The sequence below is a fragment of the Nyctereutes procyonoides genome, unplaced genomic scaffold (genome assembly GCF_905146905.1).
Source record: "Nyctereutes procyonoides isolate TBG_1078 unplaced genomic scaffold, NYPRO_anot_genome, whole genome shotgun sequence".
Classification (NCBI taxonomy): Eukaryota; Metazoa; Chordata; class Mammalia; order Carnivora; family Canidae; genus Nyctereutes; species Nyctereutes procyonoides.
In genome coordinates this window covers 33,152,991-33,225,079 of record NW_026575048.1, presented here as the reverse complement: position 1 = coordinate 33,225,079, position 72,089 = coordinate 33,152,991, and positions in this window count along the sequence as shown.

Sequence of the window (72,089 nt, the reverse complement as noted above, 5' to 3'; positions counted from 1 at the left end):
AATAGTGAAAATAAAAAGAGAGCTTTTTAATGATTTAAGGTATAATTCCTGATATATATATATATATATATATATATATATATTTTTTTTTTTTTTTTTTTACAGAACTGAAGAAATCTATCAATCTGCACAAGAAGCACTACTCAGGTTATAAAGAATCTGAAATACATTTACATATAGACATCCTGTGGCAAACACCACAGAATCATTTAAGGCATAGACAAAACCATAAAAGCAACCAGAGAGAAAAGGCTAATTGCTTGCTAATGGATGTCTCATCAACAGTGTACTGGATAGGAAAATGGAATAATAGTTTGAAGGTTTTGAAAGAAAATTTGTTGACTTAGAATTATATACCAAGCTAAACTATAATTCAGGAGTGAAGATAAAATATAAACATTTTCAGGTTAACAAAAGCAGAACACTTAAAGACCTTTGCTCTCAGAACTTAAAAAGAGTGTACTTCAAGAGGGAGGAAGGAAGGAATTAGAATAAAAAGTAGTGGTGAGGTAAGATATTACTGAGCATATTGGTAAATTTGAATAAACACTGACAATAAAAATAAAATTGATTTGAGTGGCCGTTAAAGTGGAAGCAAAATATTCTACAGTAATATCATGGAAAATGAGGGTCTGGAGCCAAGGAAGATTGGAGTCTATATTGTTTAGGAGGAAGAAAGAATGCTCAAAGTCACTAATTATCAGATAATTATAAGAGAAGATAACAATAAGATATTAGCTTATATCAACCAAATTGTAAAAACTAGACAGATGGCTAACATACAATTAACAAGCATGTGGAGAGACAGAAACTCTCAAGTATTAGTGGTCCAAGTTCAAAGTTTCCAGCCATTCTGGAAAATAATTCACAGTCAGTTTTTAGTAAAATTACACATGCAAATTTTGTATTACCCAGTAATGCCAATCCTCAGAGAAGTTCTAACTCTAGTTTAGAAGCCACACATAAAAATGTTATTTGCATGTTGTTTGTAGAAGCGGAAAGTGAAGGACACCTGGGGTCCCCAATCTTAAATGGCTAAGTAAGATGTAATGGTTGTATATTATGAAATAATACATACTATTTAGGATAAAAAAGCTAGACGTACACACGGCCACATAGATAAGTCTTAAAAACAATGTTGAGTGAAACATGCAAGAAACAGAATGAAAGTTAGTATAAATGCTATTTATGTAAACTGAAAAAAAATAACTATTCAAAACACAGCTACATATTTAATAATCACATTAGACTTATTTTTAAAAAAGATTTTATTTATTTATTTGAATGAGAGTGAGAATGAGAGAATAACCAGGGGGAGGGGCAAAGGGGGAGGGAGAAGCAGATTCCCACTAAGCTCGGAGTCCAATGTGTGGCTTGATCCCAGCACCCTGGGATCATGGCCTGAGCCAAAGGTAGACGCTTAAATGACTGAGCCATCCAGGTGCCCCTCATGTTAGGCTTATTAAAATTGTGTTCTAATCACATGAGAAGGGTGATATATGAAGGAGGGAAATGGGACAAAAATAAAAAATTGTGTACAACTAGTGATAATTTGTGGTAAAATGAAAAATGTGATTAACTAAATTCCTTGTGCTTGAGATATAATTCAAATTGTGGAGAAGGCAAAATGAGATGAAATAAATAAAGGTAAGAATATCAATAATAATAATGAGTGCAAATAGATTCAATTTGACTGCTGAAAGACAAAAATCTCAGATTGAAAGGAAGAATTTTTTTTCTCTTTTTTAAGAGACATAGCTAAAACCTGACAGTAAAGAGATGGGAAAAGCACATATCAGACAAATCAGAACTGAAAGAATCCTGGTATAACAATATTAATGTCAAACTAAATAAGATTCTAACTCATAGAACAATATTAGGAATGAAAGGGATAATTGTGGATAATAGGGAATGTTTACCAGGAGGCTATACCAATATAGCAGTATAGCCAATACACTGAATTATTAGGTGCGGTGCACTTCATAACATAGTTGTAAAATATATAAATACATGAACCAAAAACTGACAGAAATACAATTGTAATTGATAAAAGTTCATAGTCCTAGTAGGTGATTAATAGACTTCTTCTGAAAGAGGTAAGTAGAAAAACATTTATCATATTCTAAGTGCAAATGAAGTGTGTAGAAATACTAAACACACATTTAGTCCAAAGTTAAGTCTTAATATATTTCAAAGAATGCCTATCATACAGATCATGTTCTACAACTATAATATTAATAATAATATTAGGTACCAATAACAAGAAAGATATCAAAATAGTGATTTAAAAATCCTCATAAGCAACAACTCTGTATGTAAACTGAAGAATAATATGCCTAAATCTAAAAAGGTAAACCCATGGGAGGGTTTTTCTGTTTTTGGATAACGGGTAAGCTGAGGAAGGTAAGGAGGGCAAACAACATAATACAAATCCGTGTGAGAATAAACAAATCTTTATGTTATTTGGTCCTCAGATCAATTCTGAGGTAGATGTTGCTATTCCCAGTTTTCCTGGTTAAGAAACTGAGGGTCAGTAGCTTGCATAGAGTCACATAACTTACAAGTTATGGAAAGAGAATTCACATCTATTTCCTTTCCTACTGGAGTAGAGAGAGATACACATGGAAAAGTAAATGACCTTTAAAAAGAAGAGATAGAATGGCTAATATGTACAAGAAATCCAAGAGATAGAGGTATTGTTGACTTGGTCATTCATTGGGCAGTTCTTCTGGGAGGCAACAGGTAGAGGAGGCCACGTGTGACTTCTCTAAAGAGTTGATGCTAGATAAGCAAACTTTCCCAGAAGAGAGAATAGCTCTATCTCTTGTTCCTAAAAGCATTTTATAAACTATAAATCATGTAACAAATGTTAGGTATTATCATTAATTTTATATGTTGCCCAGAAGTCCTTGTGCTTCCTGGAAACTTTATGGAAAAAATTCATATCAATAAATTTTCAGGTAACATAATGTATGCTGAAAGAGTGGCACAAGAACTTTATTAGGAGATTTTCACCGTGTCCTTGGACAAGAGAATAAAATAAGATGGTGCATATGAAACTTTCCAGTGAGATAACAGTACTGTATTGTATCCTTAAAAAAATTGTGTACTTTAAAATTTGCTAAGATCTTATGTTCAGTGTTCTTGTCATACACACAAAAATAACAATAAATAAATAAAGTGGAGGGAAACTTTGAGAGCTGATAGATATGTTTATGGAATAGATTGTGGTGATGTTTTCATGAGTATATGCTTTCCCCCAAACTCACCAAATTATATATATACAGTAAATAGGTACAGCTTTTTGTATGTTAATAATATCCCAATAAAGGTGTTTAAAAATAAAATTCCAAAAAGAATTATATTGGTAGACCCTGCCATGTACTACCAACCTGGGGTCACTTTAATTTCTCAGTTAGGGTATCACTTACAGTGAGAGCGGTGTGAAACCGAGGCCTGAAATAAAGCAGAAACAAATACAAGATGACAAATTCTCAGGGTCTCTATAATTGTCATTATTAATATTTCCACTGTTAAGAAAAATTATCCAAAACTTGAAAATAAGATAAAAAGATGTCTATATGTCCTTTCAGTGTCATATTGGAACATTGTCAACAAAGCCTACCCCAGGATCATTTAGTTCTCCAGGGCAGCCTGGCTCAGAACTTTTTGTGGTGAGAGGAATGTCTAAAACCTGCGGTGTGCCATGTAGAAACCATTAGCCACCCATGGCTATTAAACACTTGAAATGTGATGAATGCAACTGAGGGACTGAATTTTAATTTTACTTTCAAGTTTTATTTAATTTCAGTTAATTTGAGTTTAAATTTATATAGCCACGTGTGGGTAGTGGCTCCTACATTGGACAGTGTAGCTCTAGGAGAACATACCTTTGTTTGACTTACTATTAATTAGAGTTCAGACTCCATGAAGTTACATGTTTATTAGTAGAAAATTATATGTATATTTTATATGATTGTAGAAAAGATATAAAGAGAGTTATTTGGTAGAGGTGCTAATTTCTGTATGGGAGAAAAGATAAACCCAGAGTTTATCTTTAGGTAGTTTATAGTTCTATTGCCTTGTAAGATATTAACCTAACATAGCAATCATATTCCACCTGGGTCCATCCTGCTGGCTCCCTTATTAATCAATGAAGTAAATCTTTGATGCATGTGGAATCTAAATTTTTAGAGTCATGGTTTTTCCTGCAGCTGGGATAAATAGGTATCCTTATCTTTTCCTTTGAAAGCATGTGGATTTTTATTCTAGCTCACTTTTTCACTGAGTGTAGATCTTTTAAACTTAATGCCCCCCTTTCATGTTTATTTGTTAAAAATTGGCAATATAAAAACATTACTTGATAGAGATGCAAATAATTTCCATCTGGTAGAAAAGATAATCACAAATTTGCAGTCTGGACCCAAGGTTTCAGGGGATTTTCAATGGGCACAAGGTTTAAGCTCCTGTTCTCTTACTCTGCCATTAGTCCCCAGAGCTCTAGTTGTATGTTAATAACATTTATTCCCACGGCAGCGCTGGCTACAGAGTTTGCCTACCATTGGTTTCAGCACATTGTTATTTTTCATGAGATTTGGGGATTTCTCTTTCTTTCCTCTTAGCCTAGAAATGCATTAAATGTATGCTTGCATTTTTTCCGATATCTGGATGTGCTGTGGCAGGTGGGCTTTTCAAAACTTTTAGTGGTCTCTACACTGCAGTAAGAGTGAAATTTCCAAATGTGAATTTGACCATATCTCAGTTTACTACTCAAAGTTCATCTGTGGTTTCACAAACTATAAAGATAAAGCTCACCTCCTTAAAATGGTCTGCCAGGACCTATGTGATCTAGAAAATGCCGTCATCCTGATTGTGTGCCTCACTTTCCTTACTTGAGCCTGAGACTCCTTTACATCCTTGAAGGTGACATTTTTCTTTCATCCTCAAGACTTTCACATATGCTATTCTCTCTCCCTGGATTTCTTTCCTTGAATTCTTTTTATGTAGTTCACTCTTCACTACAATGTAAGCTTCATGAAGGGAGGGACCATCTCCGTATGTTCATTGCTGTATGCTCCATGCTTTTATATCGTAGGCATTCCACAAATATTTGTTGAATGATAGGAATCATTCAGTGACTGAATGCCCAGCAAGTGATTTCCTTATCTTCCTTTTTATACTTGCTACTCCTCCTATGTTTCTTGTCTTTTAAATAGGACCCTGGATTCAGTACTTCAGGCCAGAAATGGGGAATCTCCTAGACTCTTTCTCCCTCACTTCCACTGCTAATTAATCATCTTCCTAAATAGCTATAGAAATTGACCTTTCTTTTCAGTCTTGTTACCACTGCGCTGCCTGAATTCATTATTTCTTACTAGGATTATTATATTTCTTAACTGATTTCCTTGCTCTAGCTTGGCCTATGCAAGAAAATCTGTTTCTTTCCTTCTTAAAATGCTTAGATGACTCCTCATTATTGCCTTAGTTTGACATAATACATTTTTTGCGATCCTTCCTCATCTCTCACCCCTCCCCTGTTCTACATGCATCCCACGCTTGAGCTAAATCGAGGTAACATTCATAGAGCACCTACTGTGTGCCAGGCTCTGTGCCAGGTACTGTTATTTTCATTACCTTAATTAATCCTCATCACTCTGAGTCTTTTATTTTCCTAGTGAAGAAACAGGGATGTGGACAGGAGGAGTGGCTTGGCTTCTCAGTCATGTGACTGACTAATGGCATAACCAGGATTGGAAGTCAGGTCTTTGAACCCCAGAGCCCACCTTCTTTCCACTAGTGTGTTGTCAGGGAAAAAGTTGGAGAACATCTTGGGGAAGAATATAAAACCTATCATTGGATCACCAAGGTAAATGACAAGATGAAGTCATGGTGCATATAAAAATTAGATGCCAATTAAGGGATGTACTTTCAAAGATCCCAAAGGAAGCTTTGTCATTTTCTGTTTTTTCTGGTTTCTTTCCACCTGTTCCTTTCTCATTCCATGTAAACAAAATCAAATTACAGTCCTTAGAAAGAAACTCAGATTTATTCCAGTCCTGGACAGAGCTAGAGAGCAAGCCTTATATTAATAGTTTAGATTTGTCTTCTGGCAGGGTTTGGAATTAAATTTTCCTTGACTTGCAGACTTATGGTATACTTATTACTGTTGGACCCCTGTGTTGTTTTCCTCCTGTCAGTCAGACCTCGAATGAGCTCCTAGCACCTATATCTTCTCCCAGTTCTCTTCCTTGGGAATTGCCAGATCTCAACCCAAATACTGGTTCTCAGAGCTAGGAACCTGATATGCTGAGCTAATCCATCTACCCCTACTCCTCCTTGTTTTACCTCTAAATAACTTTTAAATTCTTTATCTCTTCTCTAGACTCCAAAGAGGCTCCTTCCCATCACCGCCAGTTTGACTTGTCTCAGATCTATGCTGCACACCATTTCTAGAGTAGTCTTCCTAAAGCACAAGTAGATTGGTCCCACTCCTTTACTTAAAACCATTCAGTGGCTCCTGGTCAGCACAGGGTAAAGATCAATTAGTTTAGCATAGCTGATACCTATACCTGCCCTAGATTCCTTTCACAGTCCAGCAACAATGAATGATTGTGGTGTCCTAAAATTCTAAACTTTTTTTTTCTCCTCATATTATATCTTACCTCAAAACTTTACTGATTCCTCATTTTTGCCTCTGTTTAAATGTTGCCTCCTGAGAGAAGTCATTCCTAACCACACTATCTAAAATAGCCCTTTCTTTCCATTATCCTATCTTTTTAATTTCTATTTTTCTAATGCTTCCCAGCATCTGCCATTAGAGTGTGCATTTATTTATTTACTGTTTATCTTCACCAGTAGAATGTGGGTTTTGTCTGTCTTGCTCACTGCTGTACCCATCCCCCCAACCCATGCCTAGAATAGGGCCTGGCATAGAGAGGATGGTTAATAAATACTTAAGATTAACGAATAAATGAATGAGTAGAGTCTGTCTTCTCTGACATTCCTTTCTCCTGCTTGGCTCACTGTTCTTCAACCAGTAACATGTAGATAAATGTTACCTTTTCAAAAGCCTCCCTAGTTACAGCATGCCCCCAATAGAATCTGTAGAAGATGCTCCTTCTTAGTACCTCCATGATACTTTGCATATGTGTAAGAATAATAGCTGTATAAATATATTGAGTGCTTCCAATATACCAGGCATATCCTAGTTAGTACCGTTTATATGCTATTTCATATAATTTCCCTAATAACTCTATATAGATATCAACCCCAGATTGTAGGACAAGAGAACTGACTTTGGAAGGCTTTACCTTGCTTGTAGTGACACAAAGAGTAAGCAGTAGAGCTGAGATTGGAACCCAGGAAATTATGATTCTAAAGCCCTTGTTTTTAATGGAGGTTGAGTATAAAGATACAAGGAAACATGCCATAGCATCCACATTTAACACTGATATGCCATGGGCTACAGAGAGAAGGAGACAAATTGATAGACATTACTGAGAAAAACAATCTGAGTTCAAGGAACTACTTGTATACTTCAGAGAAATGACGAGATTGGCTTATCATCCGTATGCATGCCTATTGGCAGTTTTCTCTGAAAACATGTCAAAGATGAATGGGTTTCTAATTCCCTGATATCCAGTCCAATCCAGTACAGTTAGGGAAGCTGGTTATTCCATAATGAAGTATGATATGGAAACCATCAACAGCGGGGTCAGGTTGGGGATTGAGGCTACGCCCATTAGAAGGTGGATATGTGCATGGATAGTGATTAAAGTTTCATGACTCATCCTTCAGCCACTCTTGTAAAGACATTCTCAAGAGTTCAGCGCTAGTCCCCCATTAAGGGATATATTTAGCTCGAATGTATTCTCTCACTCCTTAATCCTGCTCATCCAGCAGAAAAATAAATATTATAAGCTCCTAGGCCTCGAATTGTAGATTAGAAAGGCAGAAGGTGGGGTGGAGGGAAGCAGATTCTAGTTGTGATGGGATGGGTGTCAAAGACATTTCTGCACTGAATCATTGGAAGCTAAGGCAGAGGAAAAGAAAAGGCAGGACAATGATGCCATTGTCAGATAGTCAAAAGGAAACAAACCAGAACATAACATGTAAAAGAGAGCTGAAGAGAGTCTGAAATTAAGTGTAACATAAAGAAGAGAGGAATATGCTGTATAAGTGTGCTTCATGCTCTGGAAAAATCTAATAAGAGCCTGAATTTGATAAAACAGGAGCCCCAAGGTATTGTGGTGAAGCAATAGAATTAGAAGGGAGGAGCGATTGTAGTGCTGATACAATTCCATTACAGATAACGAATAAACCCCAGATAGGGAGTGACAGAAGAGACAAAGCTTGAAATCCAATCACTAGCATGAAGGAGAAGCTTGAGTTCCAATGGAAGGGAAGACAGAAAGAAAAAAAGAAACTAAAACAATTAGAAAGTGCTCTCTAACGTAGACAAAAGATTCCTAATGGGAGATTATGCTCCTAAAATAGAGAAACCATCAAATGGAAGAGAAAAAGTGTTCTGAACAAGAATTCAAGAAGATTCTCCTGAAATAAAAAAAGAACCAAATGACATGATGAAAAGACAGAGTATAGCCTGGAAACATATATATAGTGATCTCGATCGAGCCTATTCTGCCTAAGTTATGAATTCTATCAAAGATTAAAAAGAAGTACTTCTGGGAGAAGTAATGCACCTGAAGAGGTCAATGCTTGGAATGGTTTCATACTTCTTCCCTGCATTCAATGCTAGGAGACAGGAGCAGCCTCCACAGAGTTCGGAATGAATGCATGATTCCCACATAGTATAGTTGGCCAAGTTTTCATTCATTTATAAAGGCAGCAGATAAATACTTTTAAAGATGAAAGAATGTATGGAATATATTCTCCATGATTCCTTTAAAGAAGTACTACTAGACAAAAAAAAAAAAAAAAACAAAGCAAAACAAAAAAGACCCAGCCAACAAAGGATGAGTCAACATATTATACTCAGAGATGAGGAAGATGTGATAAGAGCACATGCAGGATCACTGAATCTAAAGAAATATTGAATTAAGACTACATAAGTAGGGGATTATGATGGTACAATAGAATGGAAATGCTATACATTTTAGTGAAGAAAAACAGTAAAGTACCCAGATAAATGTGGAGGTAGAGAAAGCAGGTAGGAAGGGAGAAGGGAGCAATTTTGACTATTTATTCATAGCAAGGAGACAGTTGATATGATCTAAAGCTGGAACATGAGGTTAAGAATAAAAAAAATATATTGGTTCCAATCTTTAAATGTACCTCATAATATTTTTTTCTTACCTAATGGAATATAATATTTTGGGAGTAAATAGTCATTTATCAGACATTCTACAATTTCCTTCCGTTTTATTTTAGATTATTTTACTTATATTAAATTCATATAAAAATACATTTAATATTTCCAGTTAAATATTATATATGTGGTTGTTCTACTGTCATAAAATTATTTCTGCTCATCTCTGCTAGTTTCCTTGAGAAACAGTATGGTTTAGAGCAAAGCTTTTCAACTTTATTGTGTATATGAATCACCTGGGGATCTTAGTGGAATGCAGGCCTGGGATAGGGCATGACATTCTGCATTTCTAGTAAGCCCCCAGGTGCTGCTGCTGCTGGTGCTTGCACCCACTTTGAGCAGCACGAGGGTGTAGGCCATCGACTGACTCTGGTCCCAGACTGCCTGCATTGGATTTCTGATGCCATTACTTACTAGCAGTTTGACTTTGAGCAGGTCCTATGCCTGAATTTCCCAGTCTATAAAATGGGAATGATAACAATGCCCCTATGTGAAATTCTTAGAATAATACATGACAACAAATGTTAAGTATTGTAAAAATGGGCCATTATTCAGACCATATTAACTCTGGATCAGAAACCTGACTTCTCTGAACCTCAGTTTCCCCATCTGTAAAAATAACTGCCCCATAGAGCTGTTGTGACAACTAGAAATAACTTATTCAAGAGGTGCTGCATAGTGTTTTGTGTGGCATAGATAATCAAGAAATGATAACTACCAATGTTTGTAGTTAATTATATGAATTATAATGTAATAATACTTATAATTTAGTACAATAACCCATTTAGTCTTAAGTCTACTAATCCATTTATTCACTCATACTTTATTCACTCATTCTATAACTAATGTTTGAGTGTTTCTTGTATATTAGGTAGTCCTATTCAAGCACTAGTATTATAAACAAGATAGTCCTAGTTGACCTTTTCCTTTCAGTGGGAGAGAAGAAACAGAAACAATATGCAAAGCAGTAATAAGAGTTGTAAATAAAAACTAAAAACAAGAGATAGAAAATGATGCTGGAGGTGGGGGAAGGATTATTAGAGATGGGGGTGGGTGGAGGCCGAGAAAAATTAAGACCATCCCACCTAAAGTTTAGCATTAGCACAAGTACAGCCATCTTAGGCCGCTGTGAATAAAGGCTGAAATTTACAGGAAAAGCTGCAGAAAGTCCCTCGGCAGGGAATCCCATATCAGAAAGACAACAGAGCCCATGCCTGTGGTAGAAAGTCCCATATTAGAATGAGAACAGAGCTCAATGCCCTGAAAGCCCCATATCAGAATGTAAACTGAACTTGAGAAATTCCTCCACCCCTTCTGAAAATCCCCTAGACCAGCCTATAAAAAAACCCAGCTGTAACCCACTTCGGGGTCCAAGTCCCTGCTCTGCAGTGTCGGGTATACTTGGACCCAAGCTCGAGCTTGCTAATAAACCCTTGTGTGCTTGCATTGGTGTTGGCTCCTTGGTGGTTTCTCGGATTCGCAATCTTGGGCACAACAGGGTGGTCAGGGGAGGCCTCTTTGAGAAGGGACAATTGAGCAGAAACCCAGATGAGGTGAGGGAGCAGCCTCCGAGAAGTTCCATGGAAAACATTTATATCAGTGGTTCTCCTGAGATAGGTGGGTGTGTCTAGGTCTGAGAGAGCCTGGTATGATATAGGAACTACAGTCTGAGAGGGATGTGGGGCCAGATGTGTGTTTTCCAAACCAAGAGTCATGGTTCACTAGTAGGTGGCAAAGCAGAATTAAAAATAAATTAAATGAAGAATGGATTAGACTTTAAAGTATAGAGTATATGATAAGGATGAGTACTGGTTTGTGGAACTGTGCACATGCATACATGCTAGGCTATGATTTAAAAATGGATCTGTTACTATGGGTACTCGAGTAAAAAGTTTCAAATATGCTGGGCTAAATTATGTGGACCCTTGCAGGTTGTGATAAGGAGTATGGGTTTTACTGAGAATGTCAGAAAGCCTCTGAAGGAATCTGAGCAAGAGAGACATAATGTGATCAGTATTTTCAAGCTCTTTGACTATGGAAAGCTGACTGAGGGGAGCAAGAACGAAAGGAAACAGCGATAACTTCTTGCCAAGTCACTTCCTACCTATAGCACTCTGGTAGCAGAATAATGTTTTCCTTTATCCGCAAAGAAGTCAAAGGCCTAATCACTGGAATCTGAATATGTTATGTAATGTGGCAAAAGGAACTTTGCAGATGTGATTGAAAAAACAAAGAAATAAAGTGTACTGAGACTTGAAGTTGACATGGGGAGAATATTGTGGATTATCTGGGTGGACCCACTCTAATCACAGGAGTTCTTTCGTGTGGCAGAGGGACATGTGGGAAGCATTTGACCGGCCTTTGCCGGCTTTGAAGTAGAGGGAAGGGGCATGAGCCAATGGATGTAGGCAACTCTAGAAGCTGGAAAAGGCAAGGAAGTGGATCCTAGAGCTTATAGAAAGAAACGGGACACCTTGATTTTAGCCTGGTGAGATGTCAGATTTGTGGCCTACAGAACTATGGCGTTATAAATGTGTCTTTTTAAAGCCACTACCTTTGTGGTAATTTGTTACGGCAGCAATAGAAAACCGAGACAACATGTAATCTCTTAAACCTGTCTTCATCCTCCCCCCCCCCCCCCCCCGACCTCTTCAGAGTACTGACACTAGATGTGGGTTTAAGTGTTCCCAGCTGTCCTTATGAGGACACAGAGCTGTCCCATGGAAGCCTCTTCTCTGTCCTGCTGGCTGCTTTGTGTTTGGTTCCCATTCTGGATGTCCAGTATGCCCTTTGAGTGATTTCTATTAGGAATGATGAACAGTTTAGGCTCATTCAATCTGAGATCTTTGTTATCAAAGAGGAATATAGAATTAAGCTGTAGAAATTTGAGAAAGAGAATGAAGGTTGAGGGGGAATCCCTTTCACTTTTTAATTTTCATTTAAAAATGCTAAAGTAGATGGATCATCTCATAGCTGCTGGTATTAAACTCTAGCAAATTGGTGATTAATTCACTCTGGGTTTATTATACCAAAAGACAATGGTTTAATTTCTTTTAAGCAGACTCCATGCTGAGTATGGAGCCCAGTGCAGGGCTCAATCCCATGATCCAGAGATCAGGACCTGAGCTGAAGTCAAGAATCAAAGCCTAACTGCCTTTTTACTAGCCTTTAAAAGTTTATTTTACTGTCCTTTCTCTTTGGTTTTTTTTTTTTTTTGCCTTCCCAATACACTGGCTTCTAATACTTCTTTGTTTCTTTAACCAAGAAAGTTTCTTGGGGGACACACCTGATCTGTAGAGCGAAGTGCTTGGTCTTTGGACAGTCTCTTTTATTGAATTTGGTATATTATGTATAGTTTGGATTGTCAGAAGTCTGACTCCTAAACACATTGAATATTACTATGAAAATATAAGTAATGAACTCTTAAAAAATCTGTGAATCTTATTTTAAAAATATTGCTTCCAGTTTTATCTCTTATCAGTCTGATAACAAGTGTTGAATAACACACAGATATATATATGACAAATGTGGCAATTTGGAATTTGTTTTTATATGAAATTTTCTTCTATGGAGCAGCAACGAATAACACAGCTTAAATAGCAAATTACAACAAGGAATAAGATAATGTCAGCTTAATAAGTTGTTTTAATTTATTATTTTTATGAATTATTTATCTGAGACTTAATAATCTTTAATAATGGTCTTCTCTGCCATTATAAAAAAAATACTAATTTCTTATATGGTGAGCAGATCAGTAGTGTTTATAGTATTAATTTGAGAAAAAAATTGTAATATGTTTTTTTTCCTTCTAAAGCTGTTTGAACTTTATAGCCACTTTACTAGTTATCATCAAAAATATAAAGCAGTGGTATAGGGGGAAATTTCTTCCTCTTCTTCTTCTTTTTTTTTAAGATTTTTATTTCTTTATTTATGAGAGACACAGAAAGAGAAGCAGAGACATAGGCAGAGGGAGAAGCAGGCTCCCTGAGGGGAGCCTGATGCAGGACTTGATCCCAGGACTCTGGGATCACGACTTGAGCAAAGGCAGATGCTCAACTACTGAGCCACTCAGGTGCCCCAGGGGAAATTTCTTCTTAACTTCACTAAAAATTGGCACATGAACTTGAACGAAGAAGCTGACACCTGCTCCATTTTAGGCAAATCTAAGCATCATCATGTTGATGCATGTAGCTATAGTTCACTCATTTCTTCTTTTCTCAAAAAATTGAGTTGTTTCTGGTTTTTCTTTGCTGGGGAAAACAATGATGTTCCAAATATGGTTGGTTTCTTTCTTTCTTTCTTTCTTTCTTTCTTTCTTTCTTTCTTTCTTTTCTTCTTTCTTTTCTAGAGAGAGAGAGAAAGAGAGAGCAAGAGTGAGAGTGTGGGCAGAGGAGGGACAGAGGAAGAGAGAGAGAGAATCTTAAGCAGGCTCCATGCCCAGTGTGGAACTCAATGCAGGGCTTGACCTGAGCCAAAATCAAGAATCTGTAGCTTAACTGACTGAGCCACTCAAGCATCCCCAAAATATTTTTATATGTATTTCCTGATAAACAGATGCAAAATTTTCTGTAGCGTATAATCTTTGGAGTAGAAGTTGATGGGTCATAGGATATGTGGATTTAAACTTTGCTGGATAATGATAAATTGCTTTCCAAAGTAGCTATATTAATTTATACTCTCACCAGTAGTGTATAAAAAGTCCCTTTGTGAGGGATGGAATACTTCCAAACTTGTTTTATGAGGCCAGCATCACCTTAATTCCAAAACCAGACAAAGACCCCACCAAAAAGGAGAGTTATAGACCAATATCCCTGATGAACACTGATGCAAAAATTCTCAACAAGATACTAGCCAATAGGATCCAACAATAAATTAAGAAGATTATTCACCAGGACCAAGTGGGATTTATCCCCGGGATGCGAGGCTGGTTCAACACTCGTAAAACAATCGTGATACATCAACAAGAGAAAAAACAAGAACCATATGATCCTCTCAATAGATGCAGAGAAAGCATTTGACAAAATACATCATCCATTCCTGATCAAAACTCTTCAGAGTGTAGGGATAGAGGGAACATTCCTCAGCATCTTAAAAGTCATCTACGAAAAGCTCACAGCAAATATCATTCTCAGTGTGGAAGCACTGGGAGCTTTCCCCTAAGATCAGGAACACGACAGGAATGTCTACTCTCACCACTGCTATTCAACATAGTACTAGAAGTCCTAGCCTCAGCAATCAGACAACAAAAAGAAATAAAAAGCATTCAAATTGGCAAAGAGGAAGTCACTCTCTCCCTCTTTGCAGATGACATGATACTGTACATAGAAAACCCAAAAGACTCCACCTCAAGATTGCTAGAACTCATACAGCAATTCAGCAATGTGGCAGGATACAAAATCAATATTCAAAAATCCATGGCATTTCTATACACTAACAATGAAACTGAAGAAACAGAAATTAAGGTGTCAATCCCATTTACAATTGCACCCAAAAGCATAAGATACCGAGGAATAAACTTAGCCAAAGAGGTAAAGGACCTATACCCTAAAAACTACAGAACACTTCTGAAAGAAATTGAAGAAGACACAAAGAGATGGAAAAATATTCCATGCTCAGGGATTGGAAGAATTAATATTGTGAAAATGTCTATGCTACCCAGGACAATTTACACGTTCAATGCAATCCCTATCAAAATACCATGGACTTTCTTCAGAGAGTTGGAACAAATACTCTTAAGATTTGTGTGGAAGATGTGGTGTGTATATACAATGGAATATTACTCAGCCATTAGAAATGATGAATACCCACCATTTGCTTCGACGTGGATGGAACTGGAGGGTATTATGCTGAATGAAGTAAGTTAATCGGAGAAGTACAATCATATGATTTCATTCCTTCGGGGAATATAAAAAGTATTGAAAAGGATTGTAGGGGAAAAGAGAGAAAATGAGTGGGAAAAATCAGACAGGGTGACAAAACATGATAGATTCCTAACTCTGGGAAACGAACATGGGGTGGTGGGTGGGGGATGGGGTGACTGGGTGATGGGCACTGAGGGGGGACTTGACGGGATGAGCACTGGGTGTTATTCTGTATGTTGGTAAATTGAACACCAATAAAAAATTAATTTATTTAAAAATAATAATAAAATAAATTTTGTTCTTTAACTCTTTTATTTGGACTCATTTGAGCTTATCATACTGTTTTTTTCTGAAGACTTAAATGAATGCTTTGATTGTTAATTTTTGAACTTTTAAATTCAGTAATACAAGTATTTCTGTCTATCCATTTATTTCAAAGTACTATTTTGGCTGTATCCCACAAGTTATGACATGTGGGATATTCTCTTTTGTTTAGTTAGAAGTATTTTCTAAATTCGTGTAACTTCTTTTTGGCCCTTTATTCATCAACATTCAACATAGTTTTTTTTTTTTTTAATGTGTGCGCTCACTAAGTGCCAGGGGCTTTTCTAGACCTTTGGGATATGTCAATTAAAACAAATACACAGAAAGACAAAGTTCTCTATGGTAGTGAAGCTGTTGGTACTTGCCCATATCTCTTTGTTTATCTTTGAGATCTCAGAGGAAATGCTCGATATGCTAATGTGTTTCTTCATCTCTCTCTGCCAGAGGATATTCTCTAGCCACAGAAGCAAGCTTGGTTATGTGGTAATTCAGAAATGCTGTAGAGTTAGTGCCCAAGAATGATCCTCAACCAGTAAAGTATGGAATGATTCTGAAGCACACCCACAGCAGTATTTCTGAGGGTCCCCAGTAGGAAGACACCCGTTTCTCCAGTTTAGCCTGTTCAGTATCGTACACTAGATTGGCTTTTTTCTCTTTCCTTTTTCACCTCCCAACCCCTCACTGTGCTTTCTGGCAATGCCTTTCAAAGGAACTACTACTTACATTCACGTTTTTATTTCAGGATCTGTTTGAAACAACTAAGGTTACATTCTGGTGAGAGAGACAATAAATAATAGATAAAATAAAAAAGTAAATTATGCAGCATTTTCAAGTTGATAAGTGGTATGGAGAGAAAAAGAGCAGGGTGAAAAGTATTTGGAGCAGTAGGTGAGCGTTTGCAGTTTCATATTGGGTGGTCTGGGTGGACTTCCTTGAGAAGGTGGCATTTGAACAAAGAATAAGGAAGTGACAGATTTAGCCATGTGGCTGCCTGGGGGAGGAGCATTCCAGCTGGAGGTACCAGTCTGGTAGCAGAATAAGTGGGAGAGTGTGCTTGGTATGTTTGAGAAACAGAAGAGACGACCATAAGGCTGGATGAGCAACATGGAAATTAATAGTAAGAAAAGTTTAAAGAGTAGTGGAACCAGTTCACATTAGGTGATTATATACATTTTACTTTATACTCTGAGTGACATGGGGAGCCACTAGAGGGTTTTGTGAAGACGAGCCACCTGATTGACTCTAAGTTTTATAAAGAGAGGTGGGGCTGCTACAGTGCGAATGGTCTCTAGGGAGCCTAAGGTAGATTGGGGAGATTTGTTTAGGGGCCATTACTATAATTCAGATGATATATAAAGCGGTTTACTTGAGAGTAGGGTCAATGAAAATGGTAGGAAATGGCCACTTATGTAAATATTCTTTTGATAGAGACAAAAGAATTTCCAGATGATTGAATTCTGTATATGAGATGAGAAAGGGGGTCAAAGATGAGTCCAGAGTTTGGCTTTAATCATCCACTAAGATGTACATTTATTAGAAATGGGATTGTTGGTCCAGAGTAAGGTGATTGATATTTTGAAGGCATTGCCAGGTTGATCCCTTTAGCAGTCCCATCTGTGACAGATCAAAAGTTTTTGGCAATAAATTATCTATTTTTGAAAACCTGAAGATTTCTTTATTCTATCCTTGCTCTTGATGGTAGTTTCACGGAGTATAGAATTACACTTTGGCAATCAATTTCTCTTAGTATTATGAAGACATTATTCTAATGCCTTTTGGATATTATTGTAGCTTGTAGAAGTCAGCTGGAAGACTAAATTATTATACCTTTATGGATAGTGTGACTTTTTGGGTACTTAAAAAAGAACTGAAGTATAGTTGACACACAATTTTACACTAGTTTCCCTTCCTCTCTGGAACCATCAGTTTGTTTTTTGTATTTATGGGTCTGTTTCTGCCTTTTATTTGTTTGCTGATTCATTTGTTTTGCTTTTTAGATTCCACATGTAGGTGAAATCATATGGTATTTCTCTTTCTCTGCTTGGCTTATTTAGGATAATACCCTCTAGGTCCATTCGTGTTGTCACAAATAGCAAGATCTTATCCGTTTTTATGGCTGAATAATATTCCTGTGTGTGTGTATGTGTGTGTATATATTCTTTTCCATTTATCTATAAATGGACACGGGTTGCTTCCGTATCTTAGCTATTGTAAATAATGCTGCAATAAGCATAAGGGTGCATATATCTTCTTAAATTAGTGTTTTTATTTTCCTTGAGTAAGCAGTGGTGGAATTACTGGATCATATGGTATTTTTATCTTTAATTTTTTGAGGAACCTCCATACTGTTTTCCATGTTGGCTGAACCAATTTACGTTTCCACCAAGAGTGCATGAGGGTTCCTTCTCCAGTGGTAAAAAAAACAAAACAAAACAAAACAAAACACCATAAAGAGGATAAAACTTTCTTGTGTTTTGATTCTAGCTCTTTAGCTACTTTTTATATCTCTTTTTTGTCTTTGATGTTATGTAGTTCCATATGACATGTCTACATGTGACTTTCTTTTTCTTTATCTTGACATCACAGGGTTTCTTGAATTTGAGGAATGTTCTCTTTAAATAATTTAGAAAGATCCAGAGCCAATATCTCTATGAATTTTACCTCTTCTCTTCTCTGTAGAAAATTTTCTGGAGCTGTAATTCTCATTTTATTCTCCATGTCGCTTTACCTCTCTTTCACATATACCATGAAAACATTTTTTGAGGAGCATACTATTTAATATGATTAGTTCTATTTTTATCTTATTTGTTCTTAATTCATTTACATTGGTCACTTAGGCTGTTATGCTGCAGAAATATTTAAATCCTAAACTCTTAATAGCTTTAAATATGAACTTTATTTCTCATTCATGGAAATTGCTCTGAGGGCTCAGTGTTTCTGCAGAATAGCTCCATTCCAAACTGGCATCAAGGAATGAAGTTTGCTTACATTTTGTGGCTTTACTATCTCAAAATGGGGATTCAAGTCTTGCCACAGCAGGGGAAGAGAGAGTATGGAGAACTTAGGCCTATTTTTAAGCTCTTCAGCCTGGAGGAGACACGTATAAGTTCTACTAATAGCTCATTAACCAGAAATAATCACATTGGTACAACTGAATTTCAGAGGAGACTGCAAAATGTAAAGGAACACATGGAATAATCAGTGAATAATAATAATCTCTGCAAAATCTCTCAGTTTTAGATTTTTATTTCTATATTAGTCATAAATTTGTTTTGCCATATAAACATATGGGCAAAATAAAACTATATGTATAGCTTAATAAATGATAAGAAATTCTTCCATATAACCACCATCCTAGTTAAGAACATTATCTGTGGGATGCCTGGGTAGCTCAGCAGTTGAGAGTCTGCCTTTGACTCAGGTCATGATCCTGGGGTCCTGGGATCGAGGTCTGCATCCGGCTCCCCACAGGGAGTCTGCTACTCCCTCTGCCTATGTCTCTGCCCCTCTGTGTCCCTCATGAATAAATAAAATCTTAAAAAAAGAAAAAAGAATACTGTCAGCACTCCAAAGCATACATTTGCTTTCCTTCATTGCAATTTTCCTACCCCCAAAGATAACTACTATCCTGACTTTTATATTAACCATCTCCTTATTATTCTTTATGGTTTTCCGCTTATAAATACATCGTTAAATAATGTAGTTTAGTTTTGCTTGTTTGAGACTGTATATACTGCACATATTTTTGTTTGTTTTGCTTATGTCTTGAGATTCATCTGTGTTCTTGCATCTAGTTGTAGTTTGTTCATTCCATTGGTCAACTAGAGATGGACATTTAGTCTCCAGGGTTTTTGTTTTTGTTTTTTGTTTGTTTTTTTTGTTTTTGTATTTTGAATAAGGCTGCTATAACCACTATTGTGTAGCATATAAGTGTACATGAATTTTTCTTGAGTATTCATACATTAATGGAATTACTTTGGATAGGGGGTATTTTCCATTCTAACAGATAATGCCAGACTTTTCCAAAGTGTATCTATCAGTTGATTCTCTTACCAGTTACATAGAGAGTGAGATTCCCCTTGCTCTATCTACATATCTACATACTTGCCAAATTTGACATTGTCAGACTTTTGAGAATTTTCTAATGTATTTTGATGTATAATATAGTTTTTCTCTGATTTTACTTTTTACTTCCCTGAATGAACACCTTTTGATGTGTTTATTGGCCATTTATGTTTCTTCTTCTTCTTAAAAACAGATTATCTTTTATATTGCTTTCTGGAAGTTTTAAAATTTTAAAATCCCTTTTAGATGTATGTTCTATGTCAGTTCTCTTAACTCTTTAAGTACAGTAAACATATATATTTAAGTCTTTACTCAATAATTCTAATATATGCCATCTAAGTGGATTTGATCTTATTTGTTATTTCTATTGATTTTTGTTCATAGTAAGTTGATTCCTTGTATTTTCAAGTTTTTTGACTGTGAGTTCATGTTCTTTGGGAGTTTATCTGTGAAAATTCTCTCAAGTTTTAATTTTAAGGTATTTTCTTTCAGAGTGTTTGAGTTTGCCTCTGCTTGGTATCAAGGCATACTACTAATTCATGACTACTTTAAATTATTGGCCAAGGCTTCTGGGGAGCCTCATAAGCAAATAATATGATTTCTGCTCCATTTCAATTGAGATTAGGCTTCTGGTTTAAGAATTTTCAGAAGAGATGATCATTCCTTCTCATCCCAGAGCTAACAGAAATAAAATAGGCAAGTATCTTTATCTTCTCCTTGTGCAGTATGGAGTCTTTTAAAATTTCAGTTCATTCTTTCACTAAGATGTCAGCTCACAGGGATTTATTTATTTATTTTTTTTTATGAGAGTCTAATCCACCTTCCTATTTGGTTTAGTCCCTAGGTTTATCCCTGTTCTTTAGTCACATAGCCTGGTAAGCATGAAGCTGTAGGCCTCTTGGGATCAGCAGATGTTCCCATGACAGGTACCAACATAAGCATTTTGTTCTCTCTCTGGATTCTGCTTGTCAGTTCTGGCCTCTGAGGATTGCTTTCAATTTCTTGTCAGTTCTTTTGTGCAGTTATAGATTTTTTTTTCTTTTTTTCTGCTCCCCACCCCCCTGAATCCAGCTTTTTAAAGTATTCTATACTGTAAGGATTTTGCATGGTATCTGATGACTCATATTGTGGAATAAGAAGTGAAGTATTTTTTTTTCTTAAAGTTGTAGAATAGATACAAAATAATCATTATAAAATGTCACTCTCCATTGCTTTATGTAATTTTTTGAATGGGTTGGAATTGTTGGTGTTAATCCTAGCAGATTAGAAATATGCATGTAAATGGACCATGTGAGTCAGATGGGAAAATATTCAAAAACTAATAATAGACAATGCAGAAAGCAACTTGAAGGATGCTACCCTTCCCTTTTATTGCACTCTTCCCTCTTAGATGTTGATAAGAGGAAATAAGAAAGGGAAATATTTTGATTGCTATTGAAACTGGTTTCTCAAACTGCTTGCTCAAATCCAATGATAAGAAATTAAAATAGAATTCATTTGCTTTAGAGATAGTGCATTTAACATATTATTTAAGGTCAATTTAACAAGTAATGAAATATACACAATTGTTTTACACTGTTGACTAACATGAACATTGACTTGCCAGTACTAGGGGTTCCTGGTCAGTATAATTTAGCAACCACATGGGAATCATTGGTCTGAGAAGCTTTTATTATTAATGCAAAATTAATCAGTTTTGATTTTTGTTTTTGTTTTTTTTTTTATAAATTAATTTTTATTGGTGTTCAATTTAGCAACATACAGAATAACACCCAGTGCTCATCCCGTCAAGTGTCCCCCTCAGTGCCCGTCACCCATTCACCCCCACCCCCCGCCCTCCTCCCCCTCCACCACCCCTAGTTCATTTCCCAGAGTTAGGAGTCTTTATGTTCTGTCTCCCTTTCTGATATTTCTCACACATTTCTTCTCCCTTCCCTTATATTCCCTTTCACTATTATTCATATTCCCCAAATGAATGAGAACATACACTGTTTGTCCTTCTCCGGTTACTGTGGCCAAGTTCAAAAAGGGTGTTGCCTGAGTTCTCCTCTGGGATTTTGATGGAATCTTGTCTCACTTTTAGATCTTTCATCTATTTTGAGTTTATCTTTGTGTATGGTGCAAGAGAGTGGTCCAGTTTCATTCTTCTGCATGTGGATGTCCAATTTTCCCAGCACCATTTATTGAAGAGACTGTCTTTCTTCCAGTGGATCGTCTTTCCTCCTTTATCGTATATTAGTTGAGCATAAAGTTCAGGGTCCACTTCTGGGTTCTCTGTTCTGCTCCATTGATCTATATGTCTGTTTTTGTGCCAGTACCACACTGTCTTGATGAACACAGCTTTGTAGTACAACCTGAAATCTGGCATTGTGATGCCCCCAGATACGGTTTTCTTTTTTAAAATTCCCCTGGCTGTTTGGGGTTTTTTCTGATTCCACACAAATCTTAAAATAATTTGTTCTAAGTCTCTGAAGAAAGTCCATGGTATTTTGATAGGGATTGCATTATACGTGTAAATTGCCCTGGGTAACATTGACATTTTCACAATATTAATTCTGCCAATCCATGAGCATGGAATATTTTTCCATCTCTTTGTGTCTTCCTCAATTTCTTTCAGAAGTGTTCTGTAGTTTTTAGGGTATATTTTGAGAACCATTTGAATGGTAAATGGTTCTCTAACCTTTTATTTTCAGGTTGTAGGTGTCCTTCTGTCTAAAATGAGTCTCTTGTAGACAGCAAATAGATGGGTCCTGCTTTTTTATCCAGTCTGAAACCCTGCGCCTTTTGATGGGGTCATTAAGCCCATTCACGTTCAGAGTTACTATTGACAGATATGAGTTTAGTGTCATCATGATATCTATTTAGTCCTTGTTTTTGTGGATTGTTCCACTGAACTTCTTCTTAAAGGGGAGTTTTAAGAGTCCCCCTTAAAATTTCTTGCAGAGCTGGTTTGGAGGTCACATATTCTTTCAGTTCCTGCCTGTCTTGGAAGCTCTTTATCTCTCCTTCCATTTTGAATGAGAGCCTTGCTGGATAAAGTATTCTTGGTTGCATGTTCTTCTCATTTAGGACCCTGAATATATCCTGCCAGCCCTTTCTGGCCTGCCAGGTCTCTGTGGAGAGGTCTGCTGTTACCCTAATATTCCTCCCCATGAAAGTCAGGGACTTCTTGTCTCTTGCTGCTTTAAGGATCTTCTCTTTATCTTTGGAATTTGCAAGCTTCACTATTAAATGTCGAGGTGTTGAACGGTTTTTATTGATTTTAGGGGGGGATCTCTCTATTTCCTGGATCTGAATGCCAGTTTCCCTTCCCAGATTGGGAAAGTTTTCAGCTAGGATTTGTTCAAATACATATTCTGGCCCTCTGTCCCTTTCGGCGCCTTCGGGAACCCCAATTAAACGTAGGTTTTTCTTCCTTAGACTGTCATTTATTTGCCTTAATCTGTCTTCATGGTCCCTTAATTGATTGTCTCTTTTTTCCTCAGTTTCCCTCTTTGCCATTAACTTGTCTTCTATGTCACTCACTCGTTCTTCCACCTCGTTAACCCTCGTCGTTAGGACTTCTAGTTTGGATTGCATCTCATTCAATTGATTTTTAATTTCTGCCTGATTGGATCTAAATTCTGCAGTCATGAAGTCTCGTGAGTCCTTAATGCTTTTTTCTAGAGCCACCAGTAGCTGTAGAATAGTGCTTCTGAATTGGCTTTCTGACATTGAATTGTAATCCAGATTCTGTAACTCTGTGGGAGAGAGGGCTGTTTCTGATTCTTTCTTTTGAGGTGAGGTTTTCCTTCTAGTCATTTTGCTCAGTGCAGAGTGGCCAAAAACAAGTTGTATTGGAACACGGGGGAGTATCACTGGTCGGTCTAGCTGGTCTTCTGGGGGAGGGGCCTGCTGTGCTGATTCTCAGGTGTTAGCACTTGGGGGAACTGCTCTACCCCTGCCTGCTGCAGGGCTCAGCGGGGGTTGTTTACCCCGTGGGGCCCCAGGAGGATCAGCCGCAGTTGCTATGGCAACTCTGGAAGCCTGGATTCAGCCTCCGCAGGAACTACGGGGCTCGGGGCTCTCGGTTCTCCGTCTGCAGGGCCTGGGGGCTCTCGGTTCTCCGTCTGCAGGGCCTGGAGGCTCCGGGGCGGGGCCACTGATCTGCTCAGCTCGGGGCAGGAGCGTCCTCGCTGTCCTGGGCCCTCCCGGCCTCTGCCTGTCCCGGGGGAGGCCGGATCCTGGGCTGTGTCCCGGCGCCCTGTGCTCCGGGGCCTGCGCTGTGGGATTCGCGCTCCCGCCCCGCAGCCCCCTCCGCGGAGCCGCCGCCCGAGCCCCTCCGAGCTGCTCCGGGTCCCGCGGTGCGCGCTGCAGCCCTTAGGGAGCTCGGCGCACTCTCCCGGGGCGCAGGTGTCTGTTAGTGTCCCCGGGAGCCCGAGGGCATCCCCGCCCTCCTGGGTCCTGCTCCAACTCCCTGCGAGCCCCTTTCCGCCCGCCCGGGAAGGTTGGTGCAGCTCCTGCTCCTCCGGGACGGGGCTTTCCTGTCCTGGGGACACTCGCCCCGGCCCTAGCCCGGCTCCTCGCGGGGCCCCTCCCCCTCGGAGGCCTTTTGTTCCTTTATTTCTTTTTCCCCGTCTTCCTACCTTGATAGAAGCGCGAACTCTTCTCACTGTAGCATTCGAGCTGGTCTCTCTTTACATCTCAGGCCGAATTCGTAGATATTCAGGATGATTTGAAGGTTATCTAGGTAATTTGGTGGGGACAGGTGATTTGGGGACCCTGCTCTTCCGCCATCTTGCCCCTCCCTCCTCAGTTTTGATTTTTGAAATGGTTTTCGGCCAACAGTTGAAATTTGTTCTTATTTCTAAAAAAGACTTATGAGTAAAGTTCTTCATACATTTTTATTTGAACAAAAACAATCAGAAGAAATTATTGTCAATAATTATAAAGCACATTTTTGAATTTTTAGATGCAATTGCTAAAAGATGGTTGTGGTCTTGTAATTTTTATTGTCCTTTTGGTAATTTCTATTGTCTAAAATATGTAATTTAAATATTTAATAAATATATGTGATTTTAAGAAACAATTTTTCACAAGTGGAAGGTAAGTATATAAACCACTATTATACCACTTTCATTGGGAGGTTAAAAATGAAGGATTAAATCTCAAAAACAAATCATCTTTATTTCACCCAGAACAAAATGTATTAGTAGTAGAATTTATATAACTAGTAGAATGGATGTTGATTAGAGTTTTACTTTTCACAGATGGTTGTGTGAGGAAAACATCTACTGTTTAAATGTTGCTTAATTTCCACTCTCTGCCCTGTCCTGCCATAAATCCATTAAATGGAACCCTTGTGGAAGAGTGGTTCTATAGCAATCATTTTCCTGTATTTTTAAGAAATAACACTGCTCTGGCCCAAGCTGCAGATGAGTATACAGACACACAACCTGACCACCTTCCCCAGCCTCCATAACAAACAGACATGGGCTCAATCATCTTTTAGCCACAAAGTGTGAATGGAAGTAATGTGTGCAACATTCTGTCATATTCTCTGTAAATTTAATTTCTTGTCCTTCATTTTCTCTTCTTCCTCTTCTGATGCTCTGGAACATGTAGATAAGACATTGTAGAGACAGTTCCAGTCCTGCAGAATAAGGTAGCACCCTAAGGACCAACAACACAGGAAAGAAAGACCTGGCTTCTTGGAAACCACATGGACTAACGTTGCCTTTCTACCTACCAATCCTGTGCTGGGACCACCCACCAATTCTAGACTGTTAGTTAAGAAAGAAAGGAACTTCTTTCTTGACTGGGCTAAGTGAACCACTGTATTTTTGAGCCTCTTATAAGTATAGTTGGTTAGTCTATGTCCTAACACATCTAAAAGTAAACTAATACAACTTCCATGTCTGTGCTGTCAGATATACTAGTCATCGTCCCTCTAGCTACTGAACATTTTAAATGTGGCAAGTGTGATCGAACTGAATTTTTAATTGTATTTCATTTTAATTTGTTTACATTTAAATAGCACAGATAGCTAGTGGGTATCATATTGGACAACATAACTGTAAACTTTTAGACATTATATAAATGTTAAAATTTATACCTTTGAAGTTAAAATTTTACAGAGACAAAAATATGGATTACAAAACACTTTAATCAAATTCTCCTAAAGAACTAAAATTAACAGCTTATATGTCATATTTTAAAAATAATTTGAATACCTTAAAGATCAGGAAAAAAGACACAAACATTGCCAATATTCTTATAAGACTTATTAAATGAATTACAGAGATATTGGTTCTATGAAGTTCAGATTATTGCTTTATTAGCTTAGAACATATTATTGTCATATCTTCTTTCCTAGAGTTAGGAATCCTACCTTGAACTTTCCAAGGTTACAGATTTAAAAAATATATATTTTATTTATTTATTTATGACACACACACACACACACACACACACACACACACACACACAGAGGCAGAGACACAGGCAGAGGGAGACACAGGCTCCATGCAGGGAGCCCGACCCGATTCTGGGTCTCCAGGATCACACCCTGGGCTGAAGGTGGTGCTAAACCGCTGGGCCACTGGGGCTGCCCAGGTTATAAATTTTTTTGAATTACCAAGCAACTGCTTTTTAATTGGGATATTGAATTATTAGCTAGTAGAGTCCAATTGCAATTTTCCAGTCTGGGATGACATGCTTTGGGCTGGGCCTCTTTTTAATAGGAATAAAGCAGCTATATCAATGGGGCTTTAAAAACTAAACATATGCCTTTTTTGTAGGTTTTAGTTGTTTGAAACTTGGTGTTTTTCTCCAAATGATATGACCTTTAAGTTCAATTTAGACAATATTATATTCATTGTCCTGAAATTGTTATATTTTGACCTCCTTTGCAAGTATTACTGGAAAATTATACTTAATAAATATTAACGCCTTAATTGTAAGGCCATCAAGACTTCATCTCTCAGGAGACAAAGGATGAAGCCTGCATAAAAACATCTCTTTTTTTAGGATATTTGGCTAATCCATCATCTTGGAACACAGTCGCTATGCCAGACGTGACCAACAATGTCAAGTAACTTTGGATCAACTTTCTGCCTGGTTATTGGAAATGCCCCTTGTAGTGAATCTTGCTTGCTCTCGGAGTAGTTTCTGCCATTAATAGGACAGAATTGACTTACCAGTTCTTTGTATCTACCCTGTTTATACAGGATGAGGACAGTACATTTCATATATTATATAGTTAATAAAGAGAATTCTCATATGTATTCACATATTACTCAGTATTATAATTAATACTAAGTGATTCTGTTCTGCTAGGATCACTTTTCTTGTGTAGTTTTATGTTAATTTTCTTTAAAAAAATAAAATAATGGATATTTAATCATTCAGTTTGTATCAATTGACTATTTTTTCCTCTTGGATACTTGAAAGGTTGCAAGTTAGCCAATGAGAGTTCCTATAAGATGTTTCTTTAATTCCCCAATATTGTGTACATTTTGAAAATGTTCCTTCTTTTTAACTACAAGGTGTTACATCTTCATGAGAGTTTATTTGGAATTGGTTACCTTTCAAGTTTCCTTGTCTTTTTGCTGCAAGGAGGTGTACACGAATGTTGATGAGCAAACATTTTGAGGTCTATTGATAGAAATGCAAAAAAAAAGATTGTCCTTAAGGTTTGGTTTCACATTGATTTTTTTCCATTTAATAACTAATGTTATTAAATCCTTTAAACTCTACACCTAATATAAACTTTATTTTCTTTATAAAACTCCTTTTAGATGTTTAATTTCTTACACAAACTATCAGTACTCTCTTCTTACTGAAAAATTTTATGTCTCATCCATCACCATTTTGAAGGGAGGTGGGGAGAAAGAGATCTCATTTGAGGAATGACAGAATTTTTGAACAGGCAAAGGCTTTGGAGATCATTAGTGTGTTCCTTTCGTTATATAGATAAAAAGTTGAAGACGCGGAGTGGACAACTTATCATAAGTTGTATGTCTGTGTGTATGTGTATAAACACACTTATACCCCTTTTTAAATTGTTAAAAATAGTTATACCCTGCTGGAATTGGGCTTTGGAGACTTCCCTGTTAAGTGTCTTGGGATTCCTAGACAGATTTGGAGATGGATCAGAATGTACTAGGGCCTGAATTAGGACTGATGCTCTCTCCCTAAGACACTGCTCTGAGGCTATACCTGAGGGTAGGAATTATGTCAGGCCTCTCTCAGACCATCCTCAATCAATTTAGAAACCAAGGGGATTATCAAGCCACTCCATATTTAGAATGAGAAAATGCCAGAGGGACAGTTCAAATCTCAGGTTACTCTGAACTCATACAATCTGTGTGTCTGCCACAACTGCTCTGTATTTTTAGAAATTTTTGAGATAAATGGTATGCCTTATGACTGAATTCTAGCATGAAAATTTAGGTAAAACAGTAGATAATCTTAGGAATCATGAAAGTCATCTAATTCATTTTCCTTATATACAGAACAGAAAACAAATCTGGTTTAAATTTAGGATGTTAAATTATTGGGGTATCAATTCACAAGCAATTTGTTCTAACTTTTTAAAGAGTTGCAATAAAAATAAGCAAGAATTTAATTAGATATAAAATATTTTTTTGATTAAAGTGTTTTTTTTGGATTATAATAGTTAAATCTTTCTGCATAATATTTTAAGCCTTTTTAATTTCAAGTAGATGTCAGATAAACATAGCTAGTGTGCTATAGCCATTAAAAACATCTTTTGTAATTTTGCTGCACAGAGAAAGCTGAGGGGTGAACATCCATTAGCATTACCATCTTATATCTAACAAGATGTATTTAACATAATAATCTAAAATTGTGAGACTGCTAACCCCCATTCTCAGTAGAAGCCTTTTCTTTGATCATGCATTCTTATATATGTTTCTTTGGATCTCTTTTTGAAAAGGCTACATAACTAAGAACACAAAACTTAAAAAAATTATTTATCATTGGATTAAAATACTTCTGTTTGCTTATATTAGAGCTTAATACTTTAGATGGCTATGAAATATAATAATATAATATTAATGAAATTAGTAAGACCATGCATGTTTCTATGATGAATAGCAAAGTGAATTATATTTTGTACATCCAGCTTTACATGTACATAATTGTTTTTAATATTATTAAAAACCTTCAAAAATATAACAGTAGTCAATCCTATTACTTTAAAAAGTACATTGTTAAAGAACAAAGTTGAGAAATTGAAGTTTTCCGTTAGAAGATGTCTTAAGCTGTCACTGAATCAAGGAAGTAATTTGATAAAGACAGCAGTCGACTAGAAATAGAAACTGCTGTTTAGCCCCTGCAGTAAAGCCCTGGAAACAGCTACACAAATACATTTTATAGACTTTACTGGGCTATTAGCTTTATTGTTCAGAGCATATTGATTTATGCAAAAGAATCAGCAACTTTAACTATTTCATGGAAGACATGAACAATTATATTAAAACTTATGAAAAAAATTATACAGCTCATTTAAATTCATGGCACTGCCTAGGTTATTTTCATTATACCAATTTGCAAATATAATAACTCATCCCTGAAATCCCCTTGCCTGGCACTTTTCTCTTCTTAGCAAAATCTAATAGGGCAGAATTTCAGTTAAGTCTCATGTCATAATGATTTCTTTTCTTACTTGGGGAAGATTTTTTTCTTAACCTACTTTAAAGCAGGCAGGAAAATAAGTGATTAAAGCACATCTAGTGGTGTGGTGTCCTTAGTTTTGTAGAATAAGTTGCTTTCTTAAGTTAATACAAAATATTCATTTTAAATTTATTGCGAGGGGAGATATATGTCAAGATTGGCGCACCATAACTCAAATGTGTGAAGAAAACCATCTCTCTTTCTTTATATTATAACTGTTCTCTTTGTCCTCAAGCCCTTCATCATACAAAGGGAAAGGAAAACTTAATTTGTCAATTAAAGTAATTCCATTATTCCTCTGTCAAAACTAATTTTTTTTGAGGAGATTGACAAATAATTCAGGTATTTTCTGTCATTATCTTGGGAAATGGAGAACTCTTTCCCACATGGTATTGAATGAGATCCCCATGCACATTTGTTGTTCTTCCATTTGAGGTGTTTCTCGTAATGGTTTCTAGGCAGCAAAATTTGTGTGATCACTCCCTTTCATCTGTTCATGATTGATGGTCCATGTCTAGTGTGATTCTTGTTTTTTTCTTTGAGATGGTCAAGATGCAGATGTGGCCTCTGTTGTCTTCAGGTCTTGCTAGCAGTAGTTTCCTTGATTCTGGCTGAGATTCCAATTTGCTCATTTTCTTAGATGGTGTCTTCTATAAACATTCTACTACAGAATCCCTTGTCTTCTTCCTGCAATAATCTTATTAGTGAGCTCACCAGCTAGAACTCTCAGCTACTCTTCACATCTTCTGTGGGACCTGTTGGGTGTTCTGCATCCTCTACATACCTGACATAGGCCAAAACACAGCATCCTGACTGTACTATATTTGCTTTATGTTAATACACAGCCTGGTCTCTTTCTAGAGTCCCAAATGAGAATGATGGCACAGACCTGCTTCTGGTTTCTCTAGCATTTTGGGGCTCTTCCTACTGCTTTTCCTTATATTTGGCCCTGGTGATGAGGGTACTTGGGGAAAAAGCAAGAGATAGGAGGACACTTATAAATAACCTCTTTCCCCTTTCTATTTGGTTCCTTTTCCTTTGGTTAAAAGGGCTTTATTCTTTCTCCTCTTATCTAATTGGGACTTCTTTCAGCCAAATCTTATACTTTCTTAGGTGGATTTGCCCTCTACTAACTGGGGGCCAAAAATGGTTAAAGATTGCTAGGAGAGAAACCAAAAAGGAAAATTTATCAGTAGATATTTAAAAAATATCCTCATCATATTCTTCATAAAACTCCTGGAATTTCATATAATGCTATCTTTATTTTAGAAATAAAAAGCCAATGAGAGAAATTAAGGAGAGTCAGGAGTATACAAGTCTGAAACTTCAGGTTTCCCTGCTTTGGAAACACATCATTCAGTGGATATTTATCAGAGCCCCTCCATTGTGTGTGAAGTTTTGGGAATATTAACAAAGCAAAAGACATTGGCTCCTCTTCTTCTAGTTAGGTAGATAAGATAGATGTGTTGTTGATTAAAAATGGCATATGAGTGTCCAATGAATCAACACTGTCATAGTTTATAGAGAGAGTGATTGATTTAGACTGGGCTAGTGAAAGAACATTTCATGAGGGGGTAAAATATAAGCTACTTTTAGAAGTATGGATAGGATCCATACTAGTGGAGGGAGGATGATAGTCTAAGGGAAAGACATAACTGTAAGAAATGGGTGGAGGAGAAAGATACAAAATTTATTTGAGAAACAAATAATTCATTTCTGTAGTCAATCTCCTATGTAAGTAATGCTAGGGAAATAAGGCTGACCAAGAAATTTGGGGGTGTTATATTTTGAGACATGGCTAATTTTGCCCTGATGAACAGGACATTTGGGAAGAATTATGGTCTGGAGCTAAATGTTGTTAAGGCATAAGGACTCACATGCAAGTCGTATGAGAATCTGGTGGTCAAGTCACAAAGTTCTAAAGAGTGTGGAAACAGGTTTTGTTTTAACAACGCTGCAGTGGTATGAGTAAATATAGAAAGGAGCCAGGGATCTTTATTGTGTGAGAAGAGCTTAGAATTCAGTGGCTATAATACTTGAAGACCAGAAAGCTGCAGAGGAAATTTCTTAGTGGATGGGAAGACTCTAGTCCAAAGAGATCCTGTCCTGAGAGTAACAAGAAGGAAGGGCCTCCATCACTGAGAGGATCCCCAGGATAACAACAAAGGCTTGATGGGTCATTTATGCTCTCTGGGAATCTCATCCTATCTCAGGGTTTCTTGATGACATGCAAATATGTATGTGACTTGCTCGTGGCAGCACAGTTTATTGGCAAGAATGGATTTGGGAGTCAGACAGACCTGGAATTCAGACAAGCTCAGTTGTATTATTTGCTACTTGTATGATCTTGAGGCAATGACCTTAATATCCATTAAAAAATATCTTAAATGGAGGGCAGCCCCGGTGGCTCAGCGGTTTGGTGCCACCTGCAGCCTGTGGTGTGATCCTGGGGACCCAGGATCGAGTCCCACATCGGGCTCCCTGCATGGAGCCTGCTTCTCCCTCTGCCTGTGTCTCTGCCTCTTTCTCTCTGTGTCTATGAATAAATAAATAAAATCTTTAAAAAAATTTCTTAAATGGAGATTAAACCTCATAATTAAAGAGTCATGTTGATAAGTGTTGCTAGATGAGGTATAATATGTCTGTCCAGCCTATAACAGACACCAAGCATATAACAGGTATTATATATCTGTCCAGAATATAACAGACACCAAGTATTAATTTTTGTATCCACTTACTGATATCACTTTCACAAATGCTTAGAGTCTCCTTCATCTAGATGCCCACACAGCACCTCAGAATAAATGACTGCTGTTGAATTCAGTATCTCCACTCCCAATCCTGCTTTTCTTCCTGTTTTCTATTTGCATTTATGGCACTAGCATGCCCCTTGTTATAAGCCTTTAGCCCAGAAGCTGTAAAGGATATATGGAGCCAGAATTGGGGTGAGGCCAGGGATGTGAGTTGTGCAAGTACAGGATCAGAGCCTGTCTTTATTAAAGTTTTTGATATTTTTGGTCACAGTCACTGTGGAAAACAGTATGGACATTCCTTAAAATATTAAAAATAGAATTACCATGTGATCCAGGGTTTCCACTATTGGGTATTTACCCAAAGAATACAAAAGTACCAATTCGAAAAGATATTGGCACCCCTATGTTTATTGCATTATTATTTTCGATAGTCAATTCTGGAAGCAGCCCAAGTATCCATCCACAGAGGAATGGGATAAAGAAGAGGTGGTAGATATTCACAATGGAATATTACTCAGCAATGAAAAAGAATGAAATTTTGCCATTTGCAAGAACATGGATGGACCTAGAGGGTATTATCCTCAGCGAAGTAAGTCAGAGAAAGAAAAATGCCATATGATTTCACTCATATATGGAATTTAAAAAACAAATCTACAAAGAAAAAAGAGACAAACCAAAAAACAGTCTCTTAACTATAGAGAACAAACTGGTGATTACCAGAGGGGTTGAGTGGGGGATGGGTGAAATATATGAAGGAGTACACTTATTGAGATGAGCACTGAGTAATGTAGAATTGTGGAATCACTATATTGTACACTTGGAATCAATATAACCAATATGTTGACTATATTGGAATTAATGTTTAAAAAATTTAAAATAAATAGTCTCCTTTAAGTTTAAGATAAGTTTTATTGTATGTAAATTACACCTCAATAAACCTTTTTTAAAATTCATATTTTTTGATATTTTGTTACTGTATTTTTACAATAATTTTTATTTAAAAATTATTGCATTAAAATATTATGTATCTTGATTATTGAAGTTTTGGTGTCTCCTTAAATGTGCATGAGGTGAGTGCCTCTCTTGCTTCATGCTAGCCTTGGCTCTGAAAGATGCAGATTTATATATATATTTTAATATATATATAAATCTATCTGTAGATATATTGTATCTGTTTTGCATATTGTTCTTTAAAATTTGAATAATTATGTCCACATTTAAAAATCAGCAGTTGTCAGATAAGCATCCAAATTTATGGCTTTTTTGGAAAAATTCTAAAACCCAACACCACTAGATCTGTATTTCCTACATAAAGCAGTTGGAATAGAGATTAATAGGAGCTACTTTGTATAGAGGGGCCTTGAACTCTCCAGTTTGCCACAGTTCCCACCTTTCTCTCCTTGTATGTACCTGCATGTTCTTATACTTTACCTTTGTGCCCCATCTTTTTCTTCTCTCATTCCTTATTCTTTTCCTCCTTCTTCCTTCCTTCCAGACTGACCATTTCATTCTACTTTATACCTCAAGTTACTCTTCTATACTTTTCTTGGTCAGCTCTTCTCCATGTTATGCTGCTTTATGTCCATAGGGCCAAAGAATATAGACCTGTAAGAGAATTTCATCTCTTCTCCTTATTTATAGTCAAGAAAGCTGAAAGATGATAAAGTTGAAACTTTTCAAAGTTCATATAATTAATAAAGGAAACAAATTAGACCCAAGCCTGTGTCTTTGAAAATAACCTTCCCAACTTTAACCCCCCTTTAAAATATTTTCTAGAAGCCTTGCCTAACTCACCCACTGAACCTTTGTCATGGCAAATTTTTATTTAGAGTAATATCATCATTGTTTAGGGTCCTGTCTTTTGTATCAGAATGCAACAATTTTGGCTAAAAATGCTGGGATACTATGGAGAAAGTTGACTTGTATAGCTGGTACAAGATAAAAATGGGTGTATTTTTTATGTGATAAATGACAAAAGAAGAGGGTAAAGGAGGAGGTAAGAGAATCTGCAGGACTCTGGGTGGTCTTTGCTTGGAGGAAAGTCAAACCAGTTTGCTGGATTGAAACCAGGTCACATCTTTGCTTTCCTTGCCTGTTTCCTCCTTGAGATAACAGTTGAGGAAATAATTCCATAGGACCTGGAGAGTTTTCTTTCCTGTGTCATAGGTCTCAGTTGGGATGGTATTAAACTGGGTACTTAATACACAATCATCTTAGTCATGGAGACTGAAGCATATGAGAAGATAAAAAAGTGAAGAGTGACGTCCAATGACAGCTTCTTGAAAGCCTTTTACAAAATGCTCTGTGAGAAGGTGAAGATTAGGACTTCAAATAGCTGTACTCTGTCTGTATTGTATTTGTTAATAGGGATCAAAATCCAAGGCAGAGGGCAACCCCTCTGCCTTACTGCCTAAGAGTTTGTGGAAGAGGGTTTGATGGTCTTTACCGGTTATTCAAACACTAATCTAGGTATTGCTGTGAAGGTATTTAGTAGATATGATTAAAGTCTATAATCACTTGGCTTTAAGTGAGGGAGATTATTCAAGATAATTTGTGTGACTCTGACTCAATCAGCTGAAAGTCCTTAAGAACAGAGCTGAATCTTCCCTAATAGGAAAAAATTTGCCTGTGGACAGCAACTTCAGTCTTTCCTGAGAGTTCCAGTCTGCCTTTCCTGATGGCCTGCCCTGTGGGTTTCACATGTGCCCAGACAGCTCCCACAATTGTGTGAGCCAATTTCTTGCAATAACTGTCTTATTATATATCTCCTACTGTCTGTTTCACTGCTTGAATCCTGGGAAAGTGGGGAGAGTATAGAGGTATCTGAAGGGTTTTGTTCTGTGTATAGCATTGGCATCTTGAAGATGCTAGAGCTGAGTACTGGGGTGGGAAATATGAATATGTTTAGATGCCAAATCTGAGTCCACATGCTTTTATAAAATCAGTGAAATGTTTCTAATTTGGAGGAAGTGGTTCATACTGACTACTAACACTAAAATAAAATTTGATATGGTGATAAGCATGTCTTATGTTCCAACTATACAGGATGATGTAGATTTTATAGTTTTTAATCTTCAAAAACTCAAGTTCCTCAAGTTAAATCAAGCTCATTTTCCATTTCTGGATGTCAAGGACAAAATGTCAAGGAATTGCATATGTGAGAGATCAGAAGTAGAGGTTGATGAGTTTTACTGTACTTATCCTGGAGACCTCATTTTAGAATACAAAACGTGCTTCCGTTAAACATTAATAATATTCAATCCTAATTGTCTAAGCATTTCTCAACAAAACATTTCCTTTCTGTAGTCTCCTGCTTTCTGTCCAGGTCCCAGTCTTTGACCACATTTATTTTACAGAGGGACATCTCAATGTGCATCTTCCAGAGAGAAGAATGTTACTGAGCAGGGCTTAGGGTCTTAACTCAGGAAAACTAACTGGTATGTAAGCAGTGTGTTCCTGCTTTTTGGCATAGTTGAGTTAAGAGTGTTAGGTCTATGTGACTCATATATCATTTTAGAATTTTAGCAGAAATGGCATCTAAAAAGAAAATGTAAATAAAGAATAGAGAGATCAAAATTTAAAAAGAACCTTTAAAATGGATAGAAAATGTACTAAAATAATAAGATGCTGACAATATATTAATAAATGAATTAACCTCATATTTTATCAGAGGTCTGCTTTGGGCCTCATTTAAGCAGTGTTATATGTAGAACTAGCTGAATATCTTTTGTAATACCTCTTAGAAATGTTTATAAAGAGATACCAATCATATGTCTAAAGTCAGTGCTTGAGTCTGTTATGATTTTGTAGGAGTACTACTTAATCTTTTATCGAATAATTTTAAATTTCTATAGTGAATATAAGTCTTCTAGACAATAGTAATGTCAATAAGTCAGCACTTAGGGGCTTAATATAATTTCAAGTCAGAAAAAAACATAACCTTGTTTCAGACAAGATTAAGTTCAGTTACATATAACAGAAAATGCAAAGCAACAGAAGCTTAAACAAAATAGAAGTTTGTTTCTTTCTCTAGTAAAAGATGTCTGGAGGTATAATCTCCAATGGCTGGGATGGTCATTCTTCTATCATTGGGGAGCCAGGAACTTCTATGTTTTGGCTCCACTGTCTTGGAATATGACTTCCACTCTCACTTCATGGTTTAAGATGGCTGCAGCTATGTCAGTAATCATGTTTGTGTCCTAAGCAACACAAAAGAAAGGAGAAGGACAAGAGATGAGCAATTACCAGCTCAATCAGAGCCCTTTAAGAAACTTCCATAGAATTCGATACATATAACAATCCTCTTATCTTCCAGGGTTCAGTGCTAAATCCCTTTATCATATTGAATGCTAAGGAATCTGGGAACACTGTCATTAAGCTGGTGCCTTACTGCCCTGAGTGAAGTAGGGCAACAATGGAGGATATAGAGAACTAGCTGTCTCTACCACACATCTGTATTTGAATAAACATTTCATAAAAAAGGAAACAAATGCTAAGTGCCTTGTCTAAAGTAGAAGGTTGACCAAGGTCAGGCTTCTTTTAAGTCTGACTTCTAACAGAATAATCATGTTCTCTATCAAGTTTGTTACCATTAGCTGGAGCATTTTGGTTTCTTGGTGATCTTCTATGGCTTTGAAAGTTGTTGGTATGTATAACCAGGCAGAAAGAAGAGAATGAGTTACTGGAGTAGATGTAGGAGTACATAGGAGTGGTATGTGTATGTGTGAATGAAAGGCCTTTTGAGGGTGGCAGTACAGATGGACTGGTGAGTGGCTGGTTGAAGAATGGAACCTTTCTTGCTATGCTAATGGACTAAGATGTTGGAGTCTATTGTGTGGGAAATGAAATATGATTACACTAGACAGAGCTTTGAAGGGACAACTTTCCTTCTCTTTTCCCTTTTGGGAGACTGTGCCTTTGTGATGCATTGTGATGCTTTATGTAATTGTCCATTCTTCTTTATTCCAGAGCAATGCATGGTCTCCTTTTCTGATTGAATTAGATTTATATGGATCAAGCTGAGTGTTTTGGAATTCACAGCCTTGGAGTTGGCTGAATGTTGGGGAGAAATATTTGAATCTAAGCTATCATCTTTGTGCCAAGATTTTGGAGATTTCAAAAGCCACTGGGGAACTTTTTCAGTGCTAACTGAAGCATGTAGCCTATCACAAGATTTCTGAGTCTCACAAGAAGACATTTAGATCATTAGATGAGGCCCCAGAGGAGATACATTTCTGAAGTGGGGCAGAGATTATAATTTTAATCTTTAGCACAGTTCTCTCACCACCGTCATCTTGTAGTTTTAGTGGGCTGGGGATTATGAAATGTGATAAGTGCTTGGCTTGCACACAGCTAGCACCTCTTAGACTTCATCATACCACCAGACCTACCATTGCTGTTTACTGTAGCCCAGGATTCCAGGGATTGCATGCCTACTGAGGAATATGCTCCTAATAATACTTAACTAATTGGCATATCATGTGGTTTCCTTTAATAGTTTTTTCTTTAGGAGATGGCCAAAATAAAGAGTGAATAACAAAATTTCTCTTCTTCTTTTTTTTTCTTCTTTTCTTTTTTAAAAAAGATTTTATTTATTTATTCATGAGAACCACAGAGAAAGAGGCAGGGACATAGGTAGAGGGAGAATCAGGTTCCCTGTGGGGAGCCAGATGGAGGACCCAGTCCTAGAACTCTGGTATCATGCCCTGAGCTGAAGGCAGATGCTCAACCATTGAGCCATCAAGGCATCCCTGAATAACAAAATTTCAAAGGTGGCACATGATGTGTGTGATTTTCTAGGTTTGTCCTTATTATATTCAACTATATGACAAATGAGCTGTTTAACAATTAGTCTATTGCTCAGTGCCCTGCTTTCAGAACACGAGGAATTTCAAAGTATTTTACCCACAGAAACCTATCAAAGTTTTGAGGTGGCTAGTCTTATCAGAAGAAAGCTTTAATATCATTCTTAACAAACTTCATAAATTCTTATCCTGAAAATTCTCATCTATATCATGTGTAATGATACCACGAAGTTCCTTAAATAAATTATGTGGGTAAATGAAAGATTTAAAAATTGATCAGCAGCATCTTTATGGTTTATGCTTAGATTACTTTATGACCTCAAGACAAATATTTGTGTTCTCATTTCGTAAATGGTCTACTTTTTCTCCAAGGTGTTCTTGGGATTTTGGACAAAATTAGGCAGAATATATTCAAAAGAAAATGAAATGAATATATAAATTTGTTATCTGAAAGACTAAATTAAGACTACAAACATTAAAAAAAAGTAAATTCCTAAACCAGGAGAAAATATGGTTTTATAGCAGAATTACATATAGAAGTAGATTATAAAAACAAAGATTGGGAGCTTAGATGCATAAACATAAAATTCAATGTCAGCCAAAATTTATGGCTAAAAACAATGTCATTTTAATTGTGTAATAAACAAAAGTTATTCACACTATTTTTTTTTTCAATTCTTTTTTTTAAATTTTTTTTTAAATTTTATTTATGATAGTCACAGAGAGAGAGAGAGAGGCAGAGACACAGGCAGAGGGAGAAGCAGGCTCCATGCACCGGGAGCCCGACGTGGGATTCGATCCCGGGTCTCCAGGATCGCGTCCTGGGCCAAAGGCAGGCGCCAAACCGCTGCGCCACCCAGGGATCCCTATTCACACTATTTTTTATTATACTTTTGCAAATGTTTAAAAAATGCCTCTATTAGAAGGGAGTTTGGGAAGATGGTGCAGTAGGAACACCCTGAGCTCACCCCATCTCATGTTTACAACTAGATACCATCCACATCCAAGTCAATAAACTGAAGAGAGTGATCTGATCCAAAGACTGACAGAACAAACTCCACAACTAAATATAGAGAAGAAGCTGCATCTGAAAGTTGGAAAATCAGGAAGATGTAGGGAGGCTGCTCACAGGAGGGACAGAGCAGAGTGTGGGGAGAAGGCAGAGAAACTGGCACTTGCACTTGGGAGCTCACATGAGGAAGACTAATTCCCATAATATTTGGCTCTAAAACCCAGAGGAGCTGAATTCCATGAGTTCGTAAAACTAGTAGGACTTGGAGCCTGGAGCCTTAAAAGTCAGCTGACTCAGCACTGGGAGAGCTGGGAGGATGAGTGATAGTCTGGTCACTGCCCTTAAAGAGATAGCAGCCTGAACAGAAAGGCAACATAAAAACAGCAGTTTACACAACATTGGGGGTGGGGTGGCAAACAGGAAACAGATCTAGTCACATTGATTTTGGAGCATGTTGGGGGACTTCTCTGAAAATGAGGGAGCTGGCAGACACCATTTTCCTCTCCTGCACCGCAGCATAAACACAGAGCAACCTGTGGGAGGTGGGGCTACAAACACTTGCTACCTAATCTGCTAACAGTGTGCCAGGCCTGCTAGCTTGGGTCCTGGGCTCAGGGCAAATTTTGTTAAGGCCATGGGTGTGCCCTTCCCAGTTGTGTGCTCTCAGCTGCTGTCATGCATGGCTGCCACTGTGCATTGCACCTAATGGCTGCATGGTGCCCAGTTGCGACATTATATTCAGCCTCATGCCCCCAGTCACCATCTCACTCTGGGCCCAGCTGTGCCCAGTGATCATTGCATGCCACACCTAGCCTCATGCCCTTGGCCACCCCAGTGTGCAGCCCCCAGCTGTTGCAGTGGTTTGATGGACCTGGCATAGGAATACTGGCCCAGTGCAAATTTTGCTAACATCACTGCCCTGCTCCCAAGTTCCTGTCCCTTCAGAGCTGGTCTGCCTGAATCCCACTAACACCACAGAGAGCAAGCACATCCTACATCAGGCAGAGAGTCAGTGAAGATGACTGCACCAAAAGGAAAAGTGACTCAGACACAACAATAAGGTGTAAACAACACACATAGGATATTCTTTCTGATGTGCCAGGTTCTGGTGAATAGGTTATACTGCACTTCAGGGTACTCCAGAACCTCTTCATAAAGTTACTACTTTCGAGAACGGAAGATACAGCTGACTCTTTTAACACAGAGAAACACAGAGAGACAGGCAAAATGAGACAGCAATTTATACAAATGAAAATACAAGGCCACAGCCAGAGATTTAAGAAAAACATATAGTAAGTAACCTACTTGATAGATAATTTAAAGCAATGATCATAAGGATACTCACTGGACTTGAAAAAAAGTGGAGGACATGAGTGAGACCCTTAACATAGAGATAAGGAATAACATAGAAGAAAAAAGTCTTACTAAATGAAACAAGAAACATGCTTGATGGAAAGAACAGCAGGATGGAAGTAGCAGAGGAATGAATTAGTGACCTAGAAGACAGAGTTATTGAAAGTAATCAAGCTGAACAAAAGAGAGAGAATAGAATTATACAAAATGAGAATAGTTAGGGAACTTAGTGACTTGCTCAAACATAGTAACATTTGTATTATAGAAATCCCAGAAGAAGAAGAAAAAAAGGGGCAAAACATATATTTGAAGAAATAAGAGCTGAAAACTTGGGGACCTTGGGTGGCTCAGTCAGTAAAGTGTCTGCCTTTGGCTCAGGTCATGATCTCAGGATCCTGGAATGGAGCCCTGTGTTGGGATCCTCGCTCAGTAGGGAGTCTGCTTTCCCCTTTCCCTTTGCCCTCCTCTCTACTCATGTTCTCTCTCTTTCTCTCTTTCCAGTTTCTCAAATTACCAGCAAGGCTATCATTCAGAATAGAAGGAGAGATAAAGAGTTTCCTAGACAAACAAAAACCAAAGAAGGTCATGGTCACTAACTTTGCAGGAAATATTAAATATTAAAGGGTACTCTTTTTTTTTTAAAGGGGACTCTTTGAGTGGAAAAGACAGATCCAATGTGACAGTACAGAAGTGGGAAACACAAAAGCAGTAAAATGAATATTTTTGTAAAAAATCAGTCATGAAACTCACAAAAAAACCCATAAAATATAACAATATATACCCAAAACATGGGGTGGAGAGGAGAAAAGAATGTATTCAAACTTAAATGACCATCAACTTAATATAGATTGCTATATACAGAAGAGGTTATATATAAACCTAATGGTAACCATATATTAAAACCCATTAATAAATATGCAAAGAATAAGGAGAAAGAAATACAAATATATTACTAAAGAAAATTAGCAAAATATGAAAAATCAACAAGAAAGGATCAGAGAAAGTCTTCAGAAACAACCACAAAACAATAATAAAATGGCAATAAATATATATCTATTAATAATTACTTTGAATGTAAATGGACTAAGCATTCCAATCAAAAGACACAGGGTGACAGAATGGATAAAAAAAAAACAAGACCTATGTATTTGCTACCTATAAGAGACTCATTTTAGTCCTAAAGATACCTACAGATTGAAAGTGAGAGGACGGAGAAACATCTATCATGCAAATTGATGTCAAAAGAAAGCTGAAGTAACAATAACAATAGTTACATTGGACAAAACAGACTTCAAAAACAAAAACTGTAACTAAAGACAAAGAAGAACACCATATAATAATAAAGGGGACAATCCAACAGGAAGATATAATAATTGTAAATATTTATGTACCCAATATAGGAGCACCCTAATACATAAAAGTTAATAACAAATATAAAGGAACTAATTGATAATAATACAGTAATAGGAATACCCCACTTACATCAATAGGTAGATCATCTAAACAAAATAAACAAGGAAACAATGGCTTTGAATGATACACTGGAACAGATGGATTTAACAGATGTATTTTAGAACATGAAATCCTAAACATCAGAATACACATTCTTTTCAAGTGCACATGGAACATTCTCAATTTAGATTACATATTGGCCAACAAAACAAACTTCAACAAATCAAGGAGATTGAAATCATACCATGCATATTTTTTACCACAAAACCTATGAACTAGAAGTCAACTACAAGAAAAGATCGGGAAAGAATACAAATACATGGAGGTTAAATAACATGCAATACAATACAATGATGGGTCAACCAGGAAATACAAGAAGAAATAAAAAGTACTTGGAAACAAATGAAATTAAAAATACAATTGTCCAAAACCTCTGGGATACAGCAAAAGTGGTTTTACAAGGAAAGTTTATAGCAAGTCAGGCCTACCTCAAGAAGCAAGAAAAATCTCAAATAAACAATCTGACCTTACACCGAAAGGAGGTAGCAAAAGAACAACAAACAAAATCTAAAACCAGCAGAAGGACAGAAATAACAAAGATTAGAGCAGAAATAAATGATATAGGGAAAAACACTAATAGAATAGATCAATGAAACCAGGAACTGATTCTTGAAAAAAATAATAAAATTGACAAAACTCTAGCCAGATTTATCAAGGAAAAAAGAGAATAGACTCAAATAAAATCACAAATGAGAGAGGAGAAATAACAACCACCACCACAGAAATACAAACAACTATTAGAGAATATTATTAAAAACTATATGCCAACAATTTGGGTAACTCAGAATAAATGAATAAATTCCTAGAAACATATAAACTATCAAAACTGGAAGGAAGAAATAGAAAATTTGAGAAGACCAATAAGCAGCAAAGAAACTGAATTGAAAATAAAACTCCCAACAAACAAAAGCGTGGGACCAGATGGCCTAACAGGTGAATTCTACTAAACATTTAAGAAGAGTTTATACCCGTTCTTCTCAAACTGTTCCAAAAAAATAGAAGAGGAAGAAAAACTTCCAAGTCATTCCATGACGCCAGTATTATCCAGGTATTAAAACCAGACAAAGACACTACTGAAAAAAGAACTACAGGCCAAATCCCTGATAAACATAGTTGAAAAAACTCTCAATCATATAGTAGCAAATGAAATTCAACAATACATTAAAAAGTCATTCACCACAATCGAGTGGAATTTATTTCTGGATTGCTAGGGTGGTTCAATATTTGCAAATCTGTCAATGTTATACATCACATCAATAAGAAAAGGGATAAGAACCATATGATCATTTCAATAGTTGCAGAAAAAGCATTTGACAAAGTACAACATCCATTCATGATTAAAAACCCTCAACATGTAGGTCTAGAGGGAACATACATCAACATAATAAAGGCTGTATATGAAAACCCCACAGCTAACATCATCCTTAATGGGGAAAAACTGAGAGTCAGGAACAAGACGAAGATGTTCATTCTCACCACTTGTATTCAACATAGTACTGGAAGTTCTAGCCACAACAGTCAGACAAGAAAAAGAAATAAAAGGTATTCAGATTGGTAAGGAAGAAGTAAAATTTTCACTATTTGCAGATGACATGATACTATATTTAGAAAACCAAAAAACTGCTAGAACTGATAGATGAATTTAAGAAAGTCTGAGGATACAAATTCTATGTACAGAAATCTTTTGCATTTCTGCATACTAATAATGAAGCACCAGAAAGAGAAATTAAGAAGACAATCCCATTTACAATTGCACCAAAAATTAGATACCTAGGAATAAACCTCCCAAGGAGGTGAAAAACCTGCATTCTGAAAACTATGAAATGCTAGTGAAAGAAATAGAAGACAACACAAAAAAATGGAAAGACATTCTATGCTCATGGATTGGAAGAACAAATATTGTTAAAATGCCTATACTAGCCAAGGCAATCTACACATTTAGTGCAATCTCTATCAAAATGCAACAGCATTTTTCACAGAATTAGAACAAATCTAAACTTTGTATGGAACCACAAGACCCAAATAGCCAAAGCAATCTTGAAAAAGCAAAGGAAAGCTGAAGGCATTGCAATTCTGGACTTTGAGTTATATTACAAAGCTGTAGTAATCAAAACAGTGTGGTACTGGCACAAAAATAGATACAGATCAATAGAATGGAATAGAAAATCCAGAAATAAACCCACAATCATATGGTCAATTATCTTGGACAATGCAACAAAGAATATCCAATGGGAAAAAGACACTCTTCAACAAATAGAGATGGGAAAACTGGACAGCAATATGCAAAAGGAAGAAACTGGACTACTTTCTTACACCATACACAAAAATAAATTCAAAATAGAACGAAGACCCAAATATTAGACCTGAAACCATAAGAATCTAGAGGAAAACACAGGCAGTAGCTTCTTTGACATCACTCATAGCAACTTCTTTCTACATATTTCTCCTGAGGCAAGGGAAACAAACACAAAAATGAACTATTGGGATTACATCAAAATAAAAAGCTTTTGTACAGCAACGGAAACAATCAACAAAACAAAAAGGTAACTGATGGAATGGGAGAAGATATTTGCAAATGATATATCTGATAAAGGGTTAGTATCCAAAATATATAAAGAATGTGTGTAGCTCAATACCCAAAAAGCAAACAATCCAATTAAGAAATGGGTAGAAGACATGAACAGACATTTCTCCAAAGAAGACATACAGATAGCCAACAGACACATGAAAAGTGCTCAACATCACTCATCGTCAGGGAAATGTAAATCAAAACTATAATGAGATACCACCTCACACCTGTTAGAGTGGCTAAAATCAACAACACAAGAAACAGGTGTTGTCAAGGATGTGGAGAAGAAATAATACTTGCGCACTGTTGGTAGGGATGCAAACTGGTGCAGCCACTGCGGAAAACAGTATGGAGGTTCTTCAAAAAGTCAAAAAGAGGGGTGCCTGGGTGGCTCAGCGGTTGAGCATCTGCCTTTGGCTCAGGGTGTGATCCTGTTGTTCCAGGATTGAGTCCCACATCCGGCTTCCTGCATGGAGCCTGCTTCTCCCTCTGGTTACGTCTCTGCCTCTCTGCATCTCTCATGAATACATACATACAATCTTTAAAGAAGGTTAAAAATAGAACTACCCTATGATCTAGCAATTGCACTACTAGGTATTTACCCTAAGAATACAAAAACATGAATTCAAAGGGGTACACGCCCCTCAATGTTTATAGCAACATTATTTACAAAAGCCAGTGTGGAAGCAGCCCAAGTATCCACTGATTGATGAATGGATAAAGAAAATGTACATGCACACACATATGCTTGTTGTGATGAGCACAGGGTGATGTATGGAAGCATTACATTACTATATTGTACACCTGAAAGTAATATAGCACTGTAAGCTAACTGAAAGTAAAATAAAAACTTGAAAAAGTGCCCCGATTAGTAGGATAGAGCATGGTGAAGGGGATATTTACGTCATTTATAATGTCCTTTATATTGTGATATTTATTTCATTTAGCTTTGATATGACCTGTGGTATGTACATTCATATATATGCATGCATATACGTATGTATGTACGCATTTATATACATATGTGTCTATGTTGTGTATATGTATATATCTTTCCGTATATATTTATGTGCATATACGTGGGTTATGTGTAGAAATATAGTTCTGAATACTGTCAGGTTTGATCTGGTGGATAGTGAAATGAAATGGAGAAGCCAGGCAAGGTGGGTCAGGGCAAGCTATTAATGGAAGCGCTCTCGGGTGAGGTTCTGTGGCCTACAAGGGAGTGAGACCAGGGAAGTCACGTGTGGGGATAATACAGGCAGGCTTTTATGGGGGGCGGGTAGGGTGGTGGAGGTATAGGGTGATAGTGTCTTATGTCTGTATGTGGTACGGGATTCGGTTTCTGTTTCCTCCATAGGTCCTGTTTTCCGATGATGATGTGTCTGCTAATGGCAGTCTACTAATGGCGGGAAAGTCCTGAGGTGAGGGTGACAAGATGGAGAGTCCTCCGCCCTTTTGTTGGTGCCTCCCTATCCCCCTTGATCCCGCTGGCCCAACAAATGCCAGTTCCTTTTATAAGTTCTCTTAGAAATGGTTAGAAAGAGCTACCAAACATATGTCTAAAGCCAGGGCCTGAGTTGTGATTTTTAAAAAGTGCTACCCAATTTTCATTTCTAAGAAACATAAAAGAAACAGGCGTTCAGAACTCTAGCTATATGTATAACACATGTAGATGTATACACACATATGCATAGATATCTCTTTTTATAATAGGTTTATTGTAAATGAGTTTTATTACAGTCCTATGTGTGGGTGTGTGTGGTAAGAACACTTGACACGAGATCTGCCCTCTTAAAGTTTTAAAGTGTATGGTACAGTATTGTTAACTAGAGGCACAGTGTTATACACATCTCTAGAATTTATTCATCTTGCATAACTGAAACTTTATACTTGCAGAACAGCAACTCCCACTGCCCTCTCCCGCAGAACCTAGAAACCACCATTTTACTCTCTGCTACTATGAGTTTGACTAATTTATATATATAAATGGAATCATGCAGCATTTGTCCTTTTGTGACTGGCTTATTTTACTTAACATAATAGCCTCAAGGTTCATTTATGTAATTACCTATGATAACATTTCCTTTTTATTTTATTTATTTATTTATTTATTTATTTATTTATTTATTTATTTATTTATTTATTTTTAAAGATTTTACTTACTTATTCATGAGACACACACACACACACACACACACACACACACAGAGAGAGAGAGAGAGAGAGAGAGAGAGAGGCAGAGACACAGGCAGAAGGAGAAGCAGGCTCCATGGAGGAAGCCCGACGTGGGACTCGATCCCAGGTCTCCAGGATCACGCCCTGGGCCGAAGGTGGTGCTACACCACTGAGCCATCTGGGCTGCCCCTCCTTTTTTTTTTTTTTTTTTTTTAAAGGCCAATCATTATTCCATTCTGTGTCTATACCACATATTCTTTATCCAGTCATTTGTCAATGGATATTTTGTTTGTTTCTACATCTTGGCTATTGTAAATGATGTTGCATTGAATGGGAGTGCCAATGTCTTTCAGGATATTGCTTGCAATTCTTCTAAATTGTGATTGCTAAATCATATGGTAGCTTTATTTAAAAATTTTTGAGGAACCTCCATTGTGGCTAAACTTTTTATTTATTTATTTATTTTTTAAGATTTTGTTTATTTATTCATGAAAGACACAGAGGAGAGAGAGAGGCAGAGACACAGGCAGAGGGAGAAGCGGGCTCCATGCAGGAAGCCTGATGTGGGACTCGATCCCAGGACTCCAGGATCACACCCTGGGCTGAAGGCAGGCACTAAACCACTAAGCCACCCAAGGATTCCCTGTGGCTAAACTTTTTAAAATTTCCACCAATAAGGTACTAGTTTTCCAATTTTTTCACAAAAAATTTGTATTGACAAATACATTTTTTTAAAATAATAGCCATTCTAACGTATGTGAGGTGATATCTGATTATGATTTTGATTTTCCTGATAATTAGTGATGTTGAGCATTTTTTTCATATACCTGTTAGTCACAACTATCTTTTCTTTGGAGAAATATTTATTCAAGTTCTTTGCCCATTTTTTCATCTAGTTATTTCTTTGATTGCTATTGAATTACATGAGCTCCTTATATACTTGGATATTCATCCCTTATTAGATACATGGTTTGTAAATACTTTCTCCCATTCTGTAGGTTGCCTTTTTACTCGGTTGATTGTTTTGTTTGCTGTACAGAAACTCTGTAGTTTGATGTAGCTCCATTTGTCTATTTTTCCTTTTTTTTTTTGCCTGTGTTTTTAGTATGATAATTCAGTATATCATTGTAAAATCCAACGTCCTGAAGCTTTTCCCCTGTGTTTTATTCTAGGTATTCTACAGTTTCAGGTCTTATGTTTAAACCTTTAATCCATTTTGAATTGATTTTTGCATATGATGTGATGGGGTTCAGGGCAAGCTACCTCAAAATATGCCACTTTAGTGCACTGATTTTCTTTTTTTAAGATTTATTTATTTGAGAGAGAGAGAGAGAGAGCATGAGCAGGAAGGGCAGAGGGAGAGAGAGAGAGAATCTCAAGCAGACTCTGCACTGAGCATGGAGCCTTACGTGGGGATTGATCCCAGGACCCTGAGATCATGACCTGAGCTGAAACCAAGAGTTGGATGCTAAACTGACTGCACCACCCATGCACCCTGGCACATTGATTATTTTGAATTAAAGTTACTTAAGAAATAGCTGGTGTAAGAAAGACACACTGACCCTTCTTTGTCCTCCTGAAAGCAGGAAAGAAATTTCCCATCTGGAAGGTACCCTTCTTGTACCAGGGGAAAGAAAGACATCTTTATTACCAAAGATAAGGAATTTAGGGCAGAGAAGGCTATATAAACAAACCTTGTTTCTTCTTCACTGTTCACTACACCAAGGCCAAACTTTTTTGTCCTGTCAGTTTTCCAAAAATTCATCATTTCTTTGTCTAAAAGGTATGAAAACTGTTTGCTTTGGTCACTTCTTTGGGTCACATATTTTTATGAGCTCCTGTAAATATGAAATTAAATTTGTTTTTTTTTAAATATTTTTATTTATTAGACAGAAAGAGAGAGAAAGAGAGAGAGCAAGCACAAGCAGGGGGAGTCGAAGAGGGAGAAGAAGGCTCCCTGCTGAACAGGGAGCTAGATGCAGAACTCAATCCCAGGACCGAAGGCAGACACTTAACTGACTGAGCCATCTAGGTGCCCCTTAAATTTGTTTTTTTTTTTCATGTTAATCTGTCTTATATCAATTTAATTATGAGGCCAGCCAAAGAACCCAGAAGGGAAGGAGAAAGTTTTTCTCCCCTATAGGTAGGATAGGGATCCAATTCTCACAGCATTTGTTTGAGAGACTATCTTTTCCTTATTTATTTATTCTTGGTACCCTATTGAAGATCAGTTGACTATATATGTTTGGTTTATTTTTCTATTCTGTGTCAGTGGTATACATGTTTATCTTTATGTCAGCACTGGACTGTTTTAATTACTGTAGCTTTTTAATATATTTTAATATCAGTAAGTGTAGTGCTTCCAGCTTTGTTTTTGTTTCTTAAGATTGTTTTGACTACTTGGGGTTCTTTTTGATTTCCATATGAATTTTAGATTGTATTTGTATATACTGAAAACCCTAAAACAGCACAAAAAATTGTTAGAATAAATGAATTTATTAAAGTTGCAGGATACAAAACCAACACAAAAATCAGTTGTGTCTCTATACACTGACAATGAACCATTTGAAAAGGAAATGAAGAGACAATCCCATTTACAATAGTACCAAAAAGAATAAAATACATGGGAATAAACTTGCCAAAGAAGTTGAAATTTATAAAACATAGATGAAAGAAATCTAAAAAGACACAAAGAAATGGGAAGACATAGTGTTGCTCATGGATTGGCAAACACAGATTCAATGCAATTCATATCAAAATCCCAACGACATTTTTTATAGAAATAGAAAACAGAATCCTAAAATTTATTACAGTTCTGAAGTGTCATTTCTTAGTTATAAGTGATGTTGCAGTTTCTGTATTCTAATAATGAGATTTCTCTTCACTAGAGCTATTACTGTAGTATATACTCATTGTTATGGTGGTGGCAGGGTCTTTCAGTTGCTCATTCTCACTGGAGAAAATTTTTGGAAAAATTAACAACAAATTACTTACAATTAAAAATTTACAGGGATGCCTGGCTGTCTCCGTTGGTAGAGCATGCAACTCTTGATCTTGGAATCATGAGTTTGAGCCCTGCCTTGAGTGTAGACAATATTTTAAAAAATACCAATTTTCTTAAAATTGCTAAATTTTAAGTCTTAAATAAATTTTGAAACTTAGAAGTATTATAGAGCAACTTGTTGAGTCAAAACAAAGTTTCTGATATATACAGGTGTTCTTTGTCATGTAATATTTGGCGTTCTTTCTCTCCTCCTTCCTTTTTGCTATACACATTAAAGGCTTTATTTTTTCTTTATTTTCTATAAATCCTAAATTGACCTCAAATTCCAGGTAGCTTTTCCTTCAGGGCTCAGTTCTCAATGTTTGTTTCTTTAACATTAGGTAATAATCTACTTTACTGATTTCAAAGAAGTTGTAATATATCCTTCAATTCCTTGGATTAAAAAAAAAAACCCAGACCCCAACCCCCAAAACCCATCATTATCAAACTTTTTACAGTTTTAGATGTAATCTTTTTTTTTTTACTCTCTGAGAATAATTCTGGGGGAGAAACTTTGAGAGTGATACACTCTAAATCCTCCTGACTCTTGTTTTACTTATTTGAGAAATAATAGAGTAATGTTTTGTAGGTCTTTTCCAGTTTACTCAACAACTACACTCAAGGCCTCAAAAAGGATTTTTCAAGTGAAGAATCCATGAAAAAAAACCTCCAAACAACCCAGGATGTAAGCATTGTATACAAATATGCATATCTTCATACCCATAGTCTTACCCAGGGTTATGGAGATGAAATGGCATGCCTTATCCTTAGATGACTTAGAAGCTAAGGCGAAAAAAAAAAAAAAGCTACTTTCCTGACTCATATCACAGTCTTATTTGGTGCATATTGAAGAAGATAAATACGTTTTTAAAGAGTTTTACCAGTTGGGCTCCTCTTGACACTAGAGAAAAAATAGGTTTAACATTTCAGAAGGGATTTAGATTAGCCAAGGGTAGATTACTTTAAGAATTCTCTGAAATTTGTCACTAGAACTAATTATTGTTTAAGAAAGTAGAATCTCCACTATATATGTTTAAGAACATCATCAACTAGAACTCATTTTGCATCATTTACATAGAAACCTGGGGAATGAATTAAATGATGGTTTATACTAACATGAATATGTAATTTCTACATTGATATACTGAGTGTTTATTTTCATTACTAAATCAGAAGTCTGCTCATAAAAAACACTTACCTTTGTGTTCCAATAATCATTAATTGGAATAAAAAATTAGGAATTGTCCCAATGGGACTATGATTATTATTCAAAAATAGTTGCTCTCTATTTAGAGAAAATGAGCATTTGAGAATTATTTTTGCTACAATTTCTACTAACAAATTCATTTTAAATGATTACTTTGTAATATAAATAGTGGCATCAAATAAATAGATGATGGAAATTTTTAAAAAATCTGTTCTTTCCAGCTGTTGTATAATCAACTTTTGCTTATTCACATTCACAAATAAGAATAGTAGCAGCCTTCTTTCATTTAGATGAGAATATGGGATACATCAAATTATTTTATTTGCAGGATCATGCTTATCTTCCTCTCTGATTTGCTTAGATGAGAATGAAAGTGAACTTGCATTTCCTGGACATATGAAAACTCTTATTAGCGAGAAACAAATCAGAAGCATTCTCAAAGGCAGGGAAGAATTAAAAGTTGAGTTACAAATCATCTGGGCATAATAAAGCATCTTGTTTAGGAGACTCAGTGACAGAATTTTTATGCTTTGGTACACGTGCCTTGTTAGGATGTTTATTTCAGGCCATTTACAATTCCAGAAATAAATGGGCAGCATTTTGTGTCAGACAAGTAACAATTGGTGATTTGGATTACAATGTCCTAGAGTTTCCAAGTACTTCTCTGACCTGTGTTTTACACTTGATTCTCTCTGTTTTTCATCATATTTCCATTCCTTCTTATTCTCTCAGCTGTTTTTATCTGCAATGGTAAACCTGATAATCATTTGAACTTAAAGTTTTCAAAAACAGAGTAGTTTAGACTAGGTTATAAGAAAGGAGAAATCTGAGTTATTTAAACTTTAATTCTTCTCATAATTACTTAAATGAAAACATCTCCATTACATAAATTTCCATATGTACATTACAAAATTCGCTTTCTTTCAAGATACTACTGGTATCTATGCCTGGTGAAAAGTATAGCCCTTTCCCTTGTTACATGAGATGCTTGCTATTTCATATTTGTTAGGAATCATGGTACAATAGACACTGAACAAAAGGCTATAGGAAGATATAGCCTTGATGTAATACTGCCCATAGACGTCTCCCAAACAGCATCATGAGTACACATCCCATCATGTGTTCATTGGATGGGCTGGAAAACAGAACAAAGACAAGTCATAATAACATGACAAGTCACCACCATTATGCTCTATTTACTTGGTTCCAAGACACTAAGTTTTTATGTTTTCACATTTGTAAGATTGGTATACATCATAAAATCAATGTATACATTTGCTTGGGTAGTTCCTTTTTTCCCTTTTTTCATCTGAAAAGCTATTATTAAATTGATGTTTCCTTTATAAACCATATAACCTTAGAATTAAAGAAATATGTCATCTTAAACACAAGAGGCAAACAAGCCAGAAGAAAGCAAAAAATCAGAACTAAATAGCTGTCTTAGAAGTTTCAAGTCTTACATGGGCAGGCCTAGAGAATAGTGTCATGATCATAGCACAACTTTAGCTTAGATATATGTAGGAATTGATTGTGCAAAAATCATTTTTTCTTAATCCAATCAGCATTTATTAGATGCCAGCAATATGCCAGGCTCTATGTTAAGCACCAGTCTTAAAAAGATTAAGAGGGGATCCTTGAGTGGCTCAGTGGTTTGGCGCCTGCCTTCGGCCCAAGGCATGATCCTGGAGTCCTGGGATTGGGTCCCACATCGGGCTCCTTGCATGGAGCCTACTTCTCTCTCTCTGTGTCTCTCATGAATAAATAAATAAAATATTTTTTTTAAATAAAGATAATTAAGATGAAGCCTGTGCATTCTGCAATAAAACTTAAGGTTTTCATTTAAAAAATTACCTGTTTTCTAGCTATATAAGATTACTGTGTATTAAATGAAAGACATACTTAAAAAATTTAAAAGAACATAGCAAAAGCAACTTAACAGGGCATAATAAAATGTAAGCCAACTATGGGGTGCTCTTTAGCCTAGAATCAGTAATGAGTTTAACAGTAATGGATTTATGACTCATTAGGACTAAGAGAGGTTATAATTTTAAAAGGAACATGATATTTAGGTGACAGTTTAAAAGGCATTAAATTACTGTGTTCAACCTTATATTTCACAAATCTTTAAAAGGGTAACAAAAATATTTGTAACAATGTGACTTGCTCATTTTTCTTATTTGTAACAACTTTTAATTGTCATTATGCTAGTGAATTAAATTGACTTAACGATTATTTTAACAGAAGGCTTCAAAAGGATTTTAAAAGAAGCTATTCTTACAGGCTTTCATCTATATATTTAAAATCTGTTTATTGCTCTTTCTTTTTCCTGTTTTGGGCATTTGCTTTAATATTAAGTCTTATAAATAACCATGAGTTATATGAAATGAAGGCTCCAACAGTGATAACTTGATTAAGGTTTGACAGCCAGTTAAATTTATTCAAAGTATAGGTTGAAAGTATTAAAAAAAAAAGGCCCACATTCTTTACATTTCAAATCTGGGCTAGTGAAAGAACCCAAGTATAAAATGGAGGGTGGGACCATTTGATCAGTGGTAGTGTATGGGGCTCCAACCATAAGAGACAGAAGGCCAAGAGAAGAATTGGGAATGTGTAAGGCGGGTTTCTTGTATGGCTGACCTCAAAGGATCCTCTGTCCACTTAGTGCACTTATATGAGACCATGTTGGGCTGGACCAAGGTCAAGCCTATAAAACTCCACAGTGTTCTTGAATTTACTGTGATGTGGATTGGGAGATCAGTGGCTACTACTTCTAGTTCTGTGGTTTTTCAAAATATTCCATCAGGCTAGGGCTTGTTGCAAGTACAGAAAAGGGCTGGTTCTCCTTTTGCCTTTAGGGTAGGTTGTGATTTGATTAGGTACTTTCTGTCAGCATACACATGTGAAAATGTAGGCCCGCCTAGGGGCACCTGGGTGGCTCAATCTCTTACGTTAACAACTCTTGATTTTGGTTCAGGTCATGATCTAAGAATCCTGGGATCAAGTCTTGTCTCAGGCTCCCACTCAGTGGGGAGTCTGCTTAAGAATTTCTCTCCCTCTCCCTCTGTCCTTACCCCTGCTTATGCACACACTCTCTCTCTCAAATAAATAAATAAATCTTACAAAAATAAGCTTGTATCAGAGAAGGCATAGTGGGTGGACCTGGAAGGTCATTCAGCCTTTTCAGGGTCAGCAGGAAACAGGTGATGAGGCTGCATTTTGCTAGTTCTTCTGTTCTAAGAAAGGTCAAAATGCTGTATCTGAAGAGGTCAAATGTGGGGCCTGATGTGACACCACAGAACCAACAGTTGGGAAACTGGTAGGAAAATGGTATTAATGTAAGTAGATGGAGGTTAGGTGAAAGAGATGTGACTCTGTCTCAAATGCTAGTGGTTTGTTGTTGTTTTGAGGCTGGAGGACAAGAATTCAACGAGACTTTCTATTTCAAACACCTTGCAAAACACAAAAGGTCTCAATAAAGATCAGGTTAAATTCTCTCCTACTGTGTCTCATCTTTTTGAGTTTTCTTTTCCATATTTCTCATGCATGCTAAATGCAGATTTTCAATCTGGCAGTAACAGTTATCTTTATGTCTATGTCTATCTCTAGCTACATTCATATTTCTACATATATGACTCTACACATTTTTTTTTTTTAAGTAAAACAAAGGACACTTTTGTTTAGGGAATGTGAATAAGATTTTAATGTTTGGTCAGAGGGGCTGAAAGTAGACCTAGTTTGTTATTTAGGCAGGGGTAATGATTTAGGGAAGTATCACTAAAGTATTTTGGAGTAAAAGTATATCCTAGGAAAGACTCTAGAATGTTATCCAAATAAGGTAATGATCATAAATTTAAAAGTGTACAAATTATTTAGGAGAAAAGAGTATCTCCCTAATAATTCTGTGGCGCTGCATTCTGTGAACTGCTGTATATGTTTCTTTAAATAACAACATATTGAAAGGACATTGGAATTTACAAATTAGCTCTGCCACTTTATGGTTTTCTGAATTTACGCAATATTCAAACATATAAATTAGAAAAGAATAATACATAGGTGTTAATGCTCAGGGTAAGGTTTAAAGCCACTTCTTGTAATTGATATTGTTAACTTTTGTTTTTTAAAAAATTGTGGTAAAACATACATAACATAATATGTATCATTTTAACCATTTGTAAGTATTTATATAGTATTTAGTATACATATATATATATAGTATTTAGTGTGAATACATTCACAAAGTTTGATGGTGTTATATTCTGAAAATCAAAATTTCGTAACTTTAAATCAAAATTTCCTGTCTCTATCTTTTGGCAGAAGGAAACAAACGAACAAGATTTAAAAAAATGAGTAGAAGATGGAGGAATAAGAAGTCGATTAAAATTAAAATATTTTTTTTTACTGACACTAGTTTTTTTCTATTTTTCAATTGGTTTCATAAAGTCATAAAGCACTATCCTAAAATCAGATGAAATAGAAAGCAATTACATTTTGTAGATAGAAAATCCTTTCTGAAATTGATATTCCTTCACTTTTCTAAGTTCTTGGTTAGCAAAATATTGCAGTGATACATTAGAAATACAGTATGTTTAAAAGGAGATTTCATTGTTGTACCAAATTGTTATAAGAATTTTGAACTTTAGACCTGGAAGGTACATTAATGATCACCTGGTCTGAATCCTTCATTTATAACTGAGGAATGAGGTCCATAAGGGTTTATCTTTCTGTCTACTCATCTATCTGCCTCGAACATGCTTTGTTCCAAAAAGTATTTTAAAGTGGTTTGTAAGGATACATAAAAGAAAGATAACAAATTGGAAGTAGATGAAAAAGGCAAGGGTGAAAAGGAGCAAGATCATAAAAAGAGGACGAAATTAACTCAGAAATGCACCTTATTAAATCCTAGCTATTTAATGCACATAAGCCTCAGACTAGACTGTAAATGTTCTACTGGTCAATGTACAGAAGGAATTCTGATTACTTAAGCAATTCAGTTCCTCCAAAGATTAAAAAAAATCTATTTATTCAGAAGATGGACCACTGTTTACAATACAAGAAAGAAATGTTTCCTGAGTGTCTTATGAAGAGAATACATTTTCTAAATCAGCAATATTTCCCAAGACTTCATTGCAGGAGACAGAACAACAAAATTCTGTTTTTTATGGCATCTCTCAGTGCAAGCTGATTGAGTGTCATCTGGGTGCAATTCAGTAAAAGGTCTGAATGATGGGAATCTTGGCCCTTCAGTCCTGGGAAGGACACTGATGTGTTGAGTTCCATTCAGGGCAGCTGGAGCTTTGTTCTCATTCTACTATCAGAGACTTAAGCTTTCTTTTCCAGGTAGTTAAAAAGAGAGCTATATGATTTGGCACCATGAGACTAGAACTTGGCTTTCCCCTAAATCAGTATTTTACAAACATATTTTGGGTATGTGAATCTTCTGGGATGCTTGTTAGTAATTCACATTTCTCTACCTCATGTTTATTGATTCAGATAAAGCAAGTGTAGGTGGGGCCCAGGAATCTGCATGTGATATAGGTGTGAGGAGTTGAGAAACGCTGGATCGGCTTTTCCTGGGAGTTGTATTAGCTACTTGATCATTTAAAGGTAGTACATCTGTACTTCAACCATGGTCTTTCCTTGGTTTTCCTTCTTGTTTTCTTCTTTTTCACCTTCTTCTTTCTGTAGTTCCATATCGTTTAAATAATTGCTGGTTTTAGAGCTGGATTGAAAATTATCTCTGGTTGGAACTGAGATGTATTGACATGTGATGTTGAACATCTTCTCATAGCTTATTTGCCTTATGTAGATAAGGAAACTGAGGCTCAGAGATGGTTTGTTGGGGTGTCTATTCAGATTTTTGTCCAATTTTTAATTAGGTTTTTAAATTTCTTATTGAGTTATGAGTCCTTTGTGAATTTTGTGTAGTTGTTCTTTATTATATTTATATTGCTCCTTGTCTTGGTTTGTCTTGTCATTCTCTTGACAGAACAGTACTTCTTAAATGGGCCACAAAGAATAACCCAGGATATTTTAAAAGATTCTGATTCTTTAGGTCCTTAGATTATGATATAATTATTGTAGGGACTGGGAATCAGAATTTTTCAAAATCTCCTTAGGGGATTCTTATGTAGTTCAAGTTTGAAATGCACTGTCCTCGAATACTGTTCCTTAAACTTGGGTGTACCATGTAATCACATGGAGGTTTTTTTTTTTTTTAATTTTGTTTTTAAAATTACTGATCCCTGAATCTTACCTCCAGAGATTCTGATTTGACTAGCATGTGGTTTAGTCTGGGTATACAATGTCTTTAAATGTTTGCTGGGTGATTTTAAAGTGAAACAAAGTTTGAGACCCACTGCCCTAGAATGAACTCTTCAGCAATGCCAGAGTTGTCTCTAACACAAGCAGTGCCTCTGAGAATTACAAAAAAATACCCAATAAGTAGAAGAATTAGTAAAAACATACTGTTTCTCAGCCCATGCCATGGCATATATTTAGGGAGCAGAGTGTGAGCTAAGTCAAGTGTTGTTATCTTTGAGTTCACACAGTCACAAAATTACCAAATTCATGGGCCCTGGGTGGAGAAGACATGATAGTATCATCTCTTGGTGATAGTACAAAACCTTACCATGTGAAGGTAAATAGCCTTTCCTATACCCCATGTGACAAGAATAGAAAAATCTTAGATGGTATCACTTGGTTTCTTCCTTTCCAACTTTGAGGAAATTCAAAGGACACACTATCCACTTGGGGGGTCCGTGCAATAGAGGATGTGCTCGGTTGAGAGGACAGCGGGAGATATGATGGAGGAGGCAAGATGGCAGGGATCTGAGAGTATATATGAAGCAGAAAATGTTCACGGGGAAGCATATGAAGCTCTCAGGGATTATAGGGTGTCAGAAAATATGAAATAATGGGTAATTTTGAAAGAAGAAAATTAAACTAGAAATTAGCTTTGGGGATTGCTTTCTTAAGTACTGCATGATTTACAACCTAGACTATATGGGTTATGGGTTTATGAGCATTGCATTGTGTGGAAAAATTAAAAAAAAAAAAAAGAAAGAAAAGGTCCCAGATCTCTAATCCTTCTCAGGGAACTATCACTTGATGAAGGAACTAGGTATCATCAACTTATTATACATTTAAAGAATAGGGAACCCAGAGATGTTAACTGATTCATTAATGTGGTAGAACTAAAGATAGAGATTAGATTCAGTGTCCCCCTGCCCCTCCCAGCACTGAAGCCCAACCTTTTCTACTATTCTTTGTTATATTTCCTACATAATAATGGTTACTGCTTATTAAGAGATTACTACATGCACTATATACAGATACCATATAGTGCAATGCATGTTAAACAAATTACCTTATTTAATCTTCAGCATCTCTGTGAGGCATGCAGTGTTCAGCCCATTTTACAGATGAGTAAACTGAAGATGGGGCAGTTTAAGGAACTCAGTCAAAATCACATAGCTATTAAGTCATGGAACGGGTTTTATATCTGTGTCTATCTCATTCCCTTCTACCATATGATATTGATTCTTGTAAGAATAAATGAGAAAATCCTTAGCCACTCTGAACTAATTTTTCTCTGTTTACTTTCATGGGGTCTAGTTTCTGGGCTGCTGAAGGGACTGAGCTCTAACTTCCAACCACAGTTCTCATCTCATGCTTCCTATCTTGCTTAGGAGTTAGAACATATCGGTAAATAAGACTTGTTTTGTTCTCAAGGGCCCCAGCTTACACTCACACTTTAGAGGAAATGAAGATCCTTTGTTAGCACAAGACTTTTCCTGTCTTCTATTAATGGAAACATTTGAGAAAAGGCCACTGAATGATAAAGTGTCCAGGTATCAAACCTGTCATTCATAAATATTTTCTCTGGTCATCTATTTTGTGTAAAGCCCCTTGGTAAGAAGCAGGAGATTCAAAGAAGTTTAAGACAAAATTCTGACCTTAAGGGAACCTATAATTTGTTTGGGTGGTTAAAGCTTTTGATCCAAACAAAATCATCCAACTAGCTATATCAAAATACCATTTTCTACTTTAGACATTCATGTGCCTAGTAGACTATTTGAAAACATTAAAAAATTTCAAATTTTAAATGGGACACTGATATATAAAACAGGTAAAAGCAAAGTTGTTTTGAGTGAAATGGTAGGATATACCTGGAGCCCCACCTACCCAGTCTACTATCTCATCTGGTGTCTTCTGAGGTATCTTATCAGCACCAGACTCCAAGGGACGCAGGTAAAACACTGCTGGGTGCTTGGAAAGACCCCTGGATTCATATTCAGAAGGACCTGGATTTTATTCCTAACACTAATAATCTTAGGCAACTCTTTAATCACATCATTAGGAAACTTTTGTTTTATGCAAATTAAATAGGTTTTTCATAGTTCTTCTTCTCTGGCTATTAAGACTTCCTTAGAGAAGATGCACTAGATAGGAACATGACCTGGTATACTGCATGGGAATGTGACTTGGAAAGATGTCCATGGTCCTTTACCACTCCTATATCATTCTGTTTTATTCTGGACACTCAAGAAGGCAGTCTGGAAGAGTGGGGGTTTCACATTCATAGGCCCTCGTTAAAGTTGCTCATTCTTTTGGTCCCGTGATAACAGAGGGAGGCAATGAATGCATTCTCCTAATGCTCTCTTGTTGTTACTAAGGCATTTTTTTTCCACCTAGAAACAAAATCTTCTCTAGGCTTCATCCAACATTTGTGTTATCTATCCCCCTACTCATTGCTAGAGTCATCCTAGCAGTTACTATCATCCACTTACAGTATAGCTCATTGCTTCACATTCTTGAAAGACTCTGGTATTTGACTAATTGTCTTCCCTACTCTGAGTCTTGACAACATAGGGAATTATCTGAGTGTCTATGTAGTCAACCTATCCAGTACCTCACCTGTTAGTTTCATGATGTTTTCAACTACAGTGTGAACTGCAGCCCAGCCCACCTCATTCTCCTGTTTCAGTCATCAGAACTGCTTGCTTTCTGAAGTTTTGAGCTCCTTTACTTGCTGATAAAAATCCAACTATCAGGGGCACCTGGGTGGCTCAGTGTTTGAGCTTGTGCCTTTGGCTCAGGTCATGATCCCAGGGTCCTGGGATCGAGTCCCATGTTGGGCTCTCCACAGGGAGTCTGCTTCTCCCTCTGCCTATGTCTCTCTGTGTCTTTCATGAATAAACAAATAAAATCTTTAGAAAAATCTGCCTATCAGACTCCCTCTTTTCCACCAAATCTACCTACACCTACCAAACCTGTCCTTATATATCATCACCCTTTGCAGTTCTTTTCTTTATATTTTTCAGCCTCTCTCATCCATGCTTTCTTCCTATTCTAGGCTGGACAATCACTAGAATCACTCTCAATAGTACATTAAGTTTCTATCCCCTGTTTTTCTCCAGCTTTTGTTAAGGCACAAGGGACACTTCCCCTCCTTTTCTTCCTCCCTGTGGTCAGACTTCCACTAGAATAAAATTTCTGGCTTTTCTTCTTGCATGTGCTCCTTTTAGGGGACAGCGAATGACTAACCTAAATGATGAATTTTGGAAGAGGATCTAAGCATGCTCACCTTCTAGATCCTTTTTGGGATTTTCCAGCTTGCAGAGCCAGTGTACACTCAGTTGTTTCTGAACTCTGCCTGCCTATGGAGAGCACACATTCTCCCGTACTCCTTAAAGTGAAGGGGGAAGCCTCACATTATTTAGCACTCCCTAAATTTTTGGCTATCCTGCAAACTAGCTTTCATCATTAAAGGTTGTTATATGTTGTTCCCTGTATTACCAAAAGTTAAAAAGAATCCCCAACTCTGAACCAGTGCTTAAATATGGGTTCTCTACTTTACTCAGTTGGCCGAGTATGGCTAGAAATTAATCATAAATCAGTTCACTACAGTTCACATTGTAAACTTTCAGTGATGCCTGGATGGTGTTGCACAATCTTTCCCTTGCCATTGGGGGATGCTTTCTTTCCTTCCTATAGCAGCTCCACTTACATTCTGATTCTTCTGAGAATCTTGCCCACCCTGTCCATGACCAGCAGATGACATCATCTTCTGAGCATCAAGAAACTAATGGATTTGAAAATCCTTAAACCTCCTCACACTTGTAATATTCTTTCACTACCCATCTTCTCTTTCTTTCCTCTCTTCTTACAAGAAGCATTTCCTCCCCAATTCCAGGGTGATTTCTGCATTTGTCTCTTGATCCCATCCTTTCCTTCCCCTCCTTGTGTCTTATTCCACTGATTAATTCCTCTCTCCTATCTCTCATCTTTGTCTGCTCTGTAAGTGCTTGTTCTGTGGACTAAAAATATACTCTAGCCTTTCTCTCATCTTGAATTAAAAAGTCTCTCCTGTGGCTTTGTGTGTCTCTGTAGTTGCAGCCAAATCTTGGCTCCAATCTGTGCTGGTTCTCTGTTTCCTTGTTGTTAACCACTTCATCCATTTCCATCAGGTTTTTCTGCCTCCCTCCTCCTCAGCCTCAACAAAGGCTTAGCTAGTTTTAATTACCAGCGGTTTAGGGAATTCTCCCAAATTCCTTTCTCCAAATCTCTACCAACTCTATGTATGCAAGAGCCACAAAGGACATCTCTCTGAGCTCCACTAGCACTTCAAACAAGATGATGCTTCAGACAACTCTCATTTTCTCACTAGTCTCTACCCTTCCCCCACAATCCTGTTTCTACTCTTTTTAACAGATGTTTCCATTCTCAGTTAATGGCAATGTTTTCATTCCAGCAGCCTACACCAGAAACTTTGAAATCACTTAAGATTCAGTTTTCCTACCACGCTCCCACCTGGCACCCTATTGTATGGTTACTATTGTATAGTCACTGAGTCATGTTAATTCTCTTTAAACATTTCTCAGTTTTGTCCCTTGACTCTTCACTTTTACTACTATGACCCAGTTCAGACTGTCTCTTGCCACCATTGCCATGGCCTCCCAGATGGCTTATCTTAATGTCAGCCCTTCTTCCAAATAGTCTTTCCTAATGCTACCAAAATGATTTCTGAAATGCAAATCTGATCATGTTATTCTTTCACTTAGACCTCTTTCTGGTTTTGCAATTGTCTCTAGAATGAATATCCAAATTCCTTTTCCTGGCATGTAATACTCTTCAGTCCTGGTCCCTACCTGTCCACCCTTCTTGTCTCATTCCCTATAACTTCTCCCCTCAAGCCATCACACCGTGTCAATGTGGAATGCTTTCTCTCCAACGGTTACCAACAGAACTCTTCATCTTTTAGGTCCCAACTTAAGGGTTATCAGTTTGTGAAGGACTATAGATCTACTCACACTTGTCACATTTTATTGCATTATTTACATGTGACATGATTTGCTAGACTGGGAGCTGAAGGCTATTACTTTATCTGCATCTTTGTACTCCAGTGTATACCATACCAACTGGTACATGGTCAGCAGTCAGAAAATGTTTGCTGAGTAAAATTGAAAAGTGCTATTGATTAACAAAATGTGACTAGAAGGAAATACACCAAAACAAAAATAATAGATGTGTTCAAATGATGGGATCTTGAGTGACTTAAAAACAATTTCTTGGGGCACCTGGGTGGCTCAGTTGGTTAAGTGTCTGCCTTTAGCTCAGACCATGATCACAGAGTCCTGGGATTCAGTCCCGCATTGGATTCCCTGCTCAGTGGGGAGTCTCCTTCTCCCTCTGCCCCTCCCTCCAGCTCATGTTCTTTCTCTCTCTCTCTCTTTCAAAAATAAATGAAATCTTTAAAAAGCCAAAAAAACAAAACCAAACAAAAAACCCCCCCACAACCCTCCAAAAACCCAATTCCTTGGCAGCACCCCTCTACAAGATGGGATGCTGCCTGATTCATGAATTGTTTAATAAAGCCAACTAGATCTTTAAAATTAAAGCATAAATAATTCTTAAATATTCTATAAATTGGTAAAATTATAAGGAAAAGCAGTACAAATTTTAAGGGAAATAATGTAGACCAGAAACCACATGGTAAATGTACTTCCAAGCTAACATTTCTCAAGGAAGGCTCGGAATAAGTAAGTAACTTAGACCTTGGCTCAGGGACTTGGTAAAAGCTAACTAAATAACTAAATAACTAAATAAATAAGTAAAACTGAGTTTAGAAAGGTAAAATAAAAAAACATTATATATGCTTTTCTCATTCATTCATTCAAAATAGTCATGTCTTTAAATCATTTAATCCTCCTTGTTCCAGTAAGTTTTTAAATAAATTTACAGTGAAGCATAAAATATAGAAAGATTAAGTAAATTAAAATTGTTTTAGCGAAAGCAAGGTAAAGGAAAATAAAGCCAGCCAAGTAAAATGAAGGCAGGAATGAAAAGAGTACAAGTTCAAGTTCAAGCTATGAAGTTTTATGTGCAGGCCAGAAGTGGGCTACAGATTGACCTGGACCTTTCTAGTTATCAATCAGAGAAAGAAAAGGATTAGTGATAAGATTCATAATGATGATAATATAGAATCAAGTCATTCATTTGGTAATTAAATCTACTAAGACCATTGAGAAAATTTTCCTACAGATTCTTAAATATACAAAATACTGAGTCTCATAGATTTATTTCTCATAAGATTAATCAATGTTGGAAAATAGCACTGATTATAGAATATAATTCAGTAGAAACGGTTTTTTGGGGGACCAATATGATCATTCTTTAATGATCTGGCCTATGTAGCAAAGGTTGTGAGTAATTCATTTAAGTGTAGATTTATGAATCTCTCCCATCCTTATTGCCCCTTAGAAATTCTGATGCAGTAGTTTGGAAGTAGATTCCTAGAATTTGTGTTTGGATAATCTCCTTGGGAGTCTTTGATAGTACAAGAGGTCTATACCATACTTGAAAAATACTGCTTTAGAGTCTAGAGAAACAACTCCATATACTTTAGTAAGTCATCTGAAAATTTGGTTTCTCTCAGCTGAGCTAAAATGTTGTGTGCAAACATTTGGAGATTGTGTTTCCTGGCCAATATTTGGAGTGTGGCTGGCTGGTCTCTGTTGCCAGTTAATTATGGAGCCATATCCTTAATACTTTAGCCAAGTTTGAGGTAAAAGAAGTTTATAAATATTTACGAGACCACATGAAACAAAATTGTATTTACATCAAAGCCGTTAGAGTCAGTACTAAGAATCTTCCTAAACAAATTAATTTGGGACTTAGTCTAAAAAAGGCATCAACTAATAACTTAGAACTCAAGTTTCAATAATATAAAGCATGATAGCAATAATTTTAGGCTAAATGAAATTCAAATAGGTGTAACCAGAAGCCCAGCTTGGCCATAAATATCTTTATCTCTGAAATATAACTAGCTTTAAACAATGTATCCTCCAGGTGAATACTCTAGGATAAACTTGTCATGTATTGGATTTACTCAGTTCTAACAAACTGGAAATGGTGGAAATTATGGATGTCACTTTAAAGATTCGGTTATAAAAAAGAGTATGGCTTCCAGCTTGGCTTCTTTCATTTTACTCTTTCTCCCTTTTCTTTGCCCTTTCTCCCTTTCTCTCTCTCTCTCTCTCTCTCTCTCTCTCTCTCTCTCTCTCCTCACTTTTCTCCCTCCCTTCTCATTTCTCTTGCTCTAGGAGGCAGGAGCTGTCCCGTTTTCAGCAGCCTTGTGAAGAGGCCCATATGGCAAGGAACTGAAGCCCCCAGCTAACTGCCAGTGAGGAACTGAGAAGGCTGCAAACAACCCTGTAAATGAGTTTGGAAATTAATCCTCCAGTGCTAGCTGAGACTTGGGATGACCACAACCTCAGTCAACAGCTTGACTACTACCTAATGAGAGACCACACCCACCCAGGTCAGCTGTTCCTAGGCTCTTGACCTTCAGAAACTTTTTTTAAGCCACTAAATTTTGGGTAATTTGTTATACAGCATTAGATAATTAGTACAAATATATGAACATGTAAATAAATAAGATTCCTTACCATATAAAAGTATACACTGTAAACTGAATAAAGTTCTCTTTGTTTGAAATAACTGATCTGCAATACTTTCTGACAGTTATTAGATAGTAGGACCACTCATGACACCATTCTTATTTTGTGAGACTAGGAAAGTTTAAGGGGTTGTAAATTTTTCTTTTACTTTTGAATGGAGAACAGTTCACTAAAAAAATATTATCAAATCATTAAGAATACAAAGTAATGTATTCTTTTACTTCTTCTGGAAACATCATCTTCTGTTATATCCACCTGCTATTTATATAGACCCTGCTTCAAAATGGGACTGAGTCACTAGCTGGTTGTTAAGGTTGACTCTAGTATAGCTATTAAATGATTGTTGTCCACAGTTGAGGGCCTAATTTAACAAATTTCAGTTAGAGCCAGTGATGTCTTCAACAGTTAGATATTGTGGATTCAGAGGCGAATTATCTTAGTCCCTGTCCTCAAATTGCTCACAATCTGGGGGGAGACTCAGGACAAGGAGGAGAAGGGATAAAGAGATAAGTGGGAGGAAGATTACAATGTGGCGTAGTAGGTGCAAAATATAAGAGGGAGTTCATGGAAGCTCTCCTGAGAGATGGTGACTTCTGAGCTGTGATTTTTTTCCAAAATTATTTAGTTTTCAGGCAGACATAAGCAGAGTAAGAAATTCCACAACAGTGAGGGAAAATGTTCAGAGCTACAAGGCTGTTTAATATGGCCTGATGGTCACGTGTTTGGAGGGTGGAGGTGAGGGTAGGCAGTGAGAAGTGTCGGGGGATGACACTGGATCCAAGGAAAGAACAGATATGGAAGGAAAGGGTGATGTGGCAAAAAGAGCCAAACCTGGGTGGCGCTTTAACATACTAATTTTAACCTAAAGCAAGATTAAAAAGAAAAATTCACTGAATTACAATTTCTCATCTGTAAACTGGTGATGACAGCACCTAATATACAAGCTACCTTGTTGACTTTCAGTTAAGCTTAAGTATGTCCTTTGCTTATACATTTATTAAAATATTGATGTTAAATAAACCTAGAACATACCAGTATCTTTAGGAATCTGAAAATATAACATATGTCTTTATTCAGAAGCAATATTATTATTTTATGTAAACTTTTATAAACACTGAAGCTATGCCTACAAGAAAAAAAATTGGGGATCTTAAGAAATAATAGAAGTAGAAGAAAGGATATGAGAATGTAAGCTGTCATGTAAGCTGCTCTAATTCTGAGTATTAACCTTTTCAATTTGATTTTTACATACTGATAATTTGATTATTTAAATATGATTATACTTAATATTTGAGCTTAAACATCTAAACTCATTAAGGAGAGGGGAAAATGTACATTTAAAAATATTTTATTTATTTATTCATGAGAGATATACAGAGAGAGGCAGAGACAAAGGAGGCAGAGGGAGAAGCAGGCTCCCTGCAGGGAGCCCAATGCGGGGGCGGGGGTCTTGAATCCCAGAACTCTGGGATCACACCCTGAGCTCAAGGCAGATGCTCAACCACTGAGCCACTCAGACGTCCTGGGAAAATGTACATTATGTCTATTAGTACGCATTTTCACTAAAGATGGTGTGCTGAAATTAATAAATAAAATTTTACCTAACCTCGTGATATGGATTGGTATCTTTAACATGTTCTCTTATTTACCTTACTAGTTCCTGAAGTAGGTCCTCTGTGAGTTTTATAAGAGAAGTACTTTTGGTGTTGTTATTGTTCATGGCTTCCAAAATTTTATTGGAGAGCTATACCAGAAAATAAATTGCATTGTTATATTTTATAGTTCCTATTAACAAATTTAATTTTTGGTCTCTTATGATTTCTAGACTATAAGATTTCCTGAAGGAAAGAAAAAACTAGGGAGAAATAAATCATTAGCTTTACTCATATGTGGAATATGTGAGAAAATGAACTTCTAAGGTCAAAAATTTCCTATTTTTTTCAACCACCACAATGGAACTAAGAACTGAATTTGGATGTTGAGTTGAGGTATATGCTCAAGTACCATGCCCACTCAATCTTATGAGATTCAGAGCTCAGGACTGCCTCTCTGTGAAGGCTCAAAGAATGAGTAGGCAATCTTACAGGTGCTTCATTGCTGAAGGAAGAAATTACAGTGGAATTGAAATGCCATACTTTACCATGTGTATAGAAAGAGAATGTTTTCAGAGAAAAAAAGGAAAATCTAAGGGCCGAGTGGATTATGCTTTTTTTGAGTGTGCTCCAATAGAAACATGATGTCATAGTATATTGATTTAATAACCAAATAACTAAATGTAGAAACTGTAATTAAATATACTCTTGAGAACACAATTAGGCCAGTAGTACTATTATTTAATGAGGAATGAGAACTAAACACTTCAAGTAATAAAAGCAGGGAAAAGAACATTTAAATGGATAGGTACTATTTTCTAAGAATACAGATTTCCTTTTATTAAAAATATTTCTTGAAGTAAGTCTGATGTATTTCCCACTAAGAGCCTTCCCTCCTTAGTTTGCCTTGTCTTGAGAGCTGGTAAGTTTTCATTTCTGAAAAATCCCTTTTATCTTTTCACTGTTTCCATACTAGGCTCTTTGTATTTTCCTGGACTTTACAGCTGCACCCATTGTGCCATTTGCTGCCTCCTACCTGAGTCAACAGTGGTAACAGATGTGATTTTTGCAGTCAAGATAGTAGCACATTTGGGAGCATGTCTTCAATCTTATTCTTTTTCGAATGTAGCAGATTACTATCGTCAACATGCTTCTGATCACATAGGGCTAGACTAGTAATATTTATGGGGGAAATAGTGTGCATTTTTCAATATTGACTTCTCTTTTGCATCTTTATTATTTGATATGAAACATAATTAAAGACTGAATTATCAATATTTTATACAAGTATCAATATTTTCATACAAGTATACTTACATAAGCATAGGCAGTCATATGATTTTGGATATACTGTGATGATAAATGAAAGAAATCCTTATGTTCTAAAGCAATATACTATCTTTCCTCAAAAACACACAATTTTAGTTTCCAGCAATATCACAAATAGAAGAAGCAAAGGAAACATTGTGCACATTATAAGCTAAGACAGGGTGTTTTTAAACTTTTATGCCATTGATTTTTCGACCAAATCAAGGGGAAAAATACCACATTTAAAAATGTTTAAATACATTCACATGTTAAGTTGTTTATTGAAATTGGGGTAATTTAGTGTGTTGCAACTATATGTCAAGAGCCACATTACGATGCCATAAAACAACTCATAAATCACAAAGGAAGTACCAAGAATAAAGGAACAGTGGTGGAAATCTTAAGAGACACTGTAATAGCACAATTGGCAGTACAGATTGTTGAGTTCTGAACAGACCAGAATGATGCAGCTTTTGCCAACAATAACAGGGAAGAAAAGTACTTTCATTGGTAAATCCAAGTACTGGGAGACTATGGCTATACGGCTATTAAATAGCCCATGGAGACAAATGAAAAGAAAGCATGCTTTATATCTTGTATATCACATTATTAGAAGGACTTTACAAAGGCTCACGTATGTCTACAAATTACTTAATGACCAAAGGCTAATAGGCAATGTTTTTCAAACATTGATGCAGGTTTATGATAATGATTAGTGTAAATTAGTTTTAATTTGTATGCCTCAAGGAACTTTGAACAACAACATTTCCAAAGATTCTAGAAATTTTAAACAGTCTTATCTGTTTTCTAAAGGTAGCATATTACCTTTTGCTGTGGTAACAAATTATCACAATAACTCAGTGGCTTGCAAGAACAAGCATTTATTTTTAACCTATATTGCAAGAGGGCTGAAAGTTGGCTGAGCTGTCTTGGCTGGGGTCAGCTGGGATGAGCTCCATCTATCTTCCCATTCCATGACCCAGGCTGAAGGAGAAGCTCTTATCCAGGTTGTGCTATTCTCATGGTGGAAGGCAGAACACAACAGGAGCAGAGCCTAACCACACAAGCACAGTCTGCGCTTCTGGTAAAAGATGGCATAGGTCTGCTCACATTTTTTTCGCTCAAAGAATTCATAAGGCCAAGCCCAAAGTTACTGGGTTGGAAGCATATTCCTTCTACTGAGAAGAATGGTGAAAATGGGGAGTAAATTAGTAATGGAGAGCAAATAATGCAATCTGACACTGTTGGTGAAAATTTATATATTGGGGAAGGTCACTCTAATAAAAATCTTCTGTCAAAGACCATTGATAATCTCCTAGTATAACCTGAAATTTATTCTAAGCCCTTATGGTCTTCCACTGGCCTGAAGCATTTGACAATTTCCTCCTTGAAACTTGTTCCTCTTTTTGGTTCTATAGCATTTTTTTCTGGTTCTCTTTTTGGCTATCTGAAGACCTCTGTATGTCCTTCTTGAAATATCTATCTTCCTGGAAATAAGGATTTCCCAAATGCTTTCGTTGGTCCTTTTATTGCTAAGCAGTTCCATTTTCAGCTACTTCTATGATTTTAGTGATCTCTTCAATGTGAAAATAATTCAAATGACTTTCTCCAGCCTGGATTTCCAGATTTGTACTTCTACCTGCCTTCCTGGGAATTCCATTTGAATACTTTTTGCCACTTGGAATTTAATATTGTCACTAGGAACTTGTCATGTCTTCCATCTAGATGTGCCCCTCCTGACTTACCTATTCTTGATTGTAGCATCATTTTTCCAGGTCATTCTGACTCAAACCTGTGAGGTACGTGTTTGACTTCGCTTTCCTTCTAACATTTTGTCAGTGAATACCAAGGCACAGGGTATTCCATCATTGTAATGTTTCCCATAACTGTCCACTTTTTTTTTATCACAACCACCATTCTGGCTTATATCTTTATTCCATCCCAACCACTTTTAAAGTTGTAAATTGTCTCCTTCATTGTTCTATACCCTCTAGCTTCTTATTTGTCGCCATTCCAGATCAGAGCTCATATAACTTTCTAGTTAGCTTCTGTGTCTAAGTCCATCACAAATTGACTGATTTATGAGTTTTTTCACAGTATGTTTCTAATTCAACTGTTTGGGGTTATCTTCTTAAAGTTAATGTTAACTGAAGCTCTTGCCAAAATAGGTAACTTGAATTTACTTGAACACATCTGAAGTTTCCCACTTATCTTTCCTCTGCTATTTTTTTCTTTCTGGTATATACTTCTGGCCTCAACTTTTATTCAAATGCTATCTGTTCTTTTATTTATTACTTATTTATTTATTTTTAAAAGATTATTTATTTATCTATTCATGAGAGACACACAGAGAGAGGCAGAGACACAGGCAAAGGGAGTAACAGGCTCCATGTGGGGAGCCCGATGTGGGACTCAATCCCAGGACCCCAGGATCACACCCTGGGCTGAAGGCAGGCTCTCACCTGCTGAGCCACCCAGGCATCCCACTACTTGTGCTTTTAAATTTCATTCTCAAAGTATATCTCTTCCAGTAAGTTTGCCCAAGAGCATTTCCAATAATTTTGTCCAAGTTTGCGTCTTTGTTGTGCATAGATTTTCTTTGTATTCCAGTGGTATGTAAAACTATTTCTTCGTGAAACTGCAATATTTGGAAGGACCATGACTAGATATTACTCCAACTTGTAATTCCTGTAGCATCTAACCCAGAACTTTCTATAAAGTAAATTTATAATGTTGTTTTGAGAGCTTGAACTCCCTGGCACACATAGTAAACATTCTAAGTGTTAATTATAATGATTTTTGTTATGAAATTTTTGGTTAAGTTCTGGCAAAATATGGTTACATTTATTTGAAACAAACAGTTTCACGTTATTTCCTACCTTGCTTATAAACTGATTAGTAAATAAGAATAAGTATGTTCTATACGGGGAGTACTGAGAAAAGATTTATTTTCCTATTTACAATGGACATTCATTATAAGCCTTTTTGGAGAGACTGATAAGTTCTATTCTTTGCATAAGTTAAGGTAGGTGTCAACACAGCAAAGAAATTTCTTGAAGTAAACTCTCTTTGTATCTTGTAAAAGATCATTAAAATAACTGTGAATCTCCTTAAAAATAAATACAAATGGAAATAATGTACTTTTTACTATAACTTCCTCAACTTACCCCAATTATTATTTCTACCTGAATAAATAGTTATCTACCACATAGTTTCCTTGTTTTACAGTGAACTTAGAGTATCATTCAAATATAGGTCAGAGGAGGGCGGGGGGTGGGGGTGAATGGGTGACGGGCACGGAGGGGGACACTTGACGGGAGGAGCACTGGGTGTTATTCTGTATGTTGGTAAATTGAACACCAATAAAAATTAATTTATAAAAACAAACAAACAAACAAACAAACAAACAAACAAACAAGCAAAAAAAAAACAAATATAGGTCAGAGAGAATCAGTAGGTAGGTGGGAGAGTGTGGGCCAATCTACTATCAATTTCAGTTTTTTGCATATAGACTTTCACGTCTAGTGTTCGATACTCAGTAGTGGTTAAATGACATGATTTTTGGAAATGTTAACATCTGAGTCATCACACTAAACACAATTGGGAAATAGTAATAGTATTGATGTCAGGAAAGAAGTGAATGTGCACTTTTTTTTTTTTAAAGATTTTATTTATTTATTCATGATAGTCACACAGAGAGAGAGAGAGGCAGAGACACAGGCAGAGGGAGAAGCAGGCTCCATGCACCGGAAGCCCGACGTGGGATTCGATCCCGGGTCTCCAGGATCGCGCCCTGGGCCAAAGGCAGGCGCCAAACCGCTGCGCCACCCAGGGATCCCTGAATGTGCACTTAAAAATATGTTGAGAGTAGATCTCATGCAAAGCATGCTTACCACAGAAAAAAACAAAAAATGAAAAGAAACAACAAAATGAAAAAGCTCCAAAGGCATGCAAACCTTTGGAAGTGATGAATATATTTATTATCTTGATAGATGATGCTGTCATAGGTGTATGCATATATCCCAAGCTTATCAAACTGTGTATATAAGTATGTGCAGCTCCCTTTATATCAGTTATACCTCAATAAACCTGTAAAACAAAACAACAAAAAACATTTTGCATAGAACCCAAACATATTCAGGATATAGTAACAATTTCCGGAAGTACCTGTGAAGCTGCTGATGGCCTAAAATGAGGTTTTGGAATAACATTAAGTATACTTCCAATACCATTAAAATTGCCGTGCAGTATAAAAAAAGATAAAAATTTCCCAATTCATTTTCAGAAGCTAGTATAACTTTGACCTCTAGAACTTCCCAAAGCTGAGTAAAAAAGAAATCAAAGAGCAATTTTGTTCACATGTATTTTTGCAAAAATTATATAATAATAATAAAAAAATAATTCAGTCTCTGTTACTGACTAGCCATGTACCTATACTGAAGTTATTTAGCCACTTAAAGTCTTGAATTTCATATTTATAACTATGAAGTAAGGACTAGATAGTTTTTCAGGTTCCAAATTATAAATTTCTTTCCTTCAAG